The sequence below is a fragment of the Thalassophryne amazonica genome, chromosome 1 (genome assembly GCF_902500255.1).
Source record: "Thalassophryne amazonica chromosome 1, fThaAma1.1, whole genome shotgun sequence".
NCBI lineage: Eukaryota > Metazoa > Chordata > Actinopteri > Batrachoidiformes > Batrachoididae > Thalassophryne > Thalassophryne amazonica.
The window spans coordinates 146926578-146998666 of record NC_047103.1 but is presented as its reverse complement, the minus strand read 5'-3'; the positions used below and the strand labels follow the sequence as shown (position 1 = coordinate 146998666).

At 41.4% G+C, this 72089-nt stretch overlaps 1 protein-coding gene across 1 annotated transcript; it reads left to right on the top strand.

The window, feature by feature from the left end:
* Positions 1–28111: 28111 nt before the first annotated feature.
* ndfip2 (Nedd4 family interacting protein 2) lies at positions 28112–50413 on the top strand. The gene is made up of 8 exons (XM_034175604.1): positions 28112–28315; positions 35628–35853; positions 37522–37652; positions 39222–39309; positions 41647–41771; positions 41915–41981; positions 42244–42349; positions 47248–50413. Exons 1-7 carry the CDS (start codon positions 28289–28291, stop codon positions 42345–42347), a joined length of 768 nt encoding a protein of 255 aa, XP_034031495.1. The 5' UTR covers positions 28112–28288; the 3' UTR covers positions 42348–42349; positions 47248–50413.
* The last annotated feature ends 21676 nt before the right edge of the window (positions 50414–72089 follow it).

Here is a 72089-nt window from a genome sequence, read left to right as displayed (position 1 = left end):
CACCAACAAAGTATTGAGCAAAGGGTGTGAATACTTAAGTACATGTGATTTCTTAGTTTTTTAAAATTTTTTAATAAATTTGAAACAAATTCAGAAAGACTTTTTCATGTTGTCATTATGGGGTGTTGTGTAGAATTTTTGGGGAAAGATGTCATTTACTCCACTTTGGAATAAGTCTGTAACATAACTGAAAACTTTCTGGATGCACTGTATATTCTTGTTGAAAACAAGGCATCCCATGGACCTTAACACCAAGTTGGAAGATGAACCCTCTTATTGATTACTTTTACCTTTTTGTGTTGACCAAAGTTGAAATGTACAGAACAGGTTATAGCATTGGAGCACTAATGGCTGTCCCAAATAACCGCCTGCGTGCCCGCAAAGATTGAGTTTTTTCGTTGAGAAACTCCCTGAATGGATTCTTTCTGATGTCTTCGTCTATCTTGCCTTCTCCCCTCCCTGCCTGCCAACTGACATACTTTCTTTCAATTCATCACCAGTATAGCGAGCAATAGAGGGAGCGTGGGAGACAGTATGGGAAGGAGAAGGAAAGGCTAGAGAAAGAAAGTCTGCTCCGGCATCAAAAGAATGTCTCGGAGACGAGAGGGAATACGTTGACTCTTTGCTCTGCTTTTTGATGAAGCATTTCTGTTTTATGAACTCAATGATACACAACACCTGCTTCTCCCTTTACCTTACCTTCTGTTCTCGTTCCCTCTGCTTCTCTAATTTCCAATACCCTCATTAAGTCTCTTGCCCTCGTCAACCTGCTCTCTTGTTCTCATTAGAAGCTGTCTTTTTGGTTCTTGGTTTGACACAGTTTGTGGTTGTCAGCTGGCAGGAAGTTTTATTTCTGCAAGCAACTGTCGTGGTAGGCAACGCTTTGATGACTCCGTTGGCGAATACCTCTCATTTGACTTTTCTTGCAGGAGAAACCACATATGAGAAAAAGAATTAATCATTAATCAGCTCGTCCCCCTAAAGTGTTAAATACCACAGAGAATGAGGATTCCTGTTATGTGTGACCCAGAAACTACTCAGTCAGGGATTGAGCCACATCTCGCCACCACAAATGTGATGAAGAAACAAACAACAGGCTCTTTGGAGAGAAAATACCTCTGACCACTTTTTCACAGTGTTAACTTGAGTGGATGCAACATAGATTGGCTATAGAGACCATAGGTGCTCAGCTGTATCTCCAGCATGGATTTATCCATGCTGGGACCTTCAGATGAGTTTTAAAGGTTTCATACATGATTTCCAACAAGGCATCTGAATCCCAATGATAGTTTATTTTCCATTTATTTTCATTTATATAGCGGCAAATCACAACAAAGTTGCCTCAAGGCTCTTCACACAAGTAAGGTCTAACCTTATACTAGGGGAGCTACGACCACGATCTTTGCAACCAATAGACCCTTATCATTGAATCTCTGTGATATTTAAGTAGTTTATATGTTATTTAAAGGTGTTTTAGTGAAAAACCCTATTGTGGCAGCCATCTTGGACACCATCTTGGCTAACTGGCTTGAGGCCAGTTTTTATTTTTGGGAACATCCTGATTGTGTTTCGGGGTCATCTAAGGAACCTAAAAAAGTTGGTTTGGTTTAGTCCTGGGGTGTGCAAAGGTAGTGGTCGTAGCTCCCCTAGTACAACCCCTGGCAAAAATTATGGAATCACCGGCCTCGGAGGATGTTCATTCAGTTGTTTAATTTTGTAGAAAAAAAGCAGATCACAGACATGACACAAAACTAAAGTCATTTCAAATGGCAACTTTCTGGCTTTAAGAAACAACACTATAAAAAATCAAGAAAAAAGATTGTGGCAGTCCAGTAACGGTTACTTTTTTAGACCAAGCAGAGGAAACAAAATGTGGAATCATCTCAATTCTGAGGAAAAATTATGGCATCACCCTGTAATTTTCATCCCAAAACTAACACCTGCATCATATCAGATCTGCTCGTTAGTCTGCATTCTAAAAAGGAGTGAAACAGCACCTTGGAGAGCTGTTCATGCACCAAGTGGACTGACATGAATCATGGCTCCAACACGAGAGATGTCAATTGAAAACAAAGGAGAGGATTATCAAACTCTTAAAAGAGAGTAAATCATCACGCAATGTTGCAAAAAGATGTTGGTTGTTCACAGTCAGCTGTGTCTAAACTCTGTGGACCAAATACAAACAACACGGGAAGGTTGTTAAAGGCAAACATACTGGTAGACCAAGGAAGACATCAAAGCGTCAAGACAGAAAACTTAAAGCAATATGTCTCAAAAATCGAAAAATGTACAACAAAACAAATGAGGAACGAATGGGAGGAAACTGGAGTCAACGTCTGTGACCGAACTGTAAGAAACCGCCTAAAGGAAATGGGATTTACATACAGAAAAGCTAAACGAAAGCCATCATTAACACCTAAACAGAAAAAAACAAGGTTACAATGGGCTAAGGAAAAGCAATTGTGGACTGTGGATGACTGGATGAAAGTCATATTCAGTGATGAATCTCGAATCTGCATTGGGCAAGGTGATGATGATGGAACCTTTGTTTAGTGCCTTTCCAATGAGATTTATAGAGATGACTGCCTGAAGAGAACATGTAAATTTCCACAGTCATTGATGATATGGGGCTGCATGTCAGGTAAAGACACTGGGGAGATGGCTGTCATTACATCATCAATAAATGCACAAGTTTATGTTGATATTTTGGACAATTGAAAGGATGTTTGGGGATGATGAAATCATTTTTCAAGATGATAATGTATCTTGCCATAGAGCAAAAACTGCAAAAACATTCCTTGCAAAAAGACACATAGAGTCAATGTCAATGAGCAGATCTGATTTGATGCAGGTGTTAATTTGGGGGATGAAAATTTACAGGGTGATTCCATAATTTTTTCCTCAGAATTGAGTGATTCCATATTTTTTTCCTCTGCTTGGTCTAAAAACGTAACCGTTACTGACTGCCACAATCTTTTTTTTTTTGGTTTCTTATAGTGTTTCTTAAAGCCAGAAAGTTGCCATTTGAAATGACTTTAGTTTTGTGTCATGTCTGTGATCTGCTTTTTTTCTACAAAATTAAACAACTGAATGAACATCCTCCGAGGCCGGTGATTCCATAATTTTTGCCAGGGGTTGTATTACCAACACCTAGAGCAAGCACACATGTGACAGTGGTAAGGAATAGCTCCTTCTGATGATCTGAGGAAGAAACCTCAAGCAGACCAGACTCAAAGGGATGACACTCTGCTTGGGCCATGTTACAGACACAATTTAGAAAACAATTCACAAAACGAATATACAGGAAATGTTGCCGGTGCACAAGACAGACCTCAAACAGAGAAAAAAAAAAAACCCAGAATCAGGCATCAGAAAGACAACAAATACAGTATATAATAGCCCATGAGCCAGTTGACCATTTTGACCTAATCAGTACCACTTAAGGGGATCAAACAACATAAGTATACAGAGGCCTGCATAAAAATGTGTGATGGCCATGTATGGTGGTAGCTATACCCAAGTAGGGGTCAGTGAAGAATTGCAAAAGGGTCCAAATTTGAAAAGGACTCCAATCATAGTGAAAATATGACATTATAAAATATTATTTGTTTGATTATAAAGATTGTAAAAAGTTATAGTTTGGACCATCTCTGACTGAATGTTAGAGTTATGGGGTAAAAACAAAAATGTGACAAAGGTCAATTTCTATTTGGGTCAAAAGTTAAAGTTGCTCTAGTTTTTGACAAAAAGTGATGAAATTTGTCAGTTGAGCTTATAGGTTGAATAAATGGAGTAGTTTTGACCGTGTTGAATGCTTTGTCTCCAAAGTAAAGGTTAACAAGGTCAACTGGATTCTATGACATATGATGAATGGACTGCATTTATATAGCACTTTTTCCCTGTGGTTTAGAATCTCAAAGTGCTTTACCATGATGCTTCACATTCACCCACTAATGACAGGGACAGGCACTGTGCACACCAGGATCAGCTCAAGGGCCCTGATCTGGGGGAGGGGAGATTTGAACTGAGGATTTTCTGTTCTCAATCCCACTGCTTAGCCACTAGACCATCACCTCTCCTTCACAAATTAACTAAACATGACAGATTTTGCAGATTACTTCTTTTTGTGCTGGTCATATTATACTGAGGCTGGATTGTACGTGTTGCTTTGTACCCTTAAGAGGTACCGAAAACCTGCTTGGCCCATGGACTAAGTAGGTAGACATGGCTCCGGGTGAATGGCGGAGGTGTTACATCTACAAGCACAAACCTATGCAAGCCACACTGTCTATCTTGTCATGGAAGAAGTCCTGAATCAACATATCCCATTGTTGCTAGTGCATATCTCTGGATACCGCAGCACGAATTGGATGACAGTCCCACCCCCTGGGTGGGACGCTGGTGTGTCACAGCTTCCTGAGCCAAGGCTGGTATCCAGTGGAAATGGTACAATGCACTTCAAGTGTTCTGTCCAAATTCAAATGAGTAAAATGTGTGATCAATTTAAAGTAATATTTTGAAGTAATAACTGTAGATATTTAATTGTCATCTGCCATTTACAAGAAAATTGTATTGAATTTTGCTGTCATTTTGTTCTATGGATTATCAACTTTCTTTGTAATTTACTGTGTGCAGGAGCTAACCACCCCCCCCCCACACACACACACACACACACAAAATGTGAAAAAAAGTTTTTTTTAAGAAATTAAAATAAATGTTTGTTTGCTTGTTGTTTATTGATTACTGTTGAAATGGGGCATTTGTAGTTGTCGAATTTGAATATTCTGTCAATCCACTGATGAAAAAACATTGAACATGAACATGTTTAATCAAAATCCTAAGGCACTGAAACTGTTACACAGCTCTGTATTTACGAAAAAGCGAGCAACTGCCGTTGTACGATATAGGTGCAAGTGTTGTGATGACGCAATCTAGAATCAAACTGATTTCATAATGTGCAGTTAGTGTAAACAATAGGAGAACAAACACATCAGCAGCATCAGCGTCAAATTCATGAAAGAAAACATGGTATTTATACTTTTTCTTTCACAATTTTAGGTTAAAATTAGTACAAAGCAGGCCACACTCACTAAAAACTGGGTTATTTCTATTAATATAATATAAAATATTATTGTTTTTATTTATTTATTTTCTTTACAAAAATTTGAATTGGGTGACTCACTTTTGAACAAAATCCATTGGATGCTGCATGAGGAATAAGTTTGTATTTTTCTCCCTCTGCTGGACTCTACATGTATGTGCACTAATGCACAACTACCCTGTTAAAAAGAAATAAATATATATGTAATTCATCTAATCACACACCCACACACTCACTTTTATTTCTTCCTAAATAGTGGCTTGTAGCTGCTACTGATAGTGATGTCAAAGACATTTTATTTCCCCTGTGTTGGCAGATTTATACACACCACAATTAGAAGTTTAATGACTATATTTGTACTGTACCTACAGGGGCCATGTTCATCATATGTAGGGGCTATCATTCTTTTTTTACTCCATTAATAACATTTATTGTTATTATTGTTGTTGTTATTATTGTTATTATAGCATATCTTTATTTAAGATAGGCCTTTTGCTGTTTGTTTGTTTGTTTATGCCAACCGTTGGGCTTTTATTGCAGCAGATTAAAAATGTAAACTAATATCTACAAATTCTAATATACAGAACAAAACATAACAGCTAAAATAGCAATGTTCTAATATTATTTTTGAGTTATTTATTTGTTTTACTTCCTCTAATTGTCTAATTGTCAACAAGTGAGATGGGAATTTCGGTTTATTGGTTCCATTTTTATCCATACAATTATACAATTTTAATTAATTTCAAGATTGAATTCTACTTTTGACAGCTCCGGCCCCAATAATATCATCAATCACTCTTGTTCATTCATGATAATAGAATACGCTTGTGCAATGGTGGGCACAATTACACTAATCCGCTAATTATCGAAGATAATGTTTTCATTGTCAGATTAGCTTTTCAGATCATTTTGAAAACTATTATCGGACCAATTATCTTCCGATAAGTTTTTGTCTAATACTTTTTAGACCGCTAACATTTTTGCAGACATAGCTTTTTGTAGTAGATACACAGTCCTATCCTCTACAAACAGAGAAGAACTGGTTCCAGAATAAACTGCTCTAACTTCTGCAGGAAAAGGAGAACTGGTCATACAAAAGAAAAAAAAACTAATTTCTTTTAACCCCATACTAATGCACTGGCAATAGCACCCAAGTCATCCAGAGACATACAGTTTTAACTTATGGTTAAAATTTTAATCAAACTATTTTCGGACAACTTATTTAAATTAACATCACATCTGAAGTTTTTTAAAGTGAAAATATCAGATATATGTTTTAGTTTTAAAGTAATGCACTAATTTGGAAGGTTTTAGTGTGGACATGGTATGTGCGCAGTGCATTATGGGTAAAGGTTCACGACAGGAGAAATGTATTTGAGACGCTCTGATCAGGCTCCACACGGACAACAGCATTAAAACTCTTTGTATATTGTGCCTAAACGCTTCCTGAATATATTCTTTCAGTTTATAGCGTTGTTATGGTTGTTTGTTTTATGTAAAAATGCCAGAAGAAGCACAGGCTGCTTTTTCCACAAAAGACCAACAAGTCTGTTAAAAGTTGTGATTCAGGCCATGTGATATAACCGGCGTCAAAATGCATAGAACACTGCCATCTACTGGTGACCGGTTGTATCACAGTGTTGTCGACCACAGGATTTTAAAATTATCTGTTGGTTTCCAAAACCTGAGAGACCCCACATGTGGAGATAAAAACAGATCATAGATCTGACAGGTTTAGTTGTACAGTGTGTGGTGTCAGCCACACAATAAAAACAACACACAGATTTCACACATGAACATTCCCAGGTGAAACACCTCACTTTCTGATTGGCTGCATGTCACATTTAGCTCCTCACGTCCTTCTTAACACACCACACACGGCAGGAATATCTGATAAGATTATATTTAGCGTCATCACAATTGTCTGGGCATCCTCAAGATTATCGGAAGGGGAAGATTGGGTCTGATTTCAGCCTAATTATCTTGCTATGTGAACCAGGCTTGATGTTATGACGCCTCACGGAGCGACTGATTGATGCGTTATGACACCGCAGCGAACATGTTTTCACTATTATTTGATTTCTTTGTGTGACTGACATTGTTATTCAAGCATTCAAAAGACGATTCCTATCACCACACAATTCCAACCACACACGAGAAAGTTTTTTGACAGTTCTTGTTATTGAAAGAAACCTTGTTTCCCTAACCGGATAGAGTTGTGATGTCATCACGCGTGCACTTAGGCGATCTTGAAATGTCATCCTTTTTTATACAAATGAAAAAAATGACATATTTTACAAAAGCACATTTATTTATAAACACCAACACATTACATTGATCACTTGTGCTGGTTTTTTACATAGAATGAATGAATCAACCAATCAGTATGAGAGGAGGCTGAGTTACCCATGATCCCCTTTGGGGATCTGTGTGTTAATGTTCAAATCTTCAGAATTAGTGCATTATTTTAAAATTAACAGATATGTGTTATATCAGTTTGTACATTTTAAGAGTTTACATTAATGTAGTTATTCTATCCGGAATAATTTTATTTTTAAAGCAAAACCATAATTCAAACCTGCTTTCCTTTTCAAGACCTCTGCCTCATCACCAGACCACTGTATCCAGTCAGGGTTAATGATGCTTTCCTATGGTAGAGGTCAGAATGCACAAAGACAAGCACTGACTCATTGGCTGTTTGGATTTGTGATCACCATTGGTTCTGTTAGAAGCTTTGGTGGTGTTTAAACTCAAAATCAGCTTCTTAGTAGCTGAGAGCGTATGGGAGGCAAAATTTAAAGTTATTGGTTATCTGTAGCTTCTGATGAGTTTTTAGGCAGTTTATTGGTTTAGTGTTTAAAAAAGATAACTTTTCAGGAAGCTGATTACCAGTTATCGAAGCTAACTTTTTGGTTAGCTGTGCCCACCACTGCTCTTCTGTCGCAGACACACTGTGACTCGCAGGTCTACAGCATTAACTTCATGCAAGTGCTGCTGATCGCCACTAGAAGTTTGTTTTTAACTTAAAATTCTGTATTTGTACAAATGCCAGACTATTTTTTCCCCCACTAGATGGCAGCCTCTGTTTTGTTCTGGTAGTATATTCTGTTCCCCACTAGATGGCAGCCTTACATTGTACTTCACACCAGGTTCAGATTGTGACTCATTGAGTGAATATTTAAACCCAGACTTTATGTTCATGCATTGCCATGTACTACTGTAGACGTGCACGTCTGTTGTCTGTTGCCTTGCTTAACCGTTTGCCTCGCCAGCCGCCAAGCCTCATCCATGCTCCAGACGAAGATCAGAAGGTTTTTACCTGACTTCTGCACTGTGACCTTGAACGCGTCTTCCAGTTGTGTGCTCAGACACCCAAGCACCATGCAGCTTAAGCCGAGGTAACACCAGCCTTATGTTCTAATTCCCGCATTAGAATGAACTGTCTTCTCCTCGCATTCCAGAACCTTCCGGTACTGCCCCCGTGCAGACCTGGACTCTGGTACTGGCTACCGGCACTGCAGTGTCACTTTGGGAACTTGTCAGCTCCCAGCATGGAGCGCGCCTCGACTAAACCCCAGTTAAGTTCTCCTCCTTCTCTAAGAAATTCCGTTCTCACTAACCCCAGCTTGTGCTTTGATAAAGAACTATTCCAAGAACTTGTTTATGAACTGCATGAACTGTGATATCAAACAATTGAGAACCCTGCCCAGCTGTATCAAGTCCTGCTTAATTGGCACTATGCTTCAACCTGCAACACTTGATCTCTGACCTTGGAGACCACTTATGAACTATGAACAATTGCTGAACAGTGAAGAAACATTATCTTATGAACTCTGTGACATCCTCTGTTATTCCCTTTTATGAACACTGACTGTTTGTGGTTCAGTGTTACGAGTGCATTCCACTCACCCTGTGTGTCTTCTTCCATAGTGTCCTGGTTACTGAAGCAGCGTTTCCACCTGGCCCTGGTCACTGACTCCTTTAAGTCTGGCTCGGGAACTGCAGCTCCCTAATTTCACCACCAGGAGGCGGGCCACTCTCCATACTACAGAAACCCCAGCGCAAGCATTCCTTAGTTACTATTAATAAATATTATTTCCTTTGAACTTTTCTCTGTGTCCAGCTCCCTGCGTGGGGTCCATAGCCTGAAACTATTCGGTTCCACCCGAACCCCTAACCATAACAACTAACACAGAAAAGGATCAACATATTTCATAGCAACAGCAATCCATACGCAGGACGCCTCTCCCAAATATTTCTGCTGCACAGTAAAATCACCAGTGTAAAACTAACACTGACAGTGTTAAATTAACATGGCCAGCATACATATGGTCATATTCTGCCCAGAGTGGGACCATATGTACACTGTCAATGCCAATTTAACACTGGTGATTTTACTGGTACTTTTGTGCTGTATTGCGGTTTGTTAACTTTTTCAGACCAAGGATCACTTAATCCGTTTAAAATTTTAAGAGATTTTCAGGACCACATAAGTCCCCCAATTTCCAAAAACAACAGGTCTGCTACCACACCACATTACATTACAAATCACAATCAGTATTGACACTTTACAAATACCTTTGGTACTCAGTCACATATATGCTACTATCCATTTGACTTGGAGTCATTTTAAACAGTTTCAAAAACTCATGTTAGAATAGATATTCATTTAAAAGGTGATATTTTTACCAATTGTATACTCCATGGATCACTAGGTGTCACCCACAGACCACTCTTTGGGAAAGCTGGTGTAAACGATAAGCATGCTGCTTTGTTTTACAATTTGGACAATCATTCAACTCTGGGCTCAAGATGGTGGCCCAAACTACTCTTTACTGCCTGCTTTTAGTCAATGATTGATGTCTCGTCTAATTTTTTTTTCATCTCTATGTTAGCAATTCTGTGGCTGGAGGAGCAAGATTCCCTAACCTCAAACTGGAAACACTGAAGGTGTATTAAGAAGAAACTAAAGAAATGCAGTGGATTAGGACTCTGTTCCACCCCTAAATTATTTATTTATTTATTTACTAGCATATTCCCCCTGGGGATCCACGGGCTCTAGGTTGGGTAGTGTTTGAAAAATAGGTAGCTGATATTTTTCAATGGTGGTAATAAATTATGCAAAGTTTCTATAATGAATTGGAATGGCATGTAAGTCCAGAACCTGAGACCTCAACAATGTTTAGAAGAACTGTACAGAAGAACTGAACTACAAAAACACAATAAATCAAAAACACTAACAACACTGTTAAACTAACATGAACCACAATAACAACATTTAAAACCCCCCAAACTCCCATGATGCATTGCAGCACAACATCCATTGTTTACTGGTTAGCTAAAATTGCTAATTTCTCAAAAAAATATTCATCCTGTCAACTTTCCATTTTCACAGCATTCATCCTTGATCAAAAATACATAAGTATAACAAACAGCAAATGTCAGCTCTCCCCAGTTTCTGCGTGATCGAAGCCACACGCACGCACACACACACACACACACACACACACACACACACACACACACACACACACAGAGGCCATTTGGCTATTATAATATAGATAATAATAATAATAATAATAATAATAATAATAATAATAATAATAATAATAATGACAATAATAATAATCATAATAATAATAATAATAATAATGTGTATACAATAACAAGAACCTAAACCATTTATAAATACATTAAGACAGTAAATTAACATTAAAAAATTAACAGGAAATAAAAGGGTTGACTTCTTCTTCTAAAAACTATTAAAGTCTAACATCTAAAGTTCTAAAAACATTCTGCATTCGCACATCATAAAAATGTCAGCTACCTATTTTATAAACACTACCCAATCTACAGCCCGTGGATCCTCACGGGCAACACATTAGTTTCCTTATATTTCAGAAAAGGTTTTTTTTTTTCTTCCTCACTGAATGTTTTCTACAGAGTGGTACATACCATACTGCAACGCAAAGTAACCCAAAATGTAATATGGAATATTAAATTGTGGTTGGAATCTTTACAAAAGCAACAGATGATATCCACTGTGATACACAATTTAATCAGCCTCTCACCAGAGCTTTCACACCATGAGAGGGAGTCGGTGAAAAGCTGCAGCATCCCACAGCTTCCTTTATATAATACCTTTTTATAGCACCTATTTACCTTGAAACCATGTTGCCAAGTAACAGCTTCGTGTTGCTTGTCGTTGGATGAGGGCAGGTGCGCGTGTGTCAGTGAGGGATGCTCTGAAGTACCATTATGGGCTCTGCAGCAGCTGCAAAAATGACTTTGAGTCCTCTTGATGCTTGTGTCGTTCTGATGCTGAGAAGTGAGGTGCAGGCGGGAACATGCATATCACTTTATGCACATGAATCCTTAAGGTCGCTAATGTCTTGCAAAGGGTAAAGCACAAATACTTGTGATGTTGTGGCAACAAGGAGAAGGCTTTATGCTTAATTTTGCATGACAAGTTGAATCTTTCTTTGGGTTTTCTGGTCTTTCACTCTTTCATTTCCACTTTTTTCAAATCTCCAACTGATTACATGACACATGTACAACTACTGCTACTACAACTACTGAAATACCTTTTTAACGTACTAGGTAGAGGTGGGTAGTCCCAGGTTCAATGATTCAAAGTCCTTCCACGTATTTGTCCCATCCACCCACTAAACTAACTGATTTCACTCAAAAAACTGATGCATTAGATGAACTAATGATGAACTAAGATCAATTTTGAGGTGTTGTTTGGACAGGAGAGGGACATAGTACGGGTTCCAGTATCTGTCCCATTTGATGTCTAACAGAAACGTCTAAAGAAAACAGCAAGTTTGTCTTTGGCACAAGAGGTGAGAAGCCAGGATTCGCAATCTGAGTTTGTTGGTTCAACTCTTACGCTTTTAAAGACTTTTGAAGTCCAACCAAAGTGAAAAGCTAAAACTCTGAGGAAAGCTGGTGTCTCTGTAGCACAGGAAGACTGTGGAATAGTTTGAGAACCTGAGGTTATGGGTTAAAAGCTAACGGCGACCTACCCAGGCCGGCGGTGTACCATCCAGGCCCGCGGCGTCGGTGGAAGCGATTCATCCAGGCCCGCGGCGTTGGCGGAGACGTACCATCCAGGCCCGCGGCGTCAGCGGAGGCGAACCATCCAGGCCCGCGGCGTCAGCGGAGGCAGGCCATCCAGGCCCGCGAAATCAGCGGAGGCGAACCATCCAGGCCCGCGGCTATAAATAAACTACCTAATATTATAATACGATTTACAAGCAGAAAATACAAAAATGAATTATTAACACAGGCAAAGAATCTGAAAGGAACAAATGTCTATATAAATGAGCATCTAACAAAAAAAATGCAGATATTGCCAGGGAAGCAAGACTATTAAAAAAACAGAAACACATTGTTGCTACATGGGTCTGGAACTGTAGGGTTTGGATTAGAGTGAAAGAAGGAACAAAGGGTATACAAATCAGAGACATGGAGGACCTTACAAAGTACAGACCTGAGTAGGCAAATAAATATGGTATTGGTAGTATGACCAACAAAAAAATCAGATCTAACATGGAAACATGATAAAATGTTATGTGTCGGACGCAGCTCGGAGAACCGACCAGCGTTTGAAGGACCCAGTATGAAATAAGCAGAGCACGGTACAAAGGCTAACTGAATTTAATACATAACAGTGATACAAAATACAACAAAAGAAAGTGCGGTCTGGCGTGGTGCGCTCCCAGCAGCGCTAACGGTCCGGAGCCAGAAGCTGTTCGGACCCAAGGACCCCGCCGACACCCCCCAGGTGGCCGCAACAAACCGAGTCTGTGAAAGAAGGAACCATTATGTGAGTCCACACTCTACACACAGAACACTTAAAGGTGTACAAACAGCAAACACTTCCTGGCTTGATTACTAATCAGCTTCCCAACCTGCAGGAATGGAACATCCAGTTCACAAAACTCCACTGCAGTGGAAGCCGATACATGACTAACATACAGCTCAATATAATAAAGGTGTGAGGGACACCACATTTACTGACTGTATAAATGTTAGTCACAAAATCTAACGTACCTCAGGAAGTGTGCTGACGAGCGTGAGACCTCACCCCCTCCTCTTTCACAGACCGTGCATCAAACCCTGGACGTTCTCTGCATCCACTGATGATGAGATGGCTCCCGAGACGACGATCTCACCCGTCTGGTCACAAGGTCGAGTCTCTGGCAAATACACATTGTATACTCCAGTCTTAAATGCCACCATGTTCCAATCCATACAGATGCACCTCAGCTGTGAGTCCTGACGAGCCGCAGGTGATCAGGGTGAGGTCCTGATAACCTCAGCAACACAGCCACTCAGTCCCAAATGCAAGCCACCTGGAAGGAAAAACAAAAGACAGAAACAAAAAGGCAGCCAGGCCCCCCAGCCATACAACAATAAAATATATGACATAGACACCAATATTGATGAAAGTGTTGGGAAAGTGTAGTGACACGGACCCACAACAGGGGGCGTAAATGAACGGACAATGGATAAGCCAAAATATAACAATTTAATGTTGCGAATTGTGCACAACGGAATACAGACAAATGCAGTTTGAGAATGACAGTCAATTATATGAAAAGTGACATGTGGGCAGGATCGAGGACAGAAGACATCTGTCAAGAGAAGAGCCGGGTCCCCACACGACTTCCACCGCCAACGGATCTGAAGAACACCGGAGCCGCCAAGTCCTGGGTCCCCAGGTGGCCACTGTCTCCAGCTGTCAGACCTGGTACTGCTGGCAGTAAGCAGAGACAATTAATGGTGGGTGTGTGGATACCCACCCAGTAAATCCTCAGACACTGATACAGTTCCTCCGGGAGGGAGCACCTCCACCTCAGAAGTAGGAACACAATAGCAGCTCCTGTTAAACCACTTATCTGGTTGTAGTGAGAGGCGAAGACGTCGCTTCTCTCACCAAATGCCAACCCAGCAGAGAGTGCACCACAGGAAAAACGGCTGCAAAACAGATCACACGTAAGTCACAGTTTGGATACAGCAGAGAATATTACCTAAGCGGTAGATGATTTCTCGGCAGCGAGGTGGAGTTGCTGCCCGGCTTTTATGGTGCTGTGGTGATGATGAGTGACAGCTGGTGCTGTTGATGAGTGACAGCTGTCACTCCGGGTTGCTCTGGCGCCCTCTTGTGCCTGAAGCCCGCACTTCAGGCAGGGCGCCCTCTGGTGGTGGACGAGCAGTACCTCCTCTTCAGCGGCCCACACAACAGGACCGCCCCCTCAACAGGCGCCTCCTGGCACCTGACCAGGCTTATTGGGGTGTCGGGTGTAGAAGTCAGCCAGGAGGGCCGGGTCCAGGATGAAGCTCCTCTTCACCCAGGAGCGTTCCTCAGGTCCATACCCCTCCCAGTCCACCAAGTACTGGAACCCCCGGCCCTTCCGACAGACGTCCAGGAGCCGGCGTACTGTCCATGCCGGCTCTCCGTCGATGATCCGGGCAGGAGGCAGCGCCGGTCCGGGGGTGCAGAGCGGTGAAGTGTGGTAGGGCTTAATCTGTGACACATGAAAGACAGGATGGATCCGCAGTGAAGCTGGTAGCTTCAGCTTCACTTCGGCTGGACTGAGGTCTTTGAGGATGGGGAACGGTCCAATAAATCTGTCCTTAAGTTTTTGGGATTCCACTTGCAGTGGGATGTCTTTGGTGGATAGCCAAACCTCCTGCCCGGGCTGGTATACAGGGGCCGGGGAACGCCGGCGGTCTGCATGGGCCTTGGCCCTCATCCGGGCTTTCAGCAGGGCAGAGCGGGCAGTACGCCACACCCGACGGCACCTCCTGAGGTGGGCCTGGACCGAGAGCACCCCGACCTCTCCCTCCATGAGCGGAAACAATGGGGGCTGGTACCCCAAACATACCTCAAATGGGGAGAGGCCGGTGGCAGATGAAACTTGGCTATCTGACGCATACATAACGGGATGCTGTGCAAAGATGAGCGAACACTGCATCAGGAAGTCTGCGCACGTCTCTACACAACCTCCGTACGGCTCCGGAGGGCTTATGTATGCTTCAGGGGATGGTGGGGGGGTTCGTTGAACGACCAGTGGAATATCTGTATTCGGCGCCTGAACAGCAGGAGGAGGTGCTGCAGCAGCACCCTGCGTGCACGCTTCCACCTGGGCGGTGAGAGCCTCCATCCTCCGATTGAGAATAACATTCTGCTCGGTTACCAAGTCCAACCGAGTAGTGAAGGCGGTTAAGATTTGCTGCAGCTCACCTAATACGCCTCCTGCAGGCGCCTGTGCACCCTGCGTTTCCATTGGTGGTTCACTCGATGGTTGACGCCCCTCGGGATCCATGACGTTGGCCGAGAAATCCTGTTGGGAAAGTGTAGTGACACGGACCCACAACAGGGGGCGTAAATGAACGGACAATGGATAAGCCAAAATATAACAATTTAACATTGCGAATTGTGCACAACGGAATACAGACAAATGCAGTTTGAGAATGACAGTCAATTATACGAAAAGTGACGTGTGGGCAGGCTCGAGGATAGAAGACGTCTGTCCAGAGAAGAGCCGGGTCCCCACACGACTTCCACCGCCAACGGATCTGAAGAACACCGGAGTCGCCAAGTCCTGGGTCCCCAGGTCGCCACTGTCTCCACCTGTCAGACCTGGTACTGCTGGCAGTAAGCAGAGACAGTTAATGGTGGGTGTGTGGATACCCACCCAGTAAATCCTCAGACACTGATACAGTTCCTCCGGGAGGGAGCACCTCCACCTCCAAAGTAGGAACAAAAGTATCCGACCTTATTATTTTTTTCAAAAACCATATGAATTTGAATCACGTGTGATTGCGTCAGACAAGCTTGAACCCTCGTGCGCATGCGTGAGTTTTTCCACGCCTGTCGGTTGCGTCATTCGCCTGTGAGCAGGCTTTGAGTGAGGAGTGGTCCAGCCCCCTCTGCGGATTTTCACTGTCAGGAAATGGCGAATGATTGGGCTTTTTTTTCCATCAGAATTTTTTCAGAAACTGTTAGGACTGGCAGCTGGAAACCATTAGAAAAATTTATCTGGCTTTCTGTGAAAATTTTACGGGCTTGGTAGAGAATAAGGAGTGTTACTGTCACTTTAAGGAGGGCCCCCAGCGGCTGTGGGGCGCGCTGCGCTCCGAAGCCGCCATCGACAGGCTGAATGACCATTTCATTTCTAAACGGATGGCTGTCTGGATCTGTGACCATCGTGTGCCATTTCTCTGGTTATCACAAGAGCTGGACATCAACCATTTTCCGGCAGATTTCACTTTTAACAAGAGATTTTGTCATGGAAAGCCGAGCGGAGGCTTCCCGCGTCACGATGGATTCGCTACTGGAGCGAGACAAAACCACCTCTGTTTTGGTCTCACAGGATGGCTTTGAGATGGCGTTCAGACAGCTGTCGGTGGTTTTTCCATCGAGTGATTATCCGAGAAAATTGTGGATGTGCCTGGACATGCCAGAACATGTCCCGTGAGGCTTCATCACGGCGTTGCTGTGCGCCATGCGGCACCGCCGCGACGCGCGGAATTCCTCCGCACGTCTGTCTCAATGTGCCAAAAAAGTGCTGATGTCCACGTCTTTTCACATTTCCTGTGTAGTCAGACGACGTCCCGGATAAAACACAGCGTCCAGTTGGAAATGAACGGCACATTCCACTGTTACAGGAGTTTTTGTCATGGAAAGAGGAGCGGAGGCTTCGCGCGTCGCGGCGGTGCCGCATGGCGCACAGCAACGCGTGATGAAGCCTCAACGGGACATGTTCTGGCATGTCCAGGCACATCCACAATTTCTCGGATAATCACTCGATGGAAAAATCACTGACAGCTGTCTGAACGCCATCTCAAAGCGTCCTGTGAGACCCAAAATGGAGGTGGTTTTGGTTTTTGACGGCAAAGCCTCCCGCTCGGCTTTCCGTGACAAAATCTCTTGTTAAAAGTGAAATCTGCCGGAAAATGGTTGATGTCCAGCTCTTGTGTAACCAGAGAAATAGCACACGATGGTCACGGATCCAGACAAGCCCAAATCATTCCGCCATTTCCTGGCAATGAAACAACGACGAGGGGGTGGACCACTCCTCACTCAAAGCCTGCTCACAGGCGAATGACACAACCGACAGGCGTGGGAAAAACTCACGCATGCGCACGAGGGTTCAAGCTTGTCTGACGCAATCACACGTGATTCAAATCCATATGGTTTTTTGAAAAAAATAATAAGGTGGATACTTTTCTAATAGACCTTGTATGTGTATATACTATATATATATAATATATATATATATATATATATATATATATATATATATATATATATATATATATATATATATATATATAAGTAGTTTATGGATTTCAGTTTATGGATCAATTACTGCAGGAAATCTTGATCGCAAACCCCATCACTGCAAATATGATGATGATTATTTATTTATTTATTTATTTGGTGGGGGTCACTATAGCCTGAGGAGGTGTTCCCAGCAGCTTTCGATCCTGGAGCCATCGCCTGGTCCCACTGGGACGCCGGGGACAGTGTCAGGTGAGGAATTTGACTGGGACGGTCCACCTGTCAAACTACAACCTTATTTTTTTATCCATATAAACCATCCTCTAAACTGCAAAAATAACACTGATCTGAACAAGCAGGCGGCGGAGAAACAGAAGTGTAGGGACCATCTACAAAGTCCAAAAACAAGACACCAAAAAATAATCAATAAATTCAGGTGTGGTGTCACCAAATTCACAGCACACATCAGTGGAGTCCTGCTGGATGTACTACAGCACTCAGTTTGGAAAAGTGTGCAAAATTTGAATTTTTGTGAATTAGTGAATTTTATTGCTCATTTTATGACTTATTTTAATGAGTGGGATCATCCTAGGGCGGAAGGCAATTGAGTTCCACGAAAGTAGTTGAAATCCATACATTGGTTATTGAGGTCTTTGAACATGCACACAGATGAACAGACACTTGCAGTGAAAACAATACACACACACACACACACACACACATACACAATCCTGCAGAATGCACGTGGTGGGGATTCAATCCTGAAAGAAAAAAGAGAGGGAGATGGTCAATCAATCAATCAATCAATTTTTTTATATAGCGCCAAATCACAACAAACAGTTGCCCCAAGGCGCTTTATATTGTAAGGCAAGGCCATACAATAATTATGTAAAACCCCAACGGTCAAAACGACCCCCTGTGAGCAAGCACTTGGCTACAGTGGGAAGGAAAAACTCCCTTTTAACAGGAAGAAACCTCCAGCAGAACCAGGCTCAGGGAGGGGCAGTCTTCTGCTGGGACTGGTTGGGGCTGAGGGAGAGAACCAGGAAAAAGACATGCTGTGGAGGGGAGCAGAGATCGATGACTAATGATTAAATGCAGAGTGGTGCATACAGAGCAAAAAGAGAAAGAAACAATGCATCATGGGAACCCCCCAGCAGTCTACGTCTATAGCAGCATAACTGAGGGATGGTTCAGGGTCACCTGATCCAGCCCTAACTATAAGCTTTAGCAAAAAGGAAAGTTTTAAGCCTAATCTTAAAAGTAGAGAGGGTGTCTGTCTCCCTGATCTGAATTGGGAGCTGGTTCCACAGGAGAGGAGCCTGAAAGCTGAAGGCTCTGCCTCCCATTCTACTCTTACAAACCCTAGGAACTACAAGTAAGCCTGCAGTCTGAGAGCGAAGCGCTCTATTGGGGTGATATGGTACTACGAGGTCCCTAAGATAAGATGGGACCTGATTATTCAAACCTATAAGTAAGAAGAAGAATTTTAAATTCTATTCTAGAATTAACAGGAAGCCAATGAAGAGAGGCCAATATGGGTGAGATACGCTCTCTCCTTCTAGTCCCCGTCAGTACTCTAGCTGCAGCATTTTGAATTAACTGAAGGCTTTTTAGGGAACTTTTAGGACAACCTGATAATAATGAATTACAATAGTCCAGCCTAGAGGAAATAAATGCATGAATTAGTTTTTCAGCATCACTCTGAGACAAGACCTTTCTGATTTTAGAGATACTGCGTAAATGCAAAAAAGCAGTCCTACATATTTGTTTAATATGCGCTTTGAATGACATATCCTGATCAAAAATGACTCCAAGATTTCTCACAGTATTACTAGAGGTCAGGGTAATGCCACACAGAGTAAGGATCTGGTTAGACACCATGTTTCTAAGATTTGTGGGGCCAAGTACAATAACTTCAGTTTTATCTGAGTTTAAAAGCAGGAAATTAGAGGTCATCCATGTCTTATGTCTGTAAGACAATCCTGCAGTTTAGCTAATTGGTGTGTGTCCTCTGGCTTCATGGATAGATAAAGCTGGGTATCATCTGCGTAACAATGAAAATTTAAGCAATACCGTCTAATAATACTGCCTAAGGGAAGCATGTATAAAGTGAATAAAATTGGTCCTAGCACAGAACCTTGTGGAACTCCATAATTAACTTTAGTCTGTGAAGAAGATTCCCCATTTACATGAACAAATTGTAATCTATTAGACAAATATGATTCAAACCACCGCAGCGCAGTGCCTTTAATACCTATGGCATGCTCTAATCTCTGTAATAAAATTTTATGGTCAACAGTATCAAAAGCAGCACTGAGGTCTAACAGAACAAGCACAGAGATGAGTCCACTGTCCGAGGCCATAAGAAGATCATTTGTAACCTTCACTAATGCTGTTTCTGTACTATGATGAATTCTAAAACCTGACTGAAACTCTTCAAATAGACCATTCCTCTGCAGATGATCAGTTAGCTGTTTTACAACTACCCTTTCAAGAATTTTTGAGAGAAAAGGAAGGTTGGAGATTGGCCTATAATTAGCTAAGATAGCTGGGTCAAGTGATGGCTTTTTAAGTAATGGTTTAATTACTGCCACCTTAAAAGCCTGTGGTACATAGCCAACAAACAAAGATAGATTGATCATATTTAAGATCGAAGCATTAAATAATGGTAGGGCTTCCTTGAGCAGCCTGGTAGGAATGGGGTCTAATAAACATGTTGATGGTTTGGATGAAGTAACTAATGAAAATAACTCAGACAGAACAATCGGAGAGAAAGAGTCTAACCAAATACCGGCATCACTGAAAGCAGCCAAAGATAACGATACGTCTTTGGGATGGTTATGAGTAATTTTTTCTCTAATAGTTAAAATTTTGTTAGCAAAGAAAGTCATGAAGTCATTACTAGTTAAAGTTAATGGAATACTCAGCTCAATAGAGCTCTGACTCTTTGTCAGCCTGGCTACAGTGCTGAAAAGAAACCTGGGATTGTTCTTATTTTCTTCAATTAGTGATGAGTAGAAAGATGTCCTAGCTTTACGAAGGGCTTTTTTATAGAGCAACAGACTCTTTTTCCAGGCTAAGTGAAGATCTTCTAAATTAGTGAGACGCCATTTCCTCTCCAACTTATGGGTTATCTGCTTTAAGCTAGGAGTTTGTGAGTTGTACCACGGAGTCAGGCACTTCTGATTTAAAGCTCTCTTTTTCAGAGGAGCTACAGCATCCAAAGTTGTCTTCAATGAGGATGTAAAACTATTGACGAGATACTCTATCTCACTTACAGAGTTTAGGTAGCTACTCTGCACTGTGTTGGTATATGGCATTAGAGAACATAAAGAAGGAATCATATCCTTAAACCTAGTTACAGCGCTTTCTGAAAGACTTCTAGTGTAATGAAACTTATTCCCCACTGCTGGGTAGTCCATCAGAGTAAATGTAAATGTTATTAAGAAATGATCAGACAGAAGGGAGTTTTCAGGGAATACTGTTAAGTCTTCTATTTCCATACCATAAGTCAGAACAAGATCTAAGATATGATTAAAGTGGTGGGTGGACTCATTTACTTTTTGAGCAAAGCCAATAGAGTCTAATAATAGATTAAATGCAGTGTTGAGGCTGTCATTCTCAGCATCTGTGTGGATGTTAAAATCACCCACTATAATTATCTTATCTGAGCTAAGCACTAAGTCAGACAAAAGGTCTGAAAATTCACAGAGAAACTCACAGTAACGACCAGGTGGACGAGAGATAATAACAAATAAAACTGGTTTTTGGGACTTCCAGTTTGGATGGACAAGACTAAGAGTCAAGCTTTCAAATGAATTAAAGCTCTGTCTGGGTTTTTGATTAATTAATAAGCTGGAATGGAAGATTGCTGCTAATCCTCCGCCCCGGCGCGTGCTACGAGCATTCTGACAGTTAGTGTGACTCGGGGGTGTTGACTCATTTAAACTAACATATTCATCCTGCTGTAACCAGGTTTCTGTAAGGCAGAATAAATCAATATGTTGATCAATTATTATATCATTTACCAACAGGGACTTAGAAGAGAGAGACCTAATGTTTAATAGACCACATTTAACTGTTTTAGTCTGTGGTGCAGTTGAAGGTGCTATATTATCTTTCTTTTTGAATTTTTATGCTTAAATAGATTTTTGCTGGTTATTGGTAGTCTGGGAGCAGGCACCGTCTCTACGGGGATGGGGTAATGAGGGGATGGCAGGGGGAGAGAAGCTGCAGAGAGGTGTGTAAGACTACAACTCTGCTTCCTGGTCCCAACCCTGGATAGTCACGGTTTGGAGGAATTAAGAAATTGGCCAGATTTCTAGAAATGAGAGCTGCTCCATCCAAAGTGGGATGGATGCCGTCTCTCCTAACAAGACCAGGTTTTCCCCAGAAGCTTTGCCAATTATCTATGAAGCCCACCTCATTTTTTGGACACCACTCAGACAGCCAGCAATTCAAGGAGAACATGCGGCTAAACATGTCACTCCCGGTCTGATTGGGGAGGGGCCCAGAGAAAACTACAGAGTCCGACATTGTTTTTGCAAAGTTACACACGATTTAATGTTAATTTTAGTGACCTCCGATTGGCGTAACCGGGTGTCATTACTGCCGACGTGAATTACAATCTTACCAAATTTACGCTTAGCCTTAGCCAGCAGTTTCAAATTTCCTTCAATGTCGCCTGCTCTGGCCCCCGGAAGACAATTGACTATGGTTGCTGGTGTCGCTAACTTCACATTTCTCAAAACAGAGTCGCCAATAACCAGAGTTTGATCCTCGGCGGGTGTGTTGCCGAGTGGGGAAAAACGATTAGAAATGTGAACGGGTTGGCGGTGTTTAGAACTACGCTTCCTCCTCACAGTCACCCAGTCGGCCTGCTTTCCCGGCTGCTCGGGATCTGCCAGGGGGTAACTAACGGCGGCTAAGCTACCTTGGTCCGCACCAACTACAGGGGCCTGGCTAGCTGTAGAATTTTCCACGGTGTGGAGCCGAGTCTCCAATTCGCCCAGCCTGGCCTCCAAAGCTACGAATAAGCTACACTTATTACAAGTACCATTACTGCTAAAGGAGGCCGAGGAATAACTAAACATTTCACACCCAGAGCAGAAAAGTGCGGGAGAGACAGGAGAAGCCGCCATGCTAAATCGGCTAAGAGCTAGTAGCTGCGCTAAGCTAGCGGATTCCTAAAAACATGCAAAGTGAATAATGTGTAAATAATTTAGAGGTGATTCAGCAGAAGGAGTGCTTTAGTTAAGGCACGTAAAGATTACACTGGGAAACAAATCGTAATCTAGATAACTAGACCAATCTAACTGTGTTTTTTAATTGTTTGCGCAATGTTCATGTGAAGTTCACATAATTAATGCCTGACAGAGATATTGGAACATTTCAAAAAAAATTTGCGCACTTGCACGAAGCCACTCACAGTTTACAACAGTTTACAACAAGTTTACTCTCCTGCATGGCAGAGTGCGTGCAAGTGCGTGAATCAAATTCGTGCAAGTTTCACTGCGCCTTTGCTTAAATCACAGTTAGTTAGTTAGTTAGTTAACTCCTAATTACTGGTGGTTAATGTTTGCTACTGCATTAACATGAACATCTTTAACTAAACAGATTAACTTAATTACTGGTGGTTAATGCTTGTTACTGCTTTAACATGAACATCTTTAACTAACCATTAATTAACTCTTACTTATTGATGGTTAATGCTTGTTACTGCATTAACATGAACATCTTTAACTAACCATTAATTATCTCTTACTTATTGATGGTTAATGCTTGTTACTGCATTAACATGAACATCTTTAACTAAACATGAATTATCTCTTACTTATTGATGGTTAATGCTTGTTACTGCATTAACATGAACATCTTTAACTAAACATGAATTATCTCTTACTTATTGATGGTTAATGCTTGTTACTGCATTAACATGAACATCTTTAACTAACCATTAATTATCTCTTACTTATTGATGGTTAATGCTTGTTACTACATTAACATGAGCATCTTTAACTAAACACATTATCTCTTAATTACTGGTGGTTAATGCCTGTTACTGCATCAACATGAACATCGTTAACTAAACACATTAACTCTTAATTACCGGTAGTTAATGCCTGTTACTGCATCAACATGAACATCTTTAACTAAACACATTGACTTAATTACTGGTGGTTAATGCTTGTTACTACATTAACATGAACATCTTTAACTAAACAATTAACTCTTACTTATTGATGGTTAATGCTTGTTACTACATTAACATGAGCATCTTTAACTAAACAGATTAACTTAATTACTGGTGGTTAATGTTTGCTACTGCATTAACGTGAACATCTTTAACTAAACAGATTAACTTAATTACTGGTGGTTAATGTTTGCTACTGCATTAACGTGAACATCTTTAACTAAACAGATTAACTTAATTACTGGTGGTTAATGTTTGCTACTGCATTAACATGAACATCTTTAACTAAACAGATTAACTTAATTACTGGTGGTTAATGCTTGTTACTGCATTAACATGAACATCTTTAACTAAACAATTAACTCTTACTTATTGATGGTTAATGCTTGTTACTACATTAACATGAGCATCTTTAACTAAACACATTATCTCTTAATTACTGGTGGTTAATGCCTGTTACTGCATCAACATGAACATCTTTAACTAAACACATTATCTCTTAATTACTGGTGGTTAATGCTTGTTACTGCATCAACATGAACATATTTAACTAAACACATTGACTTATTTACTGGTGGTTAATGCTTGTAACTGCATCACCATGAACATCTTTAACTAAACATATTGACTTAATTACTGGTGGTTAATGCTTGTTACTGCATCAACATGAACATCTTTAACTAAACACATTGACTTAATTACTGATGGTTAATGCTTGTTACTACATTAACATGAGCATCTTTAACTAAACACATTATCTCTTAATTACTGGTGGTTAATGCTTGTTACTGCATCATCATGAACATCTTTAACTAAACATATTGACTTAATTACTGGTGGTTAATGCTTGTTACTGCATCAACATGAACATCTTTAACTAAACACATTAATTAACTCTTAAGGCCCCCTGACATTTGCATGACTTTGGTCCATGCACTTGCACGCACTCTGCCATGCAGGAGAGTAAACTCATCTCAAACTCGTAAACTGTGCGCAGCTTTGTGCATGTGCGCAAAAAAAAAAAAAAAAAATAGAAATGTTCTCCATCACACATTAATTACGTGAACTTCATGTGAACATTATGCAAACAATTCAAAAACACTGTGTGTGAGTGTGATTGATTACGTCAGCGCATCGCATCAGAGTGCAGCTCGTCTGAACGATTATGTGATGTTAAATGTATCGTGAACATAATTTTACAGCTGCACACAAGAAGGAAATAACATGCAACTGTTTTACCAAGCTATAACAATATAAACATGACAAATAATTACCTTTTAGATAGTTCCAAATGCTTTCTCCACCTCGTTCAGCATGCATGCGAGAAAAGCTGCAGCTGGAACAGCCCTCTGCGATTTCGGAAGCAATTAAAGGCATTTTCAACAGCCAACTTGAAGAGAAAATGATTAATCTGCTATGAATTAATTATTGTATATACGCAGCATCCAGTGCAAAATGTGTGGCATCCAGTGGAACAAAGCGCAGCGTCCAGCTGGGAACACGGCGGGTGGGATCGTCACGACGATGTGCATGCAAGTGTTGTATGACTTGGCATTGTCTTGCTGAAATAAGCAGGGATGTCCCTGAAAAAGACATTGCTTGGATGCTTGGATTTACTAAAAGCAGAAAGTGTGTAATTATTGATTTGTTTTATAAGACACACTTAGAATTTGATAAGTCTAGAATGAAAACAATGAAAGCAGAATTAAAGTCAGTTAATGCAGTCAGTCTATCTGTGGAAACTTGTTACAGAGAATACATACAAGATAGAAAATAAATTTTAATGAAATTTAGACTTGAGCCATATTTTGTTCCCGTTTAAGAGTCAAATACCTCTGTTTTAAACCAAGAAAAACTGACCAAAGTGCTCTCAGAATGCACCAAACTGCACATTTTTTTCAAAATTTCCAGGGAGGCATGCCCTGGACCCCCAAGAGGACCTCACATCTTTGGCACTCGGCCATCCACCCATGACTTTTGATCCCTCAGGTAGCACTGCATTAAAAACCAACATAATTGTGTAAAGGATCTTACTGCATGGGCTCAGGAACACTTCAGAAAACCATTGTCAGTTAACACAGTTCATCGCTACATCTACAAGTTAAAACTCTACCATGCAAAGCGAAAGCCATACATCAACAACATCCAGAAACACCATCACCTTCTCTGGGCCCGAGCTCATTTGAAATGGACAGACGCAAAGTGGAAAAGTGTGCTGTGGTCTGATGAGTCCACGTTTCAGATTGTTTTTGTAAATCATGGACGCCATGTCCTACGGGTAAAAAAGGGGACAAAGACCATCCAGATTGTTACTAGCGCAAAGTTCAAAAGCCAGCATCTGTGATGGTATGGGGGTGTGTTAGTGCCCATGACATGGGCAACTGTGATGGCACCATCAGTGCTGAAAGGAACATCCAGGTTTTGGAGCAACACATGCTGCCATCCAAGCAACGACTTTTTCAGGGACGTTCATATTTCAGCAAGACAATGCCAAGACATTCTGCACATGTTACAACAGCATGGCTTCGTAGTAAAAGAGTACGGGTACTAGACTGGCCTGCTTGCAGTCCAGACCTGTCGCCCATTGAAAATGTGTGGCACATTATAAAGCGCAAAATACGACAACGGAGACCCCGGACTGTTGAACAACTGAAGTCGTACATCAAGCAAGAATGGGAAAGAATTCCACCTACAAAGCTTCAACAATTATTGTCCTCAGTTCCCAAATACTTATTGAGTGTTGTTAGAAGGAAAGGTGATGTAAACATACCACTGTCCCAGCTTTTTTGAAACGTGTTGCAGGCATCCATTTCAAAATGAGCAAATATTTGCACAAAACAATAAAGTTTATTAGTTTGAATATTAAATATCTTGTCTTTGCGGTGTATTCAGTTGAATATAGGTTGAAGAGGATTTGCAAATCATTGTATTCTGTTTTTATGTACATTTTACACAACGTCGCCAACTTCACTGGAATTGAGGTTGTAAAAAATGTTATAGGTCTTTGAGTTCATCTCATGAAAAATGGGAGCAAAAACAAGTGTTGCGTTTAAATATTTGTTAAGTGTGTGTGTGTGTGTGTGTGTGTGTGTATTTGAACGCCATCGCCTTATTCTCGAAATAAAAACAAATAAATAAAATAAAATAAAAAAGCATATAACTGGGTTATAATGAAGCTTGAAATTTAAGTTGTGACTGTTATTTTCTTTGAAGGACACGTTACAATCCATCCCAGAAGTGGAACACTGAAACAGTTCATTGAGACAACTTGGCAGTTTATTGTAATTATTTTGAAATGCATGTTATATTGATTTGAAATACAGCAAAAGGGGATGCTTTATTTTTTATTTTTTTTTATTTCTTTTCGAGCATAAAGTGATGGCGTTCAAATTCTGTTTCGTTCACGAAAATACATTTTTCTCCACCTACTGGCTGATTTTTTTTTTTTTTTTTTAACCTACTGGGTGATTTTTCAATCGGTCGTACGTAAAATTGCGTCATCACGCTTTCCTCAGTGCCTGAAACTTTAACCTAAAATTCAACTTCTTGAAAGAAAGCAGGAGTAAAATCGGAAATAGGTGATTTTACCTTCAAAATAAAAAAAGGTCCCTCAAGAGACCAAAGTCTGAAATTAGTATTTGTTTTTTATTATTATATATTTACCTGATTAATGTATGGCAGTATATTACAATGGTGAATCTTGAAAACTCACTGTAATATAATAGTACTTTCCTTTGTTCTTTCGTTTTAACTATTTTCAGAATTTTGGCCATTATCAACAGAGTCCTAAACCTTCTGTGAAGAATTAAGTCCTATACAAGCACTGAGGCCAATTAAATATTAATCCACTAATAACAACAATAATATGACCTCGCTCTATGGTAGACAGAGGCACAAACCGGAAATGGCACAAAAATTTCGCTCCTGTGGAGAAAAGGCCACAAAACGGCGGACAACATTGTCGTAAAAAGCCGTAAAAAGCCACAAACCGAAGGTAGACAAACATAGACATTATAAAGAGGAGTAGACGCCGCATTGGTTGCTGAGGCGCAAGAAATGTGGCCGCCATCTTGGAGCGGTCATCGTAGTAATTCTATCACAAGGCACAATGGTTTGATTATATAATCTTTTTTTTCTTTTTTAATCTTTCTAACATAATAGCTGAAAGATTTTAGCCATACTCATGCTCCACTGAAGCATTTACAAAAAAAAAAGTCTGAAGGACCTAAATGACATGGTGAGATGCCGAAGAGCTTCGCTCGTCATGTCCGCGACATATACATATTAATAATAATAATAATAATGAGAAGAAGAATGATATTTCTTGATATAGCACTTTTAATTCGATCATACAAAGTACTTCATAAAACAAATACAATAAAAATTATGCTAAAATTAAAATAAAACACCAAACATAGTGATTTAAATTGAAACCATAACAGGAACACAAGTGCCAGTGTTTCATTTTATTCTGAAATATTTAACCGGAAGTTGTGCAGACAGGCCAGCTTGTCGTTTTCCGAACAGTGGGTGAACTCTGCAGCCATTTCTCATGTCGCCCTCTGTTTCGTTTTAAGCTTTGTTTGACAGAAGTGATAGTTGTGCTCAACAGAAGCGTTCCAGTAACACCGAAATATATTTTTTTCCTTCAAATTTTCTTGGCTGGCAATCACGCCAGCTGAATGTGATCGGGATGGATCCAGCAAGCCGATATCAAGTGGTAAGTTCACATCAAAACATCGGCCTGTCACCAAAACCAGGCCTCTGCCTGAAAAATGCTTCACTTTGTAGTTTCTGTTTATCAAATGGAAGAGAAAAACAGAACTTCGAGCAATTACAACCATATCTTATCAGTAATTTATTTATTTATTTTTAATCACGAAAGGTTTTGAGAACTCGAGCTAACTGTTAAGGCGAGTATTTCCGTGTCGGCTAGGCTAATGCTTACTAGCCAGCCAGAGTTTTCCGTGTTCAGGGCGTCATAGTTTATTTCCACAGTTGTTGGCGATTATTGTGGGACATACTGTAACTGCAATAGATTATTTGATTGAATTTATTTAGTACAATGAAAATACCAAAGTATATACGTTTTAAAATACACTTGTGAAGACACTTGTTTCCGTTGTTGCAACTTTATGCTACTGCAGTGCTGCTGTTTGGTCAGTGACACTGTTTTTGATTTTGTCTGTACTGTACACCACCACAGTGGAGGTATTAAACTAATAAGATTTATATGTTGTTTTGACATATAACTTTAAGGGATTTAACAAAAATGTCACCTTAACCATTTAATCGGGCATAACAATGCATTACAATTAAACGCATTGTGAAGCCTGTATCAAATAAGGTTTTGTCATTTTATTTTGTGTCTTGATATCTTGAGAAGTCATCTGCTGCATGGAAGAAATAACCTCTTGCAGAAGAATCATAAATGATTCATTAAATACTCAAGGATTACAATTTATATTTAAGAATATTTTTTTAAATAAAAAAAAAAGAACCACGGGTTAGTAAATCCTTTCAGCATCTCCTTAAGTCTGGTTCACACGGCAAGATTTTCAAATTGTTTGTAGGTTTCCAATACCTGAAAGACAACACACAGAGATAAAAAAAAAATTATAGATCTAACAGTTTTAGTTGTACAGTGTGTGGTGTGCAACCACCTGGTAAAGACAACACACCACACACAAACAGGTGGATGAGAAAGATGCAACGGAGATAGTTTGTGGACTATTTCTAACAGAGAAAAAAAAAAGATACAAAAAGAAAAGGCGTTGGTTAAAGGAGTGGAGACAGTGCAACCACTGGACTTTCTGGTAAGCCATAACATCCGTTTTGATTTTGGATTCTACTCTGTGCATCTGTCATCTCCCTTTCTGATTGGCTACACCTCACATTCAGCATGCAAACAAGCATACAAACGAGCATGCAGCCTGGTGGGATATCGGGTCACGACAATCCAGTATGTTGAATATCCCCGATTTGCGGTCTGACTGGTCCTGACGTCCTTCCGAGCAGACTAGAGCACTCTTAACGCACCACACACAGGAGGAATATTTGACAAGATTATCTTTAAAGATATCACGACAGTCGAGGCGTCCTTAACATTATCGGAAGTGAAAATTGGGTCCGAAATCGGCATAATTATCTTGCAGCGTAAACCAGGCATTAGTTTTAACTTTGGGTTGACACAGCAGATTCAAGGTTGATCTGCTTGATTTACCATGTTTTATGCTGGATGCCCTTTTTGACTCAACTCCATATAGCAGAATGGGGAAGGGGTGGGTTTTGAAACGGGAGCCTTCTGCACTGGAAACAAGCGCAGTTAATTGCTTTTCCACCACCCCTGCCCTAAAGGAAGTCTCTTCAGTGTCTCTTTTTTTTCTTCTTCTTTTCTAGTTCTGTTTATGCACCAATGCCACCAGAAAAAATTCCTTGTATGTGCAAACGTAAGTGGCAGTAAATTCAATTCTGTATCTGATTTAACCACTGAGCCACCACCCCTGCAAAAGATTAACCACCGATTACTTTCTGTTAATTTGTTACGTTCTTAATTAGTGGGAGCGGTGATGTAATTATATATCATGTCATGGAGCTAGTGTACCATTACACCCCTGCCATTTAGACCCTGTTCACACTGAGGTCTGCAGTCTGGTTTAAGCAGGATACAGCCTTATCTTGCTTAAGCCAGATAGGTTTGTTCTGAATCTGAATGGCGCAAATCCGATTTATGCTGGATTCTTTTCAAGCCACCTCTCGGAGGTAGGTTGAGCTGGATTCCCTGCAGTCTCGATGCAAATGCGGTTTGAATCCAGCTAGCTCAAGACCATGACATCAAACTACGTGTGTGCAATCTGTGTCTCCTCCAGTGAAGTGCTCAACATCATCTTTTTCTGCAGCACCACCACACAGAAACACATACACACGCTCGTTCCGATGTCACTGTCAGGAAATCGTCACAGCAGAATTGATGTATTGATGTCATCTGTAGCGACAGACTGCAGGTTGGTGACTTGAGCTTAAAAAGTTAACTTTTGTGAGGTTATAAATTAAATCCTTTCTGAAATATCACACAAATTCACATTTACCTGTTTATCCAATAATTATTGCATACAACAATAGGAATTCTTGTTTTTGCAGTTTTCTATTGCAATATTCTTTTTAACTGGTCGTATGATGTTTTGAATTGGTGCTATTTCAGCAATATAAACTCCAGTATTACTGTTGGTTTAGCTAGTCTTCATTTTGTTTCATGTATTCATGTTAAGTGTATTTTTTTTAGTATATTCAAATTACTTGTGAGAACACATGTATGCTGTATCTTAGAATAAAACAAGTTACCTACAGTGCATCCGGAAAATATTCACAGCCCTTCACTTTTTCCACATTTTATGTTACAGCCTTATTCCAGAATGGAGTTAGTCCATTTTTTCCCTCAAAAATTTTACTCAACACCCCATAATGACAACACCTTCCTTGCATCCCACTGTTGGTGGCATCATGGGCCATTCTAGCTTTTTCCATCATGACCTTTTGGCACCTCTGTATGTAAGACTCATATCCGTGCATCTGTCTAATTTGAGATTTGTTGACGGAATTTTTAATTTTTTTTTTTTTTTTTTTTTTAATTGCGTAAACTAGACTTCTTGTCTGTTTTGGTCCTACCTAGCTGGAGGCACAGGAACCACTTGTCTCTTGTCGCTGTAAAATACCCCACCCTGATTGAAAATGAATGGCAGCGGGTCGTTTTGCTGCACTTCGCTCTCTCTTGTAGCTGATGGGACCAAGTGGTAATGGGGTCCCACCCATGCTTCACAGCATTGTAAACAATGCTGATGGATTGCCAATTTCCAATAGTCAAGGTATTTTATTGCATTGATTATTTTGTAAAATAAAAGTTTTTGTATTGACAAAAGCAGTGTTAATCCCGGTATGTTTGTGAAAGGCTTATATTGGCTGATATGAGTGACCAACCGATATACTGGTCTGGCTCTGTTTGTAAGAAGTCAAGGTTTGGCCCTCAAGAAATTGACTGTTCTAGAAGCCATAGACAGAAAAACGTTTGGTGTGAGATAGGGATGGGGCCGATCCGATCCAATATCTATCATGGGTTCCTATACAAACGTAATTCATGGATCGGAAATTTCCGATACAACCTGCGGAGTTTTCCGATCCAGGAGCCACGTCTGTGTATGTGTGTGTTTTCTGCTGAAACGTCTCCAGAAGGGGTTCCCGTTGGTTGTTCTGCACGCTGGCTGCAAACCACGGAAGGGACCTCCCAAACGGAGGTGTGCCCCAAAGACACTCGGAATAGTGAGACACGCCTCTGTTCAGGAAATCTCTCCCCTCACAGCCCGCTATCAGCCAGCAGGATTAAACAGCACTGTTGCTGACCAACTTTTTATACCATGTCCGCTATGTAAAACACCACAAAGCAAGACGGCAATGTGAAATGTTTGCAAAGCTGTTGTATCAAGAGGCGAAAGCTCCGTCGCAATCTACAGTACAGCAAACTTAATCTAACATTTGAAAAAGTACCACATGAAAGAGCATGAGGATTTTTTTTTTTTTTTTTTTTTTTTTTTTGCCGGGGGCAGACAGTTTACCCAAACTAACCCAGACGGACTCCAAATATGAATAAATTAAGTACTTCTATTTATTTTTTGGTGGTTTCTTGTGGCATTTTGGAAATGCGGAAATGTGCTCCTCCTTTAAAATGTTACATGTACTCGGGGCGGGTGTGCCATGCCATCTGGTGTTCAAGAAATGAAACTTCAGTCACTGATCCATGAATAAGATTTATTTCATTCTTTTACATTTGGGTGTGTTTCAGCATTTGAAATTCTTGAAATGAAATATCAGATCTCGGCTTGCATTTTATATGTACCTTCTGGCAAATTGTAGCTGAACTTTCAGTTCTTCTTTTTAAGAAAATCCTCCTTTATAGCACTTCATCATGAGGCTGTGTAACTGGAGATACAAAATAACCTCATATAAAATCAACAATAATGATGATGATAATAATATTAAAGCAAACAGAGCTCTGGTATTGGAATAGTGTCATATCAGCAGATATCCAAATTCAGGTATCGGGATCGGAAGTGAAGAAATGTGTATCAGTGCATCCCGAGTGTGGGAACCTATAATTTTTGGATTTTTGTTGTTGTTGTAACTTTGATGTTTATGTGGATTCATAAAGTTGACTTCTTACCATAACAATAAATAATTATGTAACAACCGGCACCAAACATTAAGGCTAAACTAGAGCCCTATCTGATGCCATTACATTTTGTTACCCAGAAAGATTAACCAGTGCCATTTTTAGACCTTTGACGCATTCCGTCTTCTTGAGATCCACTTTTGATCTTCCTGTTTGTTGCATTTAAGACATTGTGGTTTCATTTCACAGTGTTCTCAGAATAGTCTGAGCCTTCCACTTAAATCGACTTGGTTAAAATTAAGTAACCTCACTGAAGTGTGAAGTCAGTCACAGGAAACCAACAAAGTAGCTGTTTTTCATGCTTTATTGCACACACACCCCTCTTTCTTAAGAAATTCTTTTTTTAATTGTATTTTTTTTTTGTAACTCATCTGTTGAAAGTGAATTTTTCCACTTTGAGTAATTTTGTTATTTGGAACATGAGAAGACGTGGTTACTTTGTTAAAGTCTTGTGTAATTTTTTACAGGGGATGCATTACGCCTTTGACTTTGATTCTGAGGCACTCATTCACTCACCGCCTTTTAGGTTGAAAGTGATGTGGTAAAGGTTTATGACGTGACTTAAAAATCTAGGCTTTTCGAGAGCTTTATCTACACAGTGATGATAGATGACCTTTAAAATTCTTATTTTATAGCTTAAAAGAAAGGCCAGCATTTATTATGCTCCACCATATTGTTAATATTCTGTAATGTCTTGAAGCACTATTTTGACATGTGAACACAGTAATTCCATGAACTAATCAGACTTGTATGGGTTGTCTTTGATTAGCTTGTCACAATAACCATATTTATTGCAAAGATATTGGCCCACATATAATTGCGTCATATGATGCTATTGTCGTTTTAAGACTTTCTGTTACTGATAATGAAAGGACACTCTTTCAGAGAGCAGTTAACTAACTTATTTAGGCTATTTAGACATGCAAAACTGTACTGGTGGTTGTGAATGTGCTTTAGCATTTAGGTGAGAGCACATTTTCTGTGCAGAAATTCACAATGGAGAAAAAGCAAATAGCCACGCTATTGCTGTGCCATTTTACTCCTGTCTACACAAGAAGTTAACTTTATGGTGATGTATTCACAGCCTTTGCTCAATACTTTGGTGATGCACCTTTGGCAGCAATTACTGCATCAAGTCTTTTTGAATATGATGCCACAAGCTTGGTGCACCTATCTTTGGGCAGTTTTGCTCATTCCTCTTTGCAGCACCTCTCAGGCTCCATCATGTTGGATGGGGAGCGTCGGTGCACAGCCATTTTCAGATCTCTTCAGAGATGTTCAGTTGGATTCAGGTCTGGACTCTAGCTGGGCCACTCAAGGACATTTACAGAGGTGTCCTGAAACCACTTATTTGATATCTTGGCTCTGCTCAGTGTCATTGTCCTGCTGAAAGAGGAATAGTCACTGCTGCCTGTGTGCTTGATCTAGCAGTTGGTAAGGATAGATCTTACTTGTGTGAAGTGCCTTGAGGCAGCTTTGCTGTGATTTGGCATCATATAAATGAAATGAATGAATCACCCCGTTTTCATCCAGGATGTCTCTGTACATTGCTGCATTCATCTTTCCCTTAATACTGACTAGTCTCCCACTTCCTGTCGCTGAAAAACATCCCCACAGCATGATGTGGCCACCACCATGCTTCACTGTAGGGATGGTGCCTGGTTTCCTCCAAACGTGATACCCAACATTCACAACAAAGAGTTTTATCTTTGTCTCATCAGACCAGAGAATTTTGTTTCTCATGGCCTGAGAGTCCTTCAGGTGCCTTTTGGCAAACTCCAGGTGGGCTGCCATGTGCCTTTTACTAAGGAGTGGCTTCCGCCTGGACACTCTACCATACAGGCCTGATTGGTGGATTGGTGCAGAGATGGTTGTCATTCTGGAAGGTTCTCCTCACTCCACAGAGGAATGCTGGAGCTCTGACAGAGTGACCATCGGGTTCTTGGTCACCTCCCTGACTAAGGCTCTTCTTTCCCAATCGCTCAGTTTAGATGGGCAGCCACCTCTAGGAAAAGTCCTGGTGGATCTGAACTTCTTCCATTTACTGAGGATGGAGGCCACTTTGCTCATTGGGACCTTCAAAGCAGCAGAAATGTTTCTGTACCCTTCCCAGATTTGTGCCTCAAGACAGTCCTTTCTCAGAGGTCTACAGACAATTCCTTTGACTTTGTGCTCTGACATAAACTGTCAGCTGCGAGACCTTATATGTAGACAGGTGTGTGTCTTACCAAATCATGTCCAATCAACTGAATTTACCCCAGGTGGACTCCACTTAAGTGTTAGAAACATCTCAAGGACGATCAGTGGAACCAGGATATACCCGAGCTCAGTTTTGAGCTTCATGGCTGTGAATACTTTCCAGATACTCTGTGCCATCCTTCAACAAACATGCATAAGGTATTCATCATCCTGTGTAGGGGGGTTGCAGTCTATGAAGATTTAAATCACATCATTTGACTATTTTGAAATCGCACAGGTTGACATCTCGACTACAGTTGTGATGCTATTACTTGCGTGGCCCTAATTTAAGACAGCTCTCACTTGATTCACAATGGCAGAGGGAAACGCTGAAGAAAGTACTTATTCAACAGCTTGTGCCTACCAAAAAACACACTAACCAAAGTTCATTCTCATGTTGCATAACTTGCTGTGGTCAGGAGATGCAGTCTGTATGACATGGCAGCTGTCAGATACTTTAGAAAGCTGTTCTGTCGATGAGAAACTCCAGCCGTGATGTTAAGAGCGAGAATGGAAACTATCAGTAGATCTTTTTTTTCTAATTCTAATGTCCCTCCATCATTATGTCCTCCAGTTGCACAATGAGGATGACCCCTCAGAGCCCTCTACCAGTGACCCGCAGCCCAGTACTTCTGCCACAACTCAAGATGACACGTTCCAGGGAGTGAGCTATTCCCAGCCCTGCCCAGCATCTGCTGAAGCATCAGGGCAGGCTTCAGGAGTGAGAGCACAGGGAGATGCAGAGGCACCTCCACCGCCTTATGCCACCATTGATCTGGGAGCAACCGCTTCCACCCCTGGTATGCACAAAAAAAACACAAGGGGGGGGGCTTATGAGATTATTTTAAATCTTATTTTAGGAAATGTTAGTTCCATTTCAGTAAACAGTTTTCTGACTTGAGTTGACACTAAAATATTCAAGCCTATTTAATAGTTGTCATATTTACAGTGATGAAAGTTTCCTGTAAATTTCTGGAATTCCGTTTTTTGGGGGAAATGTGAAAATTTCCTGCGAAATCAAGCATCAATTGAAGCAAAATGTTGTCAGTTGTTCCTGGACCTGGCAGCCAATCACAAGGCTTTGGACAAAGCAGTGCACTATACTGGCCTCCCATTGGTTGATTGTCATGTGACCAGTGGCATACATTTCTGGGTTATTTTTGTTGTCCTGGCACACATCAGATTTAGTCTGTGCTGTGATTTCATGATGTTCGTAATCATAAAATCGTTTGGAAACATCTCTGAGATGCCACAGTGGATATTAAGTCTTGCGTTTTAGCATCCAGATCCGAGGCTGAAGGATAATTGTTACGTGCTGCCACAAATAAGATGTGGCGTTAGAGATTTTACCGTGAACTCTGCGCCGTGTTGAAACCACAAGCAAAAAGTACAAAAACACCAGCCCAGTTAATTATTATTTTTTAATCATTGATTATACAGAAAAGACAACACTCCTGGTTGGTCTTTGTGTTTTATATCATGTTTCAAAATCTGTCTTTGGGAAGACTTTTCTTCAAATTGTCTCCACGCAAACTCTATATGTTAGCCTGCTAAATCTCCATTTTGTGGTTCTTCTGTTACATGGGTGTGAAATATCCAACTGGAGGAAAATATGAAAAAACATTTAACATGCTCTAAATGTCAAATATTGATGTGAAAAACATTTGTGCATTGGTTTGTGCGACACATAAATTGTCAGTGTCCCAGAAATACTGACGACATCAATGGATAGAAAAATCTGTTATTGCATTTCTCATTTATTTGAGTGAATGAGAATCAAATTTAAACCCAAATCAGTGTTCTTGAGAAATAAAAGTGATATTGTTAACTTAACGAACAGTAGATGCAGCTTTAGTTGTATAAAATTTTATTTTAAGACAGTTGTTATGAAAACACAAATTGCTAAATTCAAATGTTTAGATAAATGTAGAGAGGTAGAACAGTAACAGTCCAATGCAAATATAAATATATTTTATGGAATAGTAATAATCCATGTGACAGACTGTTTATTGTAGTTCTGTCATCTTGCCAATATGGGAAAATACAGTTTTTATGACTAAAATGAGCAAGAAAGTGGGACTGGGAAATAACTCTCATTTAGCTTATTAATTGCACCAAATTGCATGTAGTATTTATCCAGACTCCCCAGCCCCAAAGTCATGGGAAAAAAAAACACTTTTTTTTTCCTTCTCTCCAAGGGTCACTTTCTTTACGATATTTAGAAGCAGCCCAGTGACCCCCCCCCCCCCCCCCCCCCCCCCCCCCATATGGTTTGATGCATATTTCATTGCTGTCAGAATTGTTTCACAGATGTGTTGTGGTAGCTATTAAGTTCCCTTCCCCACCTACCCATGAGTCAGTGTTTGTTTCCATGACAATAGCACCACATTATTGGCAGGTTTATAGCATGCTGAGCTTGAGATGTGGTCTCTTTTTCTGTCCTTTTTGGGTCTTTGTTGATCTAACAGAGTCTGGTTTCGAAGGTGATTTCCCAGTGCCTCCACCTTACAGTGTTGCCACATCACTGCCCACGTATGATGAAGCAGAGAAGGCCAAAGCAGCTGCAATGGCTGCCTCCACTGTTGATACGATGCCAAGGGTGAGGACGTATGCATACGACATTTCTGCTGAATTGAAAATCTTAGCTTTTAATTATGATGTTCAAAGCTAAGTGGCGTGATATTTGAAAATACTCTTTGTAAATTCTGTGACTTATTTATTTTTTTAAATCAGTGCTATTAACAGGTCCTGTTTGTCGGGTTGGGCTCTGCCAATCGGAAAATCACATCGTTTACAGTAAAACCTCACAATGCATGATTAAAGCTATACAGCCTTTCAAATTTCACTAAACTGACAAAATTTAGTTTCTACTGAAATCCAAGCTTTATAATGTCTGTTTATTTTTGGAACATTCTTCAAAATTACAGCTCGTTTTAATGAAGAGAACATATTTCCCTGGGGGGACTTCCATAATGAATATTTTATTTTCCTTCTTACACGGTCTGCAGGAGTTAGTGCGTGTGTGCATACATGAGTCTTTGAAAAGACCAGAAGTTACTTTTGTCCTTGGGTGATGAGCACAGACATAGCGTGCGTGATGTCCGTGACATGTTTTGTACAAAAACAGCATTTTTAGATTTGGAAGTGTTTATTTCTCAGTAGTTTTTCCCATAATATGTGAGAAACCTATTAGATTTACACATACACAGCCGTTTCAAAGCATTTTCCGCCATATTGGATTAACGGTCACAGAGAGACCAGCCAGCAGATGTCACTGATGAACTCAACTCATCTGCTCAACCTGATGTTATTCAGTGAAATCACCTGCTGGAGTCAGTGGCTGCAAAGAAAACCTGCACCCTCTTGGCCCTTTCTGATATACTTTAGACACCACTGGCCTAATGAATGACTGCATAACTCAAGAATGAGAACTAATCTTTATCTCAGATCGCCGCCCACCACTGCGTTAAAACTAGTTGCTGTGTTGGGCGCCACCACAACCACCAGGCTGACCAGCCACAGACGCCTGGAGTGTACAGTACTTATCGAACTGGCTCGATCCAGTATGCTCAGTATGTCTGTGCTATAAAGATGTTCCGCCGTGCACTCTCCAACTGACACACCTCAAAGGTCTTATTCTACAGTCCTCAGTTTGATTGCTGGAGAACTCCCCAATGTGAATAAATATACAACCCCAAATCGGAAAAAGCTGAGACGATATGGAAAATGGGGGGGAAAAAACAAACCATGGCAGTGATTCTTAAATTTTTACATTCCCATTCAATTGAATAGGAAAGTGTCCAAACCTTTGACTGGTAGTGTGTGTTAACAAATAACTGCATTTTTTTATTTTTTATTTTGTGTTTGCCATTTTCCATATCTTCCCAACTTTATTTGAATTGAGGTTGTATATTTGCATTGTAGCAGGGGCACTGGAATTAGTATGTGCATGACAGGCTAAGGGTGTGGCATCAATTTGAGCCACTATTATGATGTTGGTCAGCTGTTGTGATCAGAATTTGACCCGTCCAACTGCCCAACCCTAATTCTGTGTGTGCGTGTGTGAGATGCACTTTATTGTTGTTCTGTTTATTTTATGGCATCCCACTCGTGATTCTATTTGCTCTTGATATGAGTTCCTTATATTGAATACATGCATTTATTTTAGGATGATGAATTCCCTCCTAGAGATGATTTCAGTGATGCAGATCAACTTCGAGTGGGTAATGATGGGATCTTCATGCTAGCCTTTTTCAGTAAGTGGTTCTAATATTCACATTGCCTTAATTCAAAGTCCGAATATGGTAGCCAGCATTTTCTCCTGTAACTGTTTAGTTGATCTGGTGGTCAGACCCTCGTATCCAAAACCATAAAACCACTAGGTGATTTTGATTGGGGAAATTATTAAATTTACCCAATATTGCCAGGGCAGCATGGTAGTAGCGTGGTTTGCACTCTTACATCAGAGCAAGAAGGCTTCGGGTGCATGCACAATTCCCAAATTAAGCCCAGTTTAGACTTCTCATGTTCCACCCATTTCTACATGGATTTCATTTGTGTACTGCAGTTTCCAGCAACTTGATTATTGTGTAACGGACAAAATAAGAATAAATATGAATTTATTTGACATTTTCAGCTAAACAAATAAATGGGGTTGCATATCAAGAACCGGTTCTTTTCAGGTATCCTTAAGAATTGATTTGATCTACCGGCATCAATCGTCTTTTTGCTTAATGAGTCCCTTATTGGTCCTTCAGAGCAGCCGTTGTTTTTGAGGGTGTTTGACTGAAAATAATTTCTCTATGTTAATTGCAGACCCTGCAGTCGCTCTGTAATCAACCGCTTCTGCAGGGCGACTCCACTTTGAAGTGCGAACGAATGAAGCAGTGCTTCGATCTGCTGGCTTGTTAGTTCTTTGATTCTCTGTGCTTCAGAAGCAGCAAGTCTGCTTCCTAACCCCTCTCAAAGCCATTAAAATATCGTGAGTCACTTTTGTGTGGATTAAAGTCACTAACTGGGACTCTTATCTTGTTGCATTCAAGAAATGAGAAATGTCCTCTGTTCCGTTGGCACAGCTCCAAACGCTGCGAGGCTCTCTGCTGAGTCCGGTCGGAATTAATAACTTCAAAACGAATTGCCACTTTAAATATAATGACACCTCTTTCCAAATGCTGTAATACAGACAACAAACTACAATAGACCACGTTTTTTCCTCCTAAAATGAGATGTCCTGCATTCTTTATGAATTAAATCTTGACATGCAGTGCAGCCAGCTGCAAGAGCTCAGGTCAGACGTAGGGAAAGACATTCATGCCAATAATGTCTGAAAGGAAATGCTTTTGACAAAAACTAAGATTTAAATTCTATTTATGTCCAGAGATCAAGGATCCACCATGTAGTTTATTATGTCCAGTGTTTAAGGATCCACTGACCAATTTCATATTTATTTACTTTAAGACAATAAAATCTTGTTGACATAGAAAACCTGTAAAGCCTACTTTTAGTACACAGAAAATTCTACGGATGCAGCTATCGATTATTTTAGTAATCGAGTAGTCTATCGATTATTCTGGCGATTAATCGAGTAATCGGATACAAAGCACTTCTGCATTTTTAAACAACATCAATAGTCCAGGGCTCTCCCTAAGCAATGGCACAATGTCACTGAGCCAAAGTGTTGGCATTTTGCTGAAATGGCGATGGGATGTGGCTTTTTGTTTTGTTTTCTTCAACTTGTAAAATGTAACAATTTTTAATTTATATATATATATATATATATATATAAAGGTTGACGGACTGGGTCCCTGTGTGATTTGATTTTATTTATTTATTTTTTTTATCCCTGTTTCTCTGCAATTCAGCATGCGTTTACAGCTGGAAGTTGAACATGCAGCCTCGCAGTCAGTTTTTTTATTAGATTTAAGTTACCATGTATGTGAAGTGTTGTGTGTTGCCCAAAAAAGCAAAAATTAAAAAGTCAAACACTCAGTGTGAATGTGAGAGAAACACAGAAGAAAGAGTGGACTTCAGCTGTTTGTCAGTGTAGCCAGAGACAGAGCTGTGACTCACCCGGTCTGAGAGCCCCTCACACTGGGCAGAGAAAGACAGCAGCCGGCCACCGGGTCAATAGTCCCTCCCCACGTAGAGCAGACCGTGTTTTTTAAAAATAGACAAACACACTGCTTCGCTTTAAATGCACAGTAAGTCTATTTCGGATGATCAGCATGGACCATCTTTCTCTTAAAAGCCTTTATTTTACTCTGTGTGTCACGTTGGAAAGCGGTAACTATCGTTGCTAATTTGATTAGCTGTTATGCTCCAGTCTTCTTCTGGGTTTTTTCCCCTATGGACGTTGCAGCGCCACACACAGGTCTGGCATTTGTACTACAATGTTAAATGAAGCTTCGAGGCACAGAATTTTCCTCGAACATTTTTTTGTAATCGAATTATTCGAGTTACTCGACTAATCATTTCAGCCCTAGAAAATTCACAAGAGGTATCGATAAGCAGAATCGATAATGGTATCGATATCGATTAAAATCTTATCAAAACCCATCCCTACAAATAAACCATCTTCATGTTAATCCCTGCAGTGGCCTTCTTGTTCAACTGGATTGGATTTTGCCTGTCCTTCTGTCTGACCAATACCATCGCTGGGCGCTATGGAGCCATCTGTGGGTTTGGTCTTTCACTAATCAAGTGGATTCTCATTGTCCGGGTAGGTACCAAATGTTTTCTAGAAACACATCCTGAGTTTTTTCAACTTTGATGAAATAACAGCTTGATATGTGTATACATTTGCTGTACTAAAGAATATCATTCATATGTATAATTACTTTTTCTGCGTTTTTCTGTTTGCAGTTCTCTGATTACTTCACCGGCTACTTTAATGGTCAGTACTGGCTCTGGTGGATCTTCCTGTTGCTCGGTGAGTATGATGCAGTGTTGAGTCCTAGGTTCCCGCTGATCCTTAGTCTTAAAATGCATTGAATTTGTTCATTTACAGTTAAGGCCCTAAATGGTATTAAAATGCCTTAAATTGGTCATTCAAAAGTTTTAACAGTGCCAAGACACAGGAAGTAGGATTTTATTCATAGTTTCTTCTGACATTGCAATAAAAAATATCCTCTGGCAATTTTAGCTAATTTATGAATACAGTTTTAAGAAATTGTTGCACTTCCCCACCACAGGTCTTCTCCTGTTCTTCAGAGGTTTTGTCAATTACCTAAAAGTCCGCAACATGTCGGAGAATATGGCCACGTCCCACAGAACACGCCTTTTTTTCCTCTACTAAAGGTAAAATGTGGTCACTTTCCGAAGATGAATATTCTTTGTGTATCACTGTAATTGAGATGTTGAAACTACATATTTGATGTTACGCAGATGTTGTGTAGCCTTCAATCAGTTTATTCTATTATACAGTTTTGCTCATAAGTTTATGTACTCTGGTAGAATTTGTGAAATGCTGTCCAGTTTTTGGGAAATATGACTCATCACGCAGAAAACCCTCCTTTTTATGTTGGGATAGTAGTCTGGTGAAGCCATTTATTACCACATAAATCTGTGGGCCCTTTTATACTAATAACTTAAATGACCCAAATTCCCCTGATCAAAAGTGTATTTACCCTTGAATACCCAGCTTTACGAGGTCTGTCAATAAAGTATAGGTCCTTTTTATTTTTTTCAAAAACTATATGGATTTCATTCATATGCTTTTACGTCAGACATGCTTGAACCCTCGTGCGCATGCGTGTTTTTCCACGCCTGTCGGTGACGTCATTTCCCTGTGAGCACTCCTTGTGGGAGGAGTCGTCCAGCCCCTCATCGGAATTCCTTTGTCTGAGATGTTGCTGAGAGACTGGCGCTTTGTTTGATCAAAATTTTTTCTAAACCTGTGAGACATCGAAGTGGACACGGTTCGAAAAATTAAGCTGGTTTCGGTGAAAATTTTAACGGCTGATGAGAGATTTTGAAGTGATACTGTCGCTTTAAGGACTTCCCACGGAGCGAGACGTCGTGCAGCGGTCCCAGGCGCCGTCGTCAGCATGTTTCAAGCTGAAAACCTCCACATTTCAGGCTCTATTGATCCAGGACGTTGTGAGAGAACAGAGAAGTTTCAGAAGAAGTCGGTTTCAGCATTTTATCCGGATATTCCACTGTTAAAGGAGAGACGTGCGGGCGGATTGTAGCGTCGGCTCGCAGCTGCTGCGACGCTCTGCCACAGGAAAAACACCTCCGTTGGAAGCCTTAAGGACAAGCTGGAACATGTCCAGCTGTTAAACAATTTCTCATATACACACCCCACTGAAAGCCATCAAAAGCCGCCTGGATTTTACAAATGGTTATCAACACGGAGGTGTTTTTCCTGTGCCGCCGCACCGCGCCGGCTGCGTCCCGACGCGCGGACCCGTCCGCACGTCTTTCATTAAAAAAATCTCCTTTAACAGTGGAATATCCGGATAAAATGCTGAAACCGACTTCTTCTGAAACTTCTCTGTTCTCTCACGACGTCCTGGATCAATAGAGCCTGAAATGTGGAGGTTTTCAGCTTGAAACATGCTGACAACGGTGCCTGGGAGTGCTGCACGACGTCTCGCTCCGTGGGAAGTCCTTAAAGCGACAGTATCACCTCAAAATCTCTCATCAGCCGTTAAAATGTTCACGGAAAACCAGCTTAATTTTTCGAACCGTGTCCACTTCGATGTGTCTCACAGGTTTAGAAAAAATTTTGATCAAACAAAGCGCCAGTCTCTCAGCAACTTCTCAGACAAAGGAATTCCGACGAGGGGCTGGACGACTCCTCCCACAAGGAGTGCTCACAGGCGAATGACGTCACCGACAGGCGTGGAAAAACTCACGCATGCGCACGAGGGTTCAAGCATGTCTGACGTAAAAACATATGAATGAAATCCATATAGTTTTTGAAAAAAATAAAAAGGACCTATTCTTTATTGACAGCCTTCGTATATGCTATTACATGTAGGTTTCCACAACTGTAACATGTTTGAATTAGCAGTTAGTGTTGGTCTATAAATAGTCAGAGTTTCGTAGCTCTTGTGAGAGCTCTGCACATTTGATTCCGGCTTACACTGGCTTTGCAAAGAATGGTACACATTCTACAAATTCTGCCAGAGTCTGTAAATTTACGAGCATAACTGTCATTCTTAGTATTTCCCCTACAGTTTTATAGGCCTGGTGTGCACCCAGGCCAACGGGAACCTCCTCCAGGCCATCTTTTTTTAAAATATTGCCAAATACAACTGGGAGCAGCCGAATGAACAACAACTAAGTCATTTGGATGTCAGTCATTTCTGTGCATCCATAGTGTCTTGATTGTGGATTTACCCAACGCACACTACGTTCTGTGGAGTAACTTTTTTTGATGTGATTAGACAGAATGTGGTTGTCTGGTGACAGCAGCACAATGTTGAAGACAGCCTGCTGTCCAGCGTCAATTAAAACTAGCAGTGGGAGCTTTCAATAGAAGGCATCAGAAGTAAAACTTTGCCATCTGTTCAATAACTCTCAACTGTCAACATAATGAAAGTTTCACGTTATTCTCCACCTGCTCTCTCCTGGAATCTGTTGCACTGTAGAAGCGAGTTTTGGTTTTTCTTCCTTAATAACTCCTGTTTTACACCAAACATTTGAGTTATTGAAGGCAAAGTGTCATTTTGGGGAGAAAAGGTCCTAAACTAATGATGCACGTGGTGATTTTGTCAGTCAGCAGCTTGATAAGCCAGTTGCTGTGCAGTGCCTGAATTAGAGCTGCTAACTTGCAGCCCACAGGCCATGTTTGGCCATGCTTCTTATTTGGTCTGAAATCCTGCACAATGGGGTTTAGAGTCAAACTTTCCATAAATAGTGGGTGCACATGCACCATCAGATACACAAGTGATGACTGAGGGATTCTGACAATAACTATGGGTATTAAATTTTGCCTTTAATCAAATTTATTGTTTACAACCATGCATTTGGCAGTGGAGAGGCCAGTAATGTTTAACTCTGCTATCCTCACCTTTGGATATATATTTTATTTATTTATTTTTGATTTTATTTTATTTTTTTTTTTGTTTGCTTGCTTGTGATTCAAGGTTTTAATTTTTGTGTGTGTACCACTGGGCCTGAAAAAAGTCTTAGGGGAAATACTTACTTGTGTTGTAAGGTGTGCAATATGTAGTACATGGTAAACATCATGCAAACCAGTTCAATACTATATTGTTCTGATTATAAGATGTTCTTCCTTGGAAACAAATCTGGGGAAAGATAGCATAATCTTACATTTAGGGACTGGACTTCCACATGTCATCCACATTCACAGCTGAGGCACTCTGTTTACACCTGATCTCTTCAGATCTCAGGAGCGAAGCAATGTAGGTCCCGATTAGTACTTGGCTGAGAGACTGCTTGGGAAGACCATTGTCTACGTGTTTCTCCATGTATAACTGGAGTTGCATCAAGCATCCAGTGTAAAATTTGTGCCAAATCCTAAAGCATATTTGTACCATATCTGTTAAGGCACCCGTGAGAAACGTGGAGTAGGTGACATCAAATAAATGCGAAAAAAGTGTGCCTTCCAAGACTAAAGCATCCTTTCTGTCTCTCTAACAAGCTTACAGTGCTGCATGATGGAAAACACAGTGACCATCCTGAAAAGACAGCATCTGAAGTCAGGGAAATTAACCAGAAACTGAGGAAATGTTACAATGCCAAATTTAACTTCCTAGTTCTAAATGCAGCATTGTCATCAAGCAACTCTCAAGCAGCCAAGAAATATAATATGATATAGTGTAATGTTAAAAGATGGTGAGCCCAAAAAGATGGTCTGAAAAATATTAAGTCAGGAAAGCATGCTGTGATCCTGAACATTGCAGTGTCAGTATGTGGTTGAAAAAAGAAATGAGGGGCTGCTCATAAAAATGTGCCTTTTGTTGGCATTATTTTCAAATAAAAACTTTGATTTAATTAATAAATGATCCTCAGTTGTTTTCCCATCACATATCTTGAAAAAGGGGATGTCGTAATATAATCTCAATCTTCATATTCAGAACAATATGATTTTTAAATGTCATCTTTGTTTGATTTGCAGTGTCAGTGGTGGGCACAGCTAAACAAAAAATTAGCTTCGATAAACAATCAGATAACTGAAAAGTTATCTTTTATGACGATAAATCGATAAACTGCTAAAAAATATTATCTTTATTACAGATAACCGCTAAATATTAGTATTGATTTGGACGCGGCCACATCAGATTACACTGTCGGCTTCTGATAAACCAGTTTCACTTTAAGCACCACAGGGGCTATTGGGTAAATTCAAGGATCACAAACACAAAGGACACATGAAAAATGAATAAATAAAAACATAAAACCCCAAACACTGTCATCTTTCAAAAGCAGTAAAACACAGTATTAGAAGTCAGTTTATCTCTGTATTAGATACACCGTCATTTATTAGCTAAAAGCTGCTGCTTCTTTTGCACGCTTTGAACCCTGTGCCTTAAACAACTGAAATACATCCATTAATGCATTGATTGGCAGAGTAAAATACACATAGTAAATATAAATTCTTACCTGTTAGTTTTTGGGGATTCATCTGAATAAATAATCCCCATAAAGCGTCCTTTTTTAAAATCCAAAACGGTGTCTAAATGTGAAGAAAAGTCCCTCTGTACACACAACTGCCCCATGAGATCCCCAATCCCACCACCAAGTCTTGGTGATTAAATTACAGCCACAAAGAATTCAAATAAAATGTTAAAATTAGTCTGTTTTGTTTGTGTTGAGTGGACAAGTCACTGTAACGCCCAAAGTGAACCTGAACTACACTACCCACAATGCTCCCTGCGTCGACCGGCCAATCATGTTTTGCGCTTGATGTCATCAGCAAGCGACAGGCAGCCAGTCTGCTCAGTGGCTACAAACACACAACAAACGGACTAAAATGTTTGATTTTAGGGTTTACAAACCTTTTTGACTGTTAACATTTTCTTTGCCAGTAAAGTTTATCAAAACTAAATTTATCGGAAGATAATTGGTCCAATTATGGTTTTAAAACTTATTTGAAAAGCTAATCCGATAGCAAAAACATTAGCTTTGATAATTATCTGTTATCGGATTAGCTGAACTGTGCCCACCACTGTGCAGTGTTACTGTTTCTCATCTAAGTGACTGATTTCATTTATCTTCCATAGTTCAAACACCGTCACCATTCCTTTCCAATGTGAAGTTCCTTCCCTCATCCCTCAAATGACCTGACCGATGAGCTTTGCAGTGAAGAGTGGACAAGGGAAGGAATGAAGGAAAGAAGTAGGGAGAGTTACTGGTTTCATTAAAATCATAACATGACTCACTCTGAGGACTCCCGACGCAAGATGAACCATGTCTTTTATCTGACTTCTTATTTCTCCATTTCCTTTGATTTTTGTCTTGAATCAGTCTCTTCTGGGATCTTGTAAAATTCCAGGCCCACATTATGTGTTGTGTAACTGTAGAAGCCCATCTACACTTAATAGAACCGGTTCTACAAAAATTACACTTTCTATGAAGCCTGCTATTCTAAATTAGAATATTGCTAATGCAATTTAAAAAATATATATATGTGTGTACTTAAAGTCAAAAGTGGGGGAAAATATTGCAGGTACAAGTGATTAACCTGATCAGATTATTCAAATCCTAAATGTTCTGACATCAGTCAATAAAATTAGGTCTTTGTTCATTAAGTGTGTCACTTAGTGACACACAGTGCTACAGTTATATCTAGATCTTCTGTGTGGAAAAAGGAAAATAATTTTTGAAATGTGTAGAAGATGCAATGAAGAACTGTTAGTTCATTTAAACCAAAGTAGTGATAAATGGTGTGGCGGTCAGTGTTTGATCAAGGAAGCTTGGCGCCTAAGAAAATCTAACTTCATAGTAATGGGGAGAGATTCAGTCTGTTCTTCCCTACAGCATTTCTTGGCTTTTCTCCTAGTTTCAAACTGGCCTGTAAGAAATTCTGTGCATTTTCTTTCAGCCTTTCTAGACGTGCTTTCTGCACTTTTCAATAGAAGTTGAACTTGGAATGCCCGGCTTCACCATTCTCTCTTAAGATTTTGAATTCTTCTTACTATGACCTTGATGTAGCATTTTCATGCCCTGTTAAATCTGCATCTTGGTGAAAACCAGCCACTTGTGCTCTTGTTCATATCTCAACCCTGAAAAGGCTGAATAAACAGACACAGGGAGGGGAGGGAAATGAAGGTGTTTCTCACAGACTCCTGGTGCATGTTGTTTTGAAATGAAACCGGACTCTAGACTTTCCTAATTGTTGTTTCTGTTGACATTTTCCCTTAATCTAGTCTTTTTGTTGTCCAAGAGCAGTTGGCTCTCAAAGTGTGACACACTGTCATAATCGGTGCTGTTCTTTTTGACGCACAGCCTTTCTCAACAGATCAGTTAAATCTATATCAGCCATTGAAATTTTGAGTTTTGGGACAAATACAATATCATTGTGATCTGACCTGTCAAGTAGCAGCTTCCATCTCTCAGAACGTTGAAGGGGGGGTGCATCTATGTCGCTGCAGTTTCACCATTTCTAGGTTGCATTCTGCATCGCTCAAAGACGGAACACAGTATTTTTTCTGTGTTCCCGGCTGCTGCCTGTTGAGTTAATGGCGGGTTTCCTGACCACCATTTCCTGCCGACGACTGGAAATTCCTATTGAGTTGTTGATTCAGCACCACAGCCCCGGACATGCAGCTGTTATTTAAACGACAAACAATAATTACCTGAATAGTCAATAGTCAGTCCTTTGAAATCTTCCTCAAGCATAGTTGGTTCTCTTGTCATCCTGTTTTTTTCCTCCAACTCCACATTGATTGCCAAAAAATTCAGATGAAACCATATTGCAAGCTGCCAGTGAGTAATTCATTGGGGGACGGGCTTCGGATAAGTGTTTTGTTTTAGGCCCAGCAGCAGAATTGCTTAGGGAGTGAACCTCATATGCATCCTACTGCTTTGTTGCTGTGGAATTGGTAAGTGTTTTACATGCAGTAATGTGTAACGTGCCAGGCTTGGATAAAGTCCTTTGGAAAAACAAGTCTTATGCAATTTAGCTATTTGTAATTGTGGGTGTAAATTCCTGTGATGATGAAATAGATGTAGTTGATAGTTTAGTTTGGTTCATTGGAGATTCTAGTCCCAGGAGATCTGAGATCCAGTGATCAGTTTGGATCTGGAGAATAGTTATTTTTTAGGTAAAGCTGAGGTGCTATTGAATAATCACACCTCTCACTATGACAGCACAGCGAAAATAATCAAAATCTGCAGGATGTTAGATTTCTAATGCTTGAACTTCCTAACTAGTCTATTTTTGCTTGTTGGATTTAACCTCGGATGCACATAATTTAGTCTGAAAATTGATCAAAGTTAATGCAATAAAGTGTTTTCTGAGGCTTTGAGTTAAATGTATTAGATTGTGCACATTTAACGAAAACTGGTCAACATGCAGATCTCTGTCTGGGATTTAGACTTTTTAGGACTACATTAGTGTTTCTGGCCTTCTTTTTTGTGGAATGAGAAACTTTTAGTCGCAATGTGATGTAGATCCAAATGCAAAGGTTAAGACTGCAATTTGTAAAGGAGGAGGAGGAGTGGGGAAAAAAAACAACTTTTGTTGCTTGTATATTATAGTGAATGTAGTTTGGGCAAAACTGTCCAATGTGAAAGGAGCTCGAGTATTCTGATCATATGATGTGTATCAAGAAAATGGAGAACAATACAACTTTTTTTTTTTTAGAGCGTTTTCATCCAGAAAATGAAATGTACATACCAGCTTATACCAATTCACAATATTTGCACTTTGAACAACTTATGTACAGTATGCGATTTGTGAAACTTCTTAACCTCATGTGGGTATTTAAAAATACTGATGAAAGGAGAAAAAAAATTAATCCATCCATGTTTTTCAACTGGAACTGTTAGTCATCCCAAATGGATAATTTGCCTTTTGCACTATAATTTTCAAATTAATGTTATTGTGTCTTGTTTCATTGCTTTTAGCCTAAACTGTGACAGCTTCAGCATTGCCAAACGTTTGATACTGATGGTTTTCACTGGTCATAGTCCATGAAAGCCTCTCAGCAATATCAAGATCAGCCAATCAGAGCTCAGCTGCATGATTTATCCATCTGGATGAATGGGTGAATATTAAAACTCCAGGTAGTAGAGCTGGTTATAATTAAGGAAAATTACACAGCAGCCATTTTTTTTTTCTTTTTTGCTCCAGAATGATCCTTGTATGATTCTCTGGAACAGTTGTTATGCATTTATGTAACTGGAATAAAATGGATAATGTCTTGCAAAAATTTCAATAAAGTTAAAAAGCCTGCTGATTTCGTTTGTCTGATTTCAGTTTGTAATGTTTGGATCTACATTTTAAATACATCCTTGGTTTGACTACGGCAGTGTTTTGTTATTGTGACTACGATGGTATGCTTTATAATGCCAAACGTGTGTTACTTAAGTGTTAGTATGTCAGTCTTGCTCCAGGACAACCATATTCTCATAATTCAAAGATTCTGGTTTTCAGTGACTTCCTGTATTCGGGCAGAAGATGGAATCTGATGAAAGCGTCAAACCTCTTGAGAAATTCGCATACCACAGTTTCCGGAATATCAGTTGCAGTTGTCAAAAATGTCTCTTGAAGGTGGGAAACGAAGTGTATACAAGTCACACTTTTTTTTTCTGTTATCAGCTCTTTAATTTGATATTTTTCTGTATTGTACTGCTCTTATTATTTGCGTTTACTTGTTTAATTATGAGTTCATTTTGTTTGGTGCTTTGATTGCCACATTGTTTTATTAATAACAAACATGCTTTGTGTGTGTTTGCATACACAAGTCGTAGAGCCTCCCAAACTAGGAGAAAAAAAAACCTAATGTATACTTTGGGAAGTATGGTGCTTTGGCTGTAACGATGTTTCTGGATCCTTGACCTTAAACTGAAAGATGTGTGAGAAGACCTTAATGGAGTCATCAGAGAGGTGTTAAGTGATGCCAACATCTTTGCAGGAGAACAGATGAGGCGTACTTACATGCTCATGATACGGGGCGTCTGGAAAGTATTCACAGCGCTTCACTTTTTTCCACATTTTGTTCTGTTACAGCCTTATTCCAAAATGGATGAAATTCATTTATTTCCTCAAAGTTCAACACACAATACCCCATAACGGCAATGTGAAAGTCTGAGATTTTTGCAAACAAATTAAAAATAAAAAGAAATCACACGTATGTAAGGATTTACAGCCTTTGACATGAAGATCAAAATTGTTCTCAGGTGCATCCTGTTTCCACTGATCATCCTTGAGATGGTTCTACAGCTTAATTGGAGTCCACCTGGGTAAATTCAGTTGATTGGACATGATTTGGAAAGGTTCATGCCTGCCTACATATAAGATCCCTCAGTTGACAGTGCATGTTAGGCCACAAACCAAGCATGAACACAGAAGAATTGGCTGTAGACCTCCAAGACAGGATTGTCTTGAGGCACAAATCTGGGGAAGGGTACAGAAACATTTGTGTTGATTTTGAAGGTCCCAATGAGCACAGTGGTCTCTATCATCCAAGAAGTTGGAATCCACCAGGATTCTTCTTAGAACTGGCCGCCCATCTAAACTGAGTGATCAGGGGGAGAAGGGCCTTAGTGAGGCGACCAAGAACCTGATATCACTGTCAGAGTTCAAGCATTCCTCTGTGGAGAGTGGAGAACCTTCCAGAAGGACAGCTATCTCTGCAGCAATCCACAAATCAGGCCTGTATGGTAAGAGTGGCTAGACGGAAACCACTCCTTAGTAAAAGGCACATGGCAGCCCACCTGGAGTCTCGGACCATGAGAAACAAAATTCTCTGGTCTGAGACATCCAGGATGAAAACCTGCTCCAGAGCGTACTTGGCCTCACACAGGGGTGACGTTTCATCTTTCAGCAGGACAATGACCTTAAGCACACAACCAAGATATCAAAGTAGTGGCGTTAGGACAACTCTGTGAATGTCCTTGAGTGGTCCAGCCAGAGCCCAGGCTTGAATCCAACTGAACATCTCTGGAAAGATCAAAATGGCTATGCACCGACGCTCCCCATCCAACCTGATGGAGCTTGAGAGGTGCTGCAAAGAGGAATGGGTGGAACTGCCCAAAGGTAGGTGCGCCAAGCTTGTGGCATCATATTGAAGAAGACCTGAGGCTGTAATTGCTGCCAAAGGTGGCACCAACAGAGGATTGTGTAAAGGGTGTGAATATGTGGTTTCTTAGTCATTTATTCTTCACAGATTTGCAAAAGCTTAAAGCCTTTTCATCTAGTCATTATGGGGTGTTGTGAGTAGAATTTTGAGGGAAAAATGAATTTCATCCATTTTGGAATAAGGCTGAAACGTGGAGAAAGTGAAGTGCTGTGAATACTCTGGATGCAATGTATATAAGGTAAGATAAATATTGAACATGTCACCATTTTTCTCAATTTTTTTTATTTTTTTTATGTAAAGGTGCTATTGACGTGAAATTTAAACCAAATGTCAGTAACAACCCAAGTAGTCCATACATGCAAAGAAACCAAAATAAATAAGTACATAAATTATGTGTAATAAAATTCATTAAGAAAGACGTGTTTAAAGCAAAGTCCGACATCAGCAGCCCCTTGAGGGCTGTGCGGTCCTTTTTTTTTTTATTTGGATGCTGATTACTACATTTTTTTTAAAGCTGTAAATATATACTTAATATGTACTGACAGCCAAGTGATTCTTGTAGTAATGTCAATTATGTTCCACCAGGTGGAGCCAAAGAATGCCATATCACACTGGGAGTGCTTGAGCATTGAATGGATGTTTTAAGATGAGTGAGCATCTTTACAGTCTAAAGTCTGAAAGACAAAGTTTTCTAAAATATAAATTTGGCACAGCTTGTGTTGTGCAGCTCCTCTTTCATTCAAAAAGACATGGAGCTTTTACAGCCAGGTTTTTCTTTTGGGGTAACGCCTGCTATGCTTCAGAGATGATTTGTGAACCATTTTATTGTTGTATTATTGAAGTTTAAATATCCGTGTGACTTATAGCACTGATCTGAGGTCAGTAGCCCTGCTTGGAGAGGGTTGATAAATATAAGCCAGAGGCTCTTTAGCGCTGTACTGAGAATGCTTTTTTGTTTTTTGTTGTTTGTTTGTAATGGATCAATGTGCTATCACCTCAGTGCCTCAGGCTATTAACTACCCCTCTCAGTCAGCTTCCTGTGTTACCGTTTAAAAGTTTGGTTTTATGTGAAAAAATGCCTGAGAAAAGAAAACAAAATCAATATTATTAAGTGGCTCACTGCTCAAGATAAAGTGAAACCAAAACACTGCGCCCACAATGGAATTTGGGTGTGTGGCCTCAAGGAAAGATTTGAGCTGACTAAAAAGTCCGTCTGAAGGCCCAAGTTTGCAAGAGTGTAAAACTATAATCAGAAAATGTTTTCTGTAGACATCTACAGTCAGCTGGATCAAAATTGTGGAGAATTTTTCCCTTTTGGCCCCTGTCTTCCACTTAACGCACAGCGCAAGTGTCATTCTCAGTTTCCACCCAGTACTGTTGTCATTTTCACACCTTGCATGTGTTGGTCTTAAACTTGGTCATGGTTGGGCACCGTAAACCTGGATCTAAAATTGGGCTTATAATTGTTTTTTTGTTTGTTTGTGGCACGGTATTCAGAAATGCCTTCCATAGGTGGATTCGTGACATACATTCACTCTGCTTGTATGAACGAGGCCGTGAAGTGGGGGAGGCAGCCTGGTGGGATGTGTAGGAGATGTTGTAGGTGGCGCTCGAGTGCTCGGTGGCCCTCACAGCACTAATACAAGAAGACATGATAATTTTGGGTTCTGTGGCAATTTGACAGGCTGCAGATTGAGTGCTGTCATTGTTGGTTTTACCAGTAGATGGCACTGCCTACACATCACTTGTTGGCGCTGCTTTGCAGTTTATGTTTGAGTTTTAGGGCATTGCTGTCACAACCAGGAGTCTTCAGTCTTTATGTGGGGAGTGGGGGGGAGGGGGCTAATAAAAGATAATTGTGTTCCATACATACATTCGTCATGGGCGTGAATGTCATGGTAATTTTTGGGCTTTTAATGATGCCCTTGAACTGTTCATTTGTCTGGGTGGAAAAAAAAGACTTGGGTGCACAGGTTTAAATTTATTTCGGGTCTTCTCTAATCCACACAGGGTGACAATTATACATACAGGCTCAAATGTATGCATACACCCTCACTAATATTTGTTGAAATGTCCCTTAGCAAGCTCTACCTTGACCAGATGCTTTTGGTAACCTTCAACAAGCTTCTGGCATAATTCTGTCTGGACATCTGAACGCTCGTCGTGGCAGAATTGGTAGAGTTCATTAGAAATTGGTTGGTTTCCTGGTATGGACTCGGCTTTTAAGCGTAGCCCACAAATTTTCAATAGGGTTGAGGTGGGGGCTTCGGGAAGGCCATTCCAGAGTCCTGCTTTAAGCAACCCAGAACCAGTTTTGATGTGTATTTGGGATTGTGCTGGGATGACCAGTTGTGCCCAAGTTTCAACTGTCTAGCTGTTGATTTGAGGTGGCATTGACGAATTTGGAGGTAGTCCTCCTCATTATTCCATCCATTTTGTGCAATATACCAGTACCACTGGCAGCAAAGCTGCCCCAGAACATGATGGTACCACCACCATGCTTAACAGCAGGTATAGTGTTCTTAGGCTTGAAAGCCTCACCTTTACTCTTCCAAACATACCTCTCATAAATGGTAAATAAAACCCAATTCCAATGAAGTTGGGACGTTGTGTAAAATGTAAATACAGAATAGAATGATTTGCAAATCCTCTTCAACCTATATTCAATTAAATACACCACAAAGACAAGATATTTAATGTTCAAACTGATACGAAGCCACACTGTTATAACACATGCAGAATATGACTTGGCATTGTCTTGCTGAAATAGTCAGGGACGTCCCTAAAAAAGACATTGCTTGGATGCCACATGTGTTGGTCCAAAACCTGGATGTACCTTTCAGCATTGATGGTGCCATCACAGATGTGTAAGTTGCCCATGCCATCACAGATGCTGGCTTTTGAACTTTGCGTTGGTATCAATCTGGATGGTCTTTTTTTCTTTTGTCCGGTTGACACGATACCCATGATTTCCAAAAACAATATGAATTATGGACTCATCAGACCACAGCACACTTTTCCACTTTGCGTCTGTCCATTTCAAATGAGCTCGGGCCCAGAGAAGGTGACGGTTTTTCTGGATGTTGTTGATGTATGGCTTTCGCTTTGCATGGTAGAGTTTTAACTTGAACTTGTAGATGTACCAACGAACTGTGTTAACTGACAATGGTTTTCTGAAGTGTTCCTGAGCCCACACGGTTAGATCCTTTACACAATGATGTCGGTTTTTAATGCAGTGCCTCCTGAGGGATTGAAGGTCACAGGCATTCAATGTTGGTTTTCGGCCTTGCCACTTACGTGTAGAGAGTTCTCCAGATTCTTTGAATCTTCTGCTTATATTATGGACTGTAGATGATGGAATTCCTAAATTCTTTGCAGTTGAATGTTGAGAAACATTGTTCTTAAACTGTTGGACTATTTTTTCACGCAGTTGTTCACAAAGTGGTGATCCTCGCCCCATCTTTGCTTGTGAATGGCTGAGCCGTTTGGGGATGCTCCTTTTATACCCAATCATGGTACTGACCTGTTTCCAATTAGGTGTTTTTTGAGCATTCATCAATTTTCCCAGTCTTTTGTTGCCCCATCCCAACTTTTTTGATACGTCTTGCATTTATCCATTTTAAAATGACCAAATATTTGCACAAAAACAACAAACTCTATCAGTTTGAACATTAAATTTCTTGTCTTTGTGGTGTATTCAATTGAATATAGGTTGAAGAGGATTTTCAAATCATTGTATTCTGTTATTTACATTTTACATGACGCCCCAACTTCATTGGAATTGGGGTTGTAGACTGCATTTATATAGCACTTTTCCGTCTACATCAGAAGCTCAAAGCACTTTACAATTATGCCTCACATTCACACAAACACACTCACACACTGATGTCAGGGTGCTGCCATACAAGGTACTCACTACACACCGGGCGCAACTAGGGGATTAAGAACCTTGGCTAAGGGCCCTTGGTGATTTTCTGGTCTGGCTTGGTTTTGAACCAAGGATGCTCTGGTCTGAAGCCCAATGCTTAACCACTACTAGACCATCAGGTGATCGTCTAGTATGCTGGCCCCATTGCGGCCACATAGCTCAATCTTTGTGTTGTTTGACCACAAAACCTTTCTCTACTTGTCTATGTGAGCAGGTACAAATTTCAGTCAAGCTCAAAGGTGTCAATTTTGGAACTGGAGCTTCTTTCTTGATTGGCACCCTCTCAGTCCATGCCAATGTAAAGCATGCTTCACCGTGGACAATGACACTGGTGCTCCAGCAACCTCCCTTTCATGGGAGGTCTGAGCTTTGATGGTTCCTGGGTTGTTCCAGAACATCCTAACCAATTGGGCGGTGCAGTCTCGTTTGAGGGCGGGCGCTAACGTGGTAAAATATGATGCATATACACAATTTGTCTACATCTGGGGACAGCCCCCATCAGAAACACGGCACTTTCTCTGAGTTTTTAAGCAAATTACATGCAAACAAAGTGAAAATGCGGTGGGAAAGTGGACATGTGTTGCGGTTTGTTTATGACCCGGAGCTCAAACATGTCGAGGCGGTTTTGCAGGCGAGAGACTGCAGCTACTCTAGTTAGCCGTGTAGGCTAACACTTACCGACACAACCTCTCACATTTGCCTTGTTTTCCCTTCTCCACTGGGAACAGAAAAAGCTTGTGGCTGTGCAGATAAGCAAGCAAGTAACAGACATATGCGCAGGTGTTTTTAATAAACTGGTCAGGATGTCTAGTTTCATATGTAGCTATTTTTGAAAGGTGGTGTGAAGCTGATAGCTAACCGGGGTTTGCTGAGAGTTGCAGCTTACTGAGAATTACAGAAGTGTAAGTGAATGTTAACTGTAGCTTTCAGTAATGAAACATGGTGTGTTATCAGTTTGAAATGGGTTAGACAGCTCCTTATCAGGTAAAGGTCAGGAGTCAGACGGTGTCATGGGCATGTGAAGAAACAAAGACTGCACAGCGCACGTGGGCAGGACCACGCCCTGAAGCAGATGGACAAGAGGCCATATATGGACAATCACTCAAGCTTAGCAATGATTTTTGTATAGAATAGGGAACTATATGAAGGGTATATAAGAGGTCCAGGGAGAGCTTAGTTTCAGTCCCTCCTGATGTAATCTTTCCTGCTGCTGATCCGCTAGAGGCTACGCTGAGGGACAGACTTCAGAATGGATCTACAGAATTCTGTATACTGTATATCTTACTCACTCTGTTTCTTAATCAATTTTCTGTAATAAATTCCCGCGTGAGAGGTCTATCTCCCGGGACAATGTAAATCATAATTTGGACTCTTGTAATCTTCTTTCCATCAACGGACGCGCTAGGACCAGAAGAGAGGACAGGGTCCTCTAACGAGGTCACAGGGTACCAGCTTTCCAAAACTAGCTTCTAGCATCGCTTCGTTTTTGGCTAAATATAACACATTTCTCATATATTGTTTAAAAGCGAGAAATAAACACTTCTAAAACTGAAAACGCTGTTTCTGTAATCTGATAACACCTCTGGAGCGATTTACAAGACATTCCGCGAATGTCAGCGTGCACCCTAACTTCCGATAATTCAAAGCTAACTTCCACTCTTGTCAAAAGCTCATGTACACACACACGCACACCCTCCTGCAGATGCCGTATCTGACCTTTTTATTTTTTTCAAATCCTGATGGATTTGAATCACATGTGCTTGCATGAGCAAACCTTGAACCTGCGTGCACATGCGTGAACTTTTCACACCTGTTGATTGCATCATTTTCTGGTAACCAGCCTTTGTGTGGGACGTGTGTCGTGCGCTCGGCGTTTTTCATTCCAAGAAAAAAGACGTAACGACTGCAGCAGCGCCGCATCAAATTTTGCCAGAAACTGGGCGACAGCCAGGTGGAAACCATTCGGATGATTCAGACAGCTTTCGGTGACTTTTCAGTCGTGTGACTATCCGAGAAATTGTGGAAGAGGTGGGCATGTCACAACATGTCCTGTGAGACTTCAACACGGAGGCGCTTCTGCTCCGCCGTCAGAAGCTTCAGGAAAGAATTTCGCCGCCACTCTTTTCATGGCAAAATCTTCTTTCACAGTACCGAATTTTTTTTTTTTTTTTTTTTGCCAGCTTGCACTCGGCCAAGACGGATGCATTTTTCTCTTCTCCCTCCCTCCTTATCTTTCCTGCTTCTGTGGCTTGTTGTCTGTGAGGCTGCAGCTTTGCTCTTCTGGAAAACGACAAAAATGGATCTGTTAAAGTGGTCTCTGAACGCAATTGACACTATTTTTTCCACAAGACATTCGGGGGCGGAGGACCCAACCTGTCCTGCCGGGACGCATGTGATGGGTTACGTGATGGACTCGTGGAGGAGATGGCAGGTCATGTGCCTTTACACGCTTTCTGTGGAGGACGTCGAAGATGTGTATATATTTGGCTTGGTGGTGACCGGTGTCAAGAAAGATGACTTTAAGCTTGCTTTCAGCTTGTTTTCATCTTGGAAGTATTAATGTGTTAAAAATTAAGAGTTGATTAGAAAAAGTATGTTACAAATAAGTGAAATGAATGATTATATGAGTTGTTTTTCATAAAGAGTGCAGAGTCAGACGAAAAGAGGAAGTGAAGAAGTTGTTTTTCATAAAGAGTGCAGAGTCAGAGAAAAAGAGGAAGTGAAGAAGATGTCGCAAGCAGGGCAAGAAAAGCTGATGTTAAACAACTGATCAAATGATTAAAATGTTAGTAAAATATGAAATGAATAATAAGGAATGGAAATGTTGTATATGATCATATGAATTGTTTTTATGTGAAAGAGAGTTGTAATGAAATGATTGAATATGATTGATGTGATTCTAAAGAAATGATTTAGAAGAATGAATTCTCAGAAAAGCTGAAGTGTTAACAAAAAAGAGGAACTTGAGCAATAAGTTACTGGTAAGGAGCTGCAGAAGACTTCCAGTAAGGGAACGAGAAGGGAGGAGGTTTTGAGTCAACAGCGTCCCCATGGTAACCAAGATCATCTGAAGACAACAAGAGTCAAGCACATATATAAACTGTGAAATACCAGAAAACAGGGTTATTCTTCCAGGGAGAGGTGCTGTTGCCACTTCTCCCCTGCTACGAGGAAATCACAAGACTTGACCATCTTGTGAGCAGCAATTGGAATCGTGGAGTGAGAGGATTGGAGCCATAAGAGATCATTTGAGAGAGTTTTCAACTCCCACTCAGGCCGTCCAGTCACGGAGTAGCAGAGCAATGGAAGAGTAACCACTGGCCTTAAGTCTGAGTGGGGAATGTTCAACGTTTTCTCTCTCAAGGAACATCACAGCATACCAGAATGGATTAGATCAACTTTTGGTTGATTGAAGAAGGAATAAACTCTTATGTGGATTAACTTCTTGAAGGATTACAATATCACACAAGGATCGTGGTCAGCTAACAACTAATAGCTGATGAAGAGGAAATCAAGTTCATCGAGCTGGGGACTTAACCTCAAAAACCTCCTTCCCTCACTCCTAGAAAAAATTGTTAAGAAGTCAATCCAGTCCCAGTCAAAGTAAGATCAGTCTGAATTATTGAATTAAAAACAAAAATCTCTGCCAATCATTATTCTAATTATACTTGAATTACTGTTGTGAAATTATCATCATGTAACCTATTTTGATTATGTTATTGGCACTTGCAAAACCTGCAATAAATTTCCAAGCATGCAGTTAAAGTGTTACAGCTCGGACATTGGATTTATTGATGCTTCTTAAGGTGTAAAAGTTAAAGTTCATTGGGTGTACAACATCAAAAGGCTCTAAAAGGTTAGTCTGGTTTTTAATGAAAATAACACATCCTGGGGACTCGCTGTACGAGTCACTGAATTCAAAATCTAGCAACATTCCAAGAGCCCTGATCCATAAGAGGAGAGCTGCCGTTAACGGGCGTGGCCGGTTCGTATCCTGGTTCCTGAGAAGGCTATTCGACCGGCGTGCGAGATCAGCTTCAGCGGGGTGGACGTCCGGATGGAGGCAGTGAGCAGGTAGACGAATCTCCTCGCCACCAACATGAACAGCCTTTGTGCAGCCCTGCCGGGTAATACCCATGGAGACACGAAGGTCGGACCCCAGAGACGGAGAGCTGGTTTTGTACACAAACACACTCATCGGAGGGTGAGCGTGTGCCGTGTATCTAAAAAAAAAGAGGGATCTGACACATGGCGCCCGAACAGGGACCTGACAAAGTGTAGTCGGGTCCGAGGAAGAATCCTGGCTAAAGGAGAGTCTTTGCCATTGGGTAGGTGGAAAGCCCCTGAGTGGATCACCAAAGGAGACAGTGTTGTGGAGAGTGTCGGCTGATGGCCTGTATAGGTCCAGTAATGGCTTGAAACATATCTGTCCTCCAGAGGTGTGAAAATTTGGAGGCGACCACCAGAAGGACGAAGTAAAGACGACAGGTGTAAGCATCCCAGGGAGCTGGGATCAAGGACGAGAAGCAGACGTGTCACTGCTGGATCGTCTGGACTGGGACGAGAAGCAGACGGGGATAGCCTGCTGGATCGTCACGAAACGACGAGGAAGGGAAGCAGGCGAGGGAGCCTGCTGGATCGGATCGTCAAGGAAGCAGGTATGAGAGTATACCGTGCAAAATGGTGATCTACAAGAGAGAATGGGATCATCAATCCATGAGGTTCCTGAGGGGAGAAGCGGGAAAAGGAGCAGCTGATTTGGAATTAACCTCTGGAATTAGCACTGAATAGCCAAGTAGTCTGTCACTTATCCCTGACTCGAAGCGCTAAGAGAGGCTTTAAGGGGCAGACGACTCGAGACGACAAGGACCATAGCTGAAGTCAAGGAGACGACAGTGGTGGAATCAACAATCTCAGCAACCGAGAGAATAAAGGGAGGACAATCAGTACGAAACAGTGAGGTTAGTATTAAGAATAAGCAGTGAAAATATGGCTGAAGAAGAGCCAGGTTCCGTAGCAAACCCTGAATCCGAACATGAAGGGGGAAAAGAAGTAGATTTTCGGCCACACAGAGTGGTATTGTATGGACGAGGATATGATACTTGGGCAGAAACAGTTCAAAAATATGTCATAGACCAAAGTGTGGAAACTGATGAAGAATGTTTCAAAGAAGATATGGCAAGAACTATACGCACATTAGGGATATATTATCCAGGTAAGCATAAGGAGGGGCAGATCCTGGCCGTTTTGAGGAGCCCACCAGTCCCAAAGGACAAGATGGGGACCAGAGGGTGGCTTGAATGGTGGTGCAAACTTCTCGGAGAAGAGTGGAGAGGAAGACAAATCACCACCTTAATAAGTCCTGAGAAAAGTTATGACTCCGTAGTAAAAATGACAGCTGGGTTGTTGGGAGTAGAGACCGTCCTGGTTGATGTTAAAGCAAAATCAGCGTCCGTATATGCTGAGTTTAAGTCCATGGCAGAACGGCTAAAAGGGTTAGGAAGAATGCTTAAGGAACAATATCCTATAATGGAAGATATGAGTGGAAGTCAGAGCCTCGACAATGAGGACGAGGGCAAGATAGATTTCCAGGCCGAATCCGAACAAATTGATGAGGAACACAAGTGGAGATGAATCGATTTCCCCGGGAGGTCCTAATCCTGGGGGAAATGGTCAAGAACACAAAAGCCCGGACCAGCTCCACACAAGCTTTGAACCAGAGTGGCCAAATTTGCCCTTGGGAAGTGTGAGAGGAACAACCTCAACAGTCAGAAAACAGACAAAACGCCTGGTTGAGCAGGATAAAAGGCGAAGAAGCCTTCAGGGAGTGTCTGGACAGATATTCCATCAGTTGTCGAAAAGTGGGCCCAGAAGCTTGGAACAGCTTAAAGCTGAAGAATGTGTTGCCGGACCGAGTTATCATACTAAAGAGGAAGGGCATTCGCAAGAGATTTTTAGGAAATCCAAAGCAAAAACCCACCATGTATACACTGAATCTGACTACATGGAGGAATTGAACCCTATGCCTGAAGGGACCAAAAAAATGGTGACCCAAGACGGAGGACGGATATATCATTATTTTGGCAGTCCTTGGGATATAGATGGAGATAGTCTCATTGTCTTCACAAATCACAGACTGAAAATTGCCAACCGAAAATTCCGAGCAAAGCTCAAGGAGCGGGCAGGCAGAGAATACCATGAAGAGCTTAAGAATATAAAGGGGAGAGGTCTGGACGGAAAATCGATGGTGATAACAAGCGCACCACGAATGGCTTATTATGCACTCATACATGTGCCCTTTGAAAGCTACCCAGGGAGAGAAAATTCAATCGAATACATGGAGAAAATGTTGAAAACTCTGGGAACAGCTATTGATTTGGCCAAAGAACGCCAGCATCGGCGAGTGGTGATATGTGTGGACGGATTACGATCTGGACATATGACATGGGAAGAGGCAGAAAAAGTTGCCATGGCAGCTGTGAACCTACACATGCGTACCCCAGGAGCATGGGGATCAATGAGAGAAATTGTGGTGGTCACTAGCAATGAGCAGGAGCAAGATCGAGTGAGAAGGGCACTTGAAGCGGTGAACCTAGGACCAAATAGAGCAGGTCCAAGGAAGGGTGCAGTTGAAGCAAGTGGAGTGGCAACTAGTCCCCCGCTAGTGATGCAGTCCATCCCCACGGCGACAAGTGATAAAAGATCAGTTCATGCTGTAGGAGTGCAGCAATTAAGGATCAAAACCCCACGACCAACATTAAAACAAGTTGCGAGTGGGCTCCAGACCATCATACAACCCACAACCTCCCAATCTCGGATGAGAGAGCCTTTCCAGGCTCCTCCACCGGATAATGGAGAAGAGGATCCTATATTCATTCTTCTACCTGTCGGAAATGCCGAAGCAACAGGGTCACCCCGAAAGTCAGAACAAAACAGGGACCCACAACCACAAGACCCACGTCCTTCCCATGAATCTGATATGGATGAGGACCAGGAAAGAGAGTCTGAAGAGGAGATCAATCCACAAGACTCGGAAGAGGATGAACCGCTGTCTGTGGTAGGAGAAAGAGAAGTCTCACGCCCAGAACTACGAACTGGACGCTACAGAGGACGAAAGAAAGAAGTTGGGGTGTATAATGTGCGTGTAGCATCAGAGAGAATTGCAAGAGATGTCAGGGTCAACCCAGTGGAGACCCGAGATAAGCAACAAACCTATGCTCCAGAAGTTGGACAAACTGGGTATGACATCCCAGAAGAGTGGATTGAGCGACAAGATGAAAAGAAAACTCTCGAAGTAACAGCCATTGTTGGAGAGTGGGCTAATATACTAATGTGGCCCTTCTATCCTGCACTGACTGCCTGTAAAGAGTTAACAAATAACTTCAGAGTCGCCTATTTAGGCGTTGCCCATGATGTGATGTTGAGAAAACTAAAAACAGCAGCTTTACGCTGGTCACGGCAAGTGTTGAGAGAAATTAATGAAGAAAATCTGGATGATGAGGGAGAAACAATTCCACTATCATCAGAATTACAAGCGAGCCTCCCAAATCAGGACTTTCCTGCTGGATCTAGAGAGCAAAGTCTGTCAGCAATTCAAGCTGAAATTCAAGCAGACGGTAGGGAATTCCGTGAATTCAAGAAATTAAAGATGCTGGTGAGAGAGAAAGAACCAAATGAAGATCTAAAGGACTATTTGAAAGAGGTGTGGCCCCTTATTGACAAAGCTTCTAACAGCGAAGAGGGTAAATCTATGTGGCTGGTCCAAGTTACCAGTCAACCCATCAGTCGGGGTGAACCAGCACGAAACCATTATGCCAGGTTAGTGTTGGGAGATCCCAATGATAAAGATTCCCATATTGCTCGAGCTAAAGCTGGACTAGACAAAGGTCAAACATTAGTTCAAGTTTGGCATGGGCTAAAACAGACGATTTTGCCACAACGCTATGTTAGGGCACTGAGAGATGTCACTAAGGGAAGAAGAGGGGAGATAACCTTTGTGAAAATGCCCATAGACGGTACTACAGTCCCACAAATGGACGCGGTGGTAAAGAGCTGGGATCTGGAGCAGCAGTTCTATGAGGAAAAGAGAAAGAAGGAGAGCACACCGAGATCAGGACAAAAACCGGTGGGAGTGGAGAAAAGAAATTGAGTGCCAAAACCACCACCTCCTCAGCCGCATCAAACACTACAGAGGAATAATCAAAGGCCTCCAGTTGGACAATGGAGCTCTCGGCGGAGAGGTCCACCACCTCCACCACCACAATCGCGACCTACACCTGCACCACGTAGTGGTGGCTATCTCCCTAAAGAGGAGTACGACACATTAACTCCAGAGCAAAGGAAAGCCCTCCAGGAAGTCCGCCAAGCCTCAGCGGCGGCTGGGGGGCAGAAGAAGTAATGGCTACGGAGGCGCGGGTCACGCTAGACCATGCCTACTGGGAGGGGGACAATATCTACACTGATGTGGATGGAGAACCCTACCTGGTGGACACGGGAGCGGAGGTGTCCATGACCCGCAGAAGCCTCGAGACCAAAGGATACCTAATGATCCAATATGCAAATGTGGCAACGGAGAAAAGACCATTTGGAATATGGAAAGGGGTAGTTTGGATAAAAGGCCCCTTTAATTTGATAACAGTCAAGGATTTGAGAGAATTGCATCGGCCCAAAAGGCTTCGAACTCTAACAAGACGACGAGTGAAAAATTACAAGCGAGTTGTACAAATGGATATGACTCCAATTGGAAAGAGTCTGGTAAGCTGGTACAAAGAAGTGGATGTACCAGCTGTCACAGAAGAAAAGATTGAAGAAAGTGATTTCTCTGAAGCAGGGAAAGAAAAATTGAGGGAAATTATCTCCAGAGCTAAAGTAGCACGATTTAAAAATGATTGTGGAGATTTGGGGGCTAAATACATTCATGTCATCGAAGGAGGAGTACATCCACCGGTGCAACAATATCCCTTGAACCCTGGAGCGGTTGAGGAAATGGATAAAATAGTAAAAGAATTGGAAACTTTGGGGATTATTCAAGTGGAATTGAATCCGATCACTAACAGCCCCATCCAAGCAGTTAAGAAGCCAGAGTCGGCAGGAGGAGGCTGGAGACCAGTAATCAACTTCAGGGCTCTCAATCGACGAACAATAGCCAATAGAGCGAGTTTGATAAATCCCCAAGGAGCACTGAAAACGCTCCAAATTAAGAAATACAAATCATGCATTGATCTGGCAAATGGATTCTTTTCCCTGCGATTAGCAAAACAGTCACAAGGGACAATGGCATTCACACATAAAGGGAAAAGTTATGTGTGGCAACGACTCCCGCAGGGATACAGAAATTCACCAAATGTGTTCCAAGCAGCAGTAATGGAAATATTAAAAGATCTGGGAGTAACAGTCTATATCGATGATGTATTTATCGCAGATGATGATGAAAATGAACACCTAATGCGGCTGCAAAAGGTGATTCAGAAGCTCACAAGCTGGATTAAAACTCAACCTGAAGAAATGTCAGTTTGGACAGTTCAAGGTTAACTATTTGGGATTCCAGGTATCATCAGATCTGGGACTCTCAGAAGTATACCGAGAAAAATTGAGTCAGATTAAACCACCGCAATCTGAGAATGACCTACAGAAAATATTGGGATTGTGTAACTATGTGAGAGATCAAGTTCCACACTATCAGAGATACGCAAAGCCCCTTTATGCTCGTCTCAAGAAGAAACCTAATGGACAACAGCAAAAGCAATGGATTTGGACAGCTACAGATCAGGATTGCTTGGAAGAGCTAAAGAAAGCCATTCAAGATGCAGTTAGGCTGGAGCCACGTAGTCTGACTACTCGTCTGCTAGCCGAAATAAGCTGTGAAGAAGAGGTTTCGGTGGTAAAAGTGAGCAACGAAGGAGGGGGTATGGTAACATTGTGGAGCTATACTCTGTCTTCGATTGAGAGAAAATATCCACCGGAAGAAAAAGAACTGGCAGTCCTGGCTAGATATTGGAGTGCGTTAAAAGAACTTGCACAAGGTCAGGGAATAAAAGTTATCACTCAAAGCCAAGTCCACCGGTTCCTAAGAAAAGGAACTATTGAGAGTACTAAAGCCACAAATGCCAAATGGAGAAGGTGGGAGAACATCCTGCTAGACCCTGAGCTGGAAATTGGGCCAAAACAGTCGGCGACAAAAAAGTTGCAGAAGGAGAGGCAACTCCCTATGGAGCCATACGACTGGACTATGTACACTGATGGGTCAAAGAAGGGTACAGACAATATAGCTTATTGGGGCTATATTCTGAAGTATCAAGATAAGGAGAAATATCGTCAAAAAGGTCAAACGCCAGGGAGTGCCCAAGCTGGAGAAGTTACAGCAATACTGGAAGGACTCTTGGAGTTAAACAAGAGGAGAGTAAAAAGGGCTAAAGTGGTTACAGACAGTCATTACTGCGCACAAGCCCTGAAAGAGGACTTATCCATTTGGGAAGAAAATGGATTCGAGGGAGCTAAGGGGAAGCCTGTAGCTCATATGGATTTGTGGAGGAAAATAGCCGAGTTGAGGCTAACAATGGACTTAGATGTGGTACATCAGAAGGCCCATGTAAAAGAGGGAGCACATTGGAGCAGGAACGAAGAAGTGGACCGCTATGTGCAGCTGAGAAAAGTCGTCGTTGTCGGGATCGAGAAGTGGGAACAGACACCCAAGGGAAGGGTAGTTCCAAAAGAGTCCGTGAAAGAAGTGGTGCTGGCCGTACACGAAGCGCTTGGCCATGCAGGCACCATTCCCACACGGAAGGAGCTGGAGAAGCTGCAACTTTGGATTCCGAGAAACCAAGTCTGCCGAGTCCTCAAAGACTGTGGAGTATGTGGTCGATACAATGCAGGACGACGAGGACAAAGGGTGGATGGTTTCACCATAAAGAGTACTGTTCCATGGGGATCAGTATGCATGGATGTTGCCGGGCCCATGGGGGTGACCGGTAAGAAAGGAGAAAAGTATCTGTTGGTGCTTGTGGACTCTATGTCGGGCTATGTGACTGTTAAGCCTGTGAGAAAAGCCAACGGCAGCAGTGTGATCAGCATGTTGGATCAAGTGTGTTCAAATCTGGGGATACCCAGGGAGCTGAGAACGGACAATGGGACACATTTCCGTAATGCTCAGGTCGACCAGTGGTGCCAGAAAAATGGAGTAACGAGAATTTACTCGCCCCCATACACTCCTCAAGCAAATGGAGTTGTGGAAAGGGCTATTGGACTGGTGAAAAACTGGATTGGGAAGAATGCTAACACGAAGGAATGGAGTACTAAGGCCCTGGAAATTGGACAGGCCCTGAATGACCGCCATCGTGCCAGCAGGCCCACCCCCTTGCAAGAACTGAACCAAAGCCCATTTTCGACACCGGAAGTGGGGCGGAGTCAGACTAAAAGGGACAGAGAACCAGAACCAAAGATCCCATTTAAGGTTGGGCAGAAGGTGTGGGTGAGAGCTCGAGATCACCCAACCAACACTGCTGTTAAACCTAAGTATGAGACCACAGATACAGTAGTGAAGATACTGGACAGTAACACAGTAGAATTGAAGAAGAAGGGAATCCAAGGAGTGGAGCAGCTGAAGCCAACTCCTAACTAAGACAAAACCAGGAGCTAAACATGGCCAAAAACACCCAAGATCTTCCACCCTTCGTCAGAATGGCCACTGACAATGGGGTGGTTGCTACTATATCATGCAAAGAAAGGATTTTTATCTCATGAAAAGGAGTTATTACAATGGAAAAAAGTTGAGAATCACTGTGTGATTTGCCGTGAAGAAGTACCTCTGACGGTCCAATGGTCGGGACCTGGGGTTAGAAAACCCCCAATTCCAAGTGGGGCAAAACATGAGTTCAAGTAAATACTTCACAAGCCGGTGAAGGTTTTGGATGCACTAGTATGTGGGTTATGCCGACTAACCCAGTTGCCAAGAATGGTCTTCTACACCCAGTGGGACATACGTGGAGACAATGTAGATATGCAGGTGTGTTCATGCTATTGGAATGGACATAAGATCGAGTATTGCCTGGTGTGTAAAGCAAGAACTCATATGGGAAGACTACTGCATGTGGCAAAAGCAGACGGATGGCAAGTGAGAAGGTTTTTGGACCCCCTGAGGACCTTTCACACCGGTGAAGCCTGTTGGGCTAATCCTGCAGCAACAGTTGCACTTGATCAAGCAGAAGGGAATCAAGGCAGCGGTGACGTGAGTCCAACGGCACCAAGTGTCTATTTGATGTTGGACACAACTGGAGCAGGAGGAAGTGACCAAGCTGCAGGAGGTGGTGAGCGAAAGCCGTCTTTGTTGCATGAAGCTATACATCAACATTGGTCCCATGGTCCAGAGTATGGGCAAACTTATGACCCTCCAATAGACACAGTGCAAATTCCACTGGTGTTCAGAGTGTATAGAGATCCGGAGCGACCCGGATATACAGACATAATGGGAGGACTGACAGATGATCAACAGCAAAAAGCCCAAGAAGAAGGATGGAGCGGCCCTTCGGAATTGACAACTTGGGCCAAATTGATAGAAGAAGTTCTAAAAAACCCAGAGATTCTACTGGAAGATGCAGAAGAGGTGCCACAAGAAAAAGGGGGCAGAGAAACCCTCATGTATTATTTTACCACTGGATTAGACGCCTGGGGAAATAAAGCAGCAAAACCGAAGAAGTAATCAGCCGAGTACCAAGTAACACCCGAAGAATGGGTGAGAAAGAGGAGGATACAATCTGTGGGGGGAGTGGCTAGCAGAGCGGACACTCCTAGTAGGCCGGACCAAACAATTAAGGTGCGGCTCACAGTGCTGATGGTGTTGGTCCCCTATGTGGGGGTTTGTTCTGTCGGAGCACATGTTGACCTCCTGGAGGAACAGCAGCAGTCGTTACACCAACCGACTCAAGGTGAGGAAAAATCAGGAAAGCCTCGGAGTCGCTGGATGTTTCCCTCCATTTTCCGTGGGACAAGGAAGAAGTAAAAAGAAGCGGCTGTTTGTAAAATGTCGCAAGGACCAGATACCCATTATTAATAATTGAGGAAGACTCGGACCCTACATACAAGGTGGCTTTGATGCTGAGAAACTATACTTTAATTGGCCAGAAAAAGATTTTGAAGAAGAAGATTGGGAACTGGCATCTAATGGATATTATGTCTCACATTATGAATATAAAAGAGATGCCGACTTAAGCGAGACCACAGGACAAAGACTACTTGCTGAACGAGTGCTGAGCGATGCAAGTCTGCAGCATTGGTACATAAAAGGACGCCGAAGAATACCCCAATCGGTTCCAAGATGTCCAAACACCTACCCTTGGATATTAAATGTGGTTTACCTACAACTCAAAGACCTAAGATTCACATTGAGATGGGGGATTAATTACGTTGAGCCACTCCAAGGAGTCTATGTTGAAATATACCTTAACCAGTGCTTGATCTGGACGACAAGCCTCAACATGCGACGTCAATTGAACAGACGACTGCAAGACCCAAGATATCACATTTTAGATAACCAGACATTAAATTTGAGAGTTGTCGATCAACCCCTAGCCTGTATGAGCTGCCTACCCCCAACCATACCAGCGATTTTTGTAAATCAAGACTTCTTCTACCTGTACAGAAGAGGAGTCTGGAACTGTTCTCAAGCAAGAAAAATTCAGCTTCAAATTGAGCCCAAGGATCAAGAAGACAAGCCTATAGTTCCCCTTTATCTAGCCTTATCACAAACCAGGTATTCTGGACACCAGTTTTGGCAGCATTGGCAAGATCTATGGGACTATGTACCCCCACATCAGGTACAGAGGATCCCTGAGGGACCCCTCCCTAAACCTGACAGAATGATTGTTGCTATGTGGAAGTGGGCGTGGAAAGGAATGGATTCAGAACTTAAACACCCATCTCCCATCTACACTCATCTCTTTAAGAGACAACTATTCCCTATGGTGGTGCATCTTGGCAGAAAGAGAAAGAGACCGATGGCGGAGTGACAACTCACTCTGAATCATGCTGCGGACCTTCAAACTGGATGAAAATAATGTAAATAGTCTACGATCCGGGCCTAGAGGACTTACACCATTTTTGGAATTACCCTACAAGAAAATATGTTTAAGCTGGCCACAAAAGGATTACAAAGAAAAAGGATGGTTGCTGGGAACAGGAGGATACTTTGTAGATAATGATTCATGTAAAAGGACTGCTGACCTTACAGAGCCTGGAATATACACTCCTCTGGAAGCTATCGTGAACAAAGTTGGACAACACTGGAATTGCCCTGGGGTCGGATGGAAGTTTTACCCAATTCCCTGGTGTCCAGACTCATATCCCTGCATCTTGAACGTAGTGTATGTACAGAAAAGAGGCTACAGGTTTAAAATAAGGTGGGGACCTAATTATGTTGATCCATTACAGGGAATGTATATGGATATTTGGCTTGAATCTTTCCAGATCTGGACCAGTAGTCCCTATATGTTTAAAAGACTTCAACTACAAGAGGAACGTTCAACTTTCTGTTTGATTGAGAACCAAACTTTGCCAATATGCACGACAGTACAACACCTTGACATCGAGAAAGGCGGAAGTCTCCCACCTATTAGGAGTGGATGGCGAACCAGAGTACTAGTGGGGCTTTGGCAACCCCCAAAGGCTATACTGACACGACTTAGCATAAAGTCGGGAAGAGGACTATTCCGGAGATCAACTCCTCTGTACTCTGTGATGGCGCAGTATGTCTACAGTGGAGCGGCATATTGGGACGCCTATGAGGATATCTCGCACCTACGTAGAGAATTGAATCCAGCATCTTCACAGTGTTTCTACACACCCGAGGGACCACCGCCTGAAATGAAGGAGGTGACAGTCGTCACTTGGAAATGGGCGTGGCGAAGACTAGATATTAGACTCCCATGGCCATCTCCCTTGTTAGTCACTCTTCTTCAGCAACGAGCATCAAGTGTCTCTGTTGGGAGCACGAGACAAACAACAGCACCTAAGATCATCTATCTCCGAGATGGAAGAACCACGGGGAGACAGCGTGATCACCACGCAACCCCAAAGAATCAACGAAAGACCAAGAGAAGAGGAGTTTGGCATAGAAATGCCACTGCTGCAACAACCCCAAAAGCTGGAGCCGCTGCCACCAGTACCAAGTGAATTCTACTACGAAAATGTTGGAATAAAGCAGCAGCAACAAAGCCAGCCATGGAAGAAAAGGTGCCTCCAATGTTGGAGTTGGATGGCCAGACTTACAGCATTATTAGTCGGCATTGCTGTACTTCTAGCTATCCTGTACCACTATGGTAGTACGCCCTGGACCTTAACCCATATCAGATTAGCGGATTAGCAGCAATCTTCCATTCCAGCTTATTAATTAATCAAAAACCTAGACAGAGCTTTAATTCATTTGAAAGCTTGTCTCTTAGTCTTGTCCATCCAAATTGGAAGTCCCAAAAACCAGTTTTATTTGTTATTATCTATCGTCCACCTGGTCGTTACTGTGAGTTTCTCTGTGAATTTTCAGACCTTTTGTCTGACTTAGTGCTTAGCTCAGATAAGATAATTATAGTGGGCGATTTTAACATCCACACAGATGCTGAGAATGACAGCCTCAACACTGCATTTAATCTATTATTAGACTCTATCGGCTTTGCTCAAAAAGTAAATGAGTCCACCCACCACTTTAATCATATTTTAGATCTTGTTCTGACTTATGGTATGGAAATAGAAGACTTAACAGTATTCCCTGAAAACTCCCTTCTGTCTGATCATTTTTTAATAACATTTACATTTACCCTGATGGACTACCCTGCAGTGGGGAATAAGTTTCATTACACTAGAAGTCTTTCAGAAAGCGCTGTAACTAGGTTTAAGGATATGATTC

Coding starts and splice junctions, on each gene's coding strand:
- ndfip2 (XM_034175604.1), top strand. CDS start 28,289: ATGGATCCAGCAAGCCGATATCAAGTG. Junction 28,316..35,627: donor CAGCAAGCCGATATCAAGTG/GTAAGTTCACAT, acceptor TATGTCCTCCAG/TTGCACAATGAGGATGACCC. Junction 41,982..42,243: donor GTGGATCTTCCTGTTGCTCG/GTGAGTATGATG, acceptor TCCCCACCACAG/GTCTTCTCCTGTTCTTCAGA.